Raw genomic sequence first — 51318 nt, forward strand, 5'->3', positions numbered from 1 at the left:
GCACTCTTTCTCTTCTCTTCTGCAGCCACACCCTTATATAACCTCCAATAGTTCCTAACATATACAAATGAACCAGCATGAACTCTACACACGTCATGGCAGCCAGTTGTGCTTGGGCAGACATCTATTGATTCATGTTACTGATTAACTACGTTTTCCTCAAGAGTACAATCTGGAAGTCACTGCTTAGAACTGGATCTGTCCAATTCAGACCCAGTTATCTCCAATGAGCAGCAGCCGGACGATGCTGAGGATGTTCTACGAGGCTGTGTTGGCCAGTGCTATCATGTTTGCTGTTGTGTGCTGGGGCAGCAGGCTGAGGGTAGCAGACACCAACAGAATCAACAAACTCATTCGTAAGGCCAGTGATGTTGTGGGGGTGGAACTGGACTCTCTGACGGTGGTGTCTGAAAAGAGGATGCTGTCCAAGTTGCATGCCATCTTGGACAATGACTCCCATCCACTCCATAATGTACTGGTTAGGCACAGGAGTACATTCAGCCAGAGACTCATTCCACCAAGATGTAACACTGAGCGTCATAGGAAGTCATTCCTACCTGTGGCCATCAAACTTTACAACTCCTCCCTCGGAGTGTAAGACACCCTGAGCCAATAGGCTGGTCCTGGACTTATTTCCACTTGGCAAGATTAACTTATTATTATTTAATTATTTATGGTTTTATATTGCTATATTTCTTCACTATTCTTGGTTGGTGCGGCTGTAACGAAACCCACTTTCCCTTGGGATCAATAAAGTATGTCTGTCTGTGTGTCTGTATGATATATAGGATGCTGACCACTAGCCTTCGTTCATAAATGATGAGGTGCTGTAATTCAAACAGTAACACAGACAACCCTTGGCTTGTCAACTTGCATCCAAGTTCACTGTCCCTGTGTAAGTTTTGTTACAAGTGTATTTCACGTGAAGCATTTAAAATACTTGTAGCTGTTAGAAGGCAGGTTTGGGTCAGGATCAGGAACACCAAAATAGGTTTACACTCAACTGAAACTTACATAGAAGTTGTTGCATCCATGGAGGTGTTGACCACTGTGTAATAGCTTGTGGTTTTTGTTAGCTGCATGAAGTTTCTACCCCTATCTTAGTGAATAGCAATACAGTTTAACATTGCAACATCTAAAGAAATAAAGTATTTACTGTAGAAGTTTCAGACGAGGATTGGAGTAGTCTAACCTACAGGCAAATTCTGAAACACATGTATAATTAAGATGTTTTGAATATTGTTAGGCCTATCTGAATGCTCATAACAAAGATCCCTAGCAACACACAGAAAATGCTGGAGGAACTCGTGTGTTGCATTGGTTTTCCAGATTCTGCAGACTTTTTCATGTTTTTAAACTAAGATTCCCTGCTACTTGGCTTTAGTTACTTTTAGAGCTTTTCATTTTAATTCAACAGTTTTCAACAAATTAAGGAATATCCCCAAATAATCAAATTTTGTTTTTTTTTAAGATGATCTTCAGGCAAAATATTCAAGGATAAACAGACCCTTCTGTTGCCAGAAAGAGTTTACTGAGAATACCAAAGTTCCAAATAAAGAAGCATTTTATTCAGATGTTGAAGGCATTATTGCTCTTGTTTTGTATATAGTGAGATGTCCAACTACACATTAGGCTGATATTTCAGTGTTAGCTTATGTACCGATAACCAAAAACCAGATCTTCAAGGTGTAATCATTGTTCATGTGGAACCTATTTTTGGACTCTTGGAAAAACTTAAAATCAATGTCTCAAAATCAATATAACAATTTTCATTGCTGCTTTTCAATAACTCTGTGGAAAGATGGTTACAAAATTGTGCCTTGGTTTCTTGTTTCTAGATTCAGAAATTAAGAAATATAGCAATATACTTCTATTAAATGTAACACAGCTCCATAGAGCTAAAGGGATGCAAAGTGCTGAATAAAATCAGGCTGAATCCTCAGTTATCTTAACTTGTATTTCAAGGAGAGAATTCCAAAAATTACAGCTACCGAACAAAATAGTGGATTACTGATATATATCAGTGTACAGATACTTCTAATCTCCCATTTTACAGCACAGAAATATCCCCTTCAGCTGCTGTCTCCATTGGCGGTCTTTTACACCAATTTTACTAAACTGATTTTACTCTCCCCAAGTTCTCGTCACTCCTCCCAGACACTACCATTCACCTACACCTTGAAGGCAATTTACGGTGGATAATTAACCTTCCAACATCCCCTTTGCTCACAGGGAGAATATGAAAATACAAACATCACAGGGAGAATATGCTCACTACACAACCAGGATGTCAGGAGTGAAACCAGGTTGCTTAAGCTGTGAAGCAACCCCCCCCCCCCCCTGCCCCCATGCAGACACCCGTTTTGTACTTACTGAGGAAAGATTCAATGTGCCACCAGATACTGGGTAGATTAAATAAGACTTTACTTCCGGAATTATGACACTCTATTGATGGATGTAAGTGAGTAATCTTCTTCTTCTTGCAGCATAGGCCATCTTTGACCTCCTGTCTCTATCGTCCTCTGATTGGAGCCAGTTTCTTGAGGATGGACCAGGAATGTCCCCATCGCCTAATTTTAGCCTTGATATCTCTCCTCCATGTATTCTTTGGACATCCCCTTTTCCTCTTTCCTTGTGGACTTTATTTTACTGACTGTCTGGCGAGGATGTTGGTTGACTTCCTCGACGTGTGGCCAATCCACCTCCATTTCCATTTACGTATATGCATCTCTATGGATTCCTAGTTGGCATTTTCCCACAGTGTCTGATTGGTTACTTTGTTAGTCCATCTGATGATTAGGACCCTTCTCAGGCATTGGTTGATGAAAGCCTCCAGTTCTTGTAGAGTCTAGTGAGTACTCCAGATTTTTTTAATTTTCTGGACACGAGTGCCTTCCTATAATTTCTTGGCTACTCATTTTTCAGAGCCTCCAACAACATTCTGTTCATACTGATATTTTATACCTGAAAATTTACATCATGTCTGGATAAAAATATATATCTCAGCTTTCGTCAGGACTGAAGAGGGAGAGGGCAGGGGCCCTATAAAGAAGGTGGGGGGAGGATGGGAAGGAGAAGGCTGGTAGGTGCCAGGTGAAAAACCAGTAAGGAACTGGGATGGGGGAAGGGACGGGGAGGGAATTACCAGAAGTTGATGAATTCAATGTTCATGCCAAGGGGCTGGAGACTACCCAGACGGTATATGAGGTGTTACTCCTCCAACCTGAGTTTGGCCTCATCATGGCAGAAGAGGAGGCCATGAATGGACATATCCGAATAGGAATGTGAAGCAGAGTTGAAGTGGCTGGCAACCGGGAGATCCTGTCTGTTGTGGCAAAGGATCACAAGCTCACCCACCTACAGCCCACAATGACGACCGCCTCCAACCCCTTGGACTTCACATCCGGTGCTCCCGGTGTGGCCTCCTCTACATCGGTGAGACCAGACGCAGATTGGGGGACCGCTTCGTTGAGCACCTCCGCTCCGTCTGCCACAACAGACAGGATCTCCCGGTTGTCACTCACTTCAACTCTGCTTCACATTCCTATTCGGATATGTCCATTCATGGCCTCCTCTACTGCCATGATGAGGCCAAACTCAGGTTGGAGGAGCAACACCTCATATACCGTCTGGGTAGTCTCCAGCCCCTTGGCATGAACATTGAATTCATCAACTTCTGGTAATTCCCTCCCCCTCCCTTCCCCCATCCCAGTTTCTTACTGGTTTTTCACCCGGCACCTACCAGCCTTCTCCTTCCCACCCTCCCCACACCTTCTTTATAGGGCCCCTGCCCCCTCCCTCTTCAGTCCTGATGAAGGGTCTCGGCCCAAAACATTGACTGCTCATTTCCACGGATGCTGCCCAGCCTGCTGAGTTCCTCCAGCGTGTTGTATGTGTTGCTTTGACCCTAGCATCTGCAGTGTACTTTGTGTTATAGCTCAACTTTGCTGTTTGGGAGATCTGATTGGATTATTTATTTATATAGAGGACACTGGTCCAATTCTTGTGTAATTGCAGTGTTGAAAATATTGCAATACAGTAATCCCAAGATTTCATTGCAAAGGCAAATTAAATATAACAATTCAATCATTTCATGGAGTTTAATAAATTTAGATAAATAATTCTACTCAAAAGTTGACCTCACAGCGCCACCTAGAGTCAGGTTCCTCATCACTGACTCACAGAGCAACGAAACAGGCATTTCCACCCATTGAGTTTCTGTCAAACATCAAACACCCATCTACACTAGTCCTATTGGATTCAGCCCACATCCCCATCAATACCCCAGATCACTTAACTCTTGACCTCACAATCAACCATACCATGGCTCTCGCACCTTATTGTCTACCTGCACTGCACTCTGTAATTGTAACACTACAACCTGTACCTGTTATTATGTTTCCCTTGTACTGAAGAGGTAAAATGATCTGTATGGATGGCTTGAAAGAAGGTTTTTCACTGTGTTTTGGCACATGTGACAATAATCAATCAGTGCCCATTACTGGGGGAAGGAGGCAATTTACAGATGCTGATTTGCATTCTTTTACCTTACACAGTTTACATTCCCATCAACTACAACACCACTCCCTCAACCCACTAATCTGTCACTCACCTATCTACAACCAGAGGCATTTTGCCAACCTGCACGCCTTTGGGATATGAGAGGAAACCAGAGCACCAGAGGAAGCTGCACTATATTAGAAAGTCAAGGTCATTTACTGATCCTGACCTTGGTAACTGGCTGGAAAAAAAGGGAATCCTATATTGAGACCTAACTTAGAATGACATAAAATTGTGTCACTTTTTGGCCACCTCTGCATTCAATAAGATCTTCAACTCATTGCCAATTTCCCATATGAATTGAGTACCTCTTGACTGCATTAGAAGCCAAACAAAACAAAAAATCCATTGATCCCTGACAATGTCATTTTAATGGCAAGGACTTTGAAAAGTAGTTTAAAAGGAACTAATTGAAAATTTTAGATGTATACAGATGTAATGCATTTTTAAGAACTGCCTGAAGCAAACACTGCAGATGCTGGAAGTCCAAAACTCTATCTATCCATCATCTCTTCCCCATTAGCTCTACCTATCACCTATCTAGCCCCACTCCCTGCCCTTCCCCACCTGGTTCCTTCTACTCACCCGGATCCAGTTCCAACTATCTCCTGCCAACCTGTTTCTAACCCTTCCGTTTCCTGCATTTTACCATTATTCCCCCTCACCGTCTGGTTCCGCCTATCACCAGCCAGCCTCTCTTCCACCCGTCTATGTTTTTGCCATATACCACCAATTTTTCTTGTTCCTTTCAGGCCTGTTGCAGGGTCTCAACCTGAAATGTCAACTTATACAGTTTGCCTCTACAGATGCTGTTTGACTCATTCAGTTCTTCCAGTGTTCTGTTTGTTTTTGTATCAGAGTCAGTATGCTGAAATGGGATGCTGTGAGGAAGTACAGAAATGCTCCATTCTTCTCTTCAATGCAACAGTGCTCCTTTGCTAGTGAATTCTAATGGCAAACCAGAAGGTTAGAGGTTCCTGCATCTCACCTCCTAATCATCTTGAATTTTGTTCATGGTAGAAGCTGAGGTCAAAAGTTTAAAGTTCAAAGTTCAAAGTAAATTTATTATCAGGTATGTATAGGTTACTGTATACTACCTAAAGATTAATTTTTCTTGCAGGGAGTTACAGGAGAATATAGAAATGCAATAGAACTTATGAAACATTATACATAAACAGACAAGCAACCGATGTGCAAAAGGAGACAATTGTGCACATAAAAGAAATACTGGAAACAGGAGTTGTAAAGAGTCCTTGAAAGTGAATCTGTAGGTCATAGTATCAGTTCAGAGTAGTAGTGATTGAAGTTATCTATGCTACGAGGAGCCTGATGGTTGTAGGGTAATAACTTCCTGAACCTGGAACCAGGGACTTAAGGCCTCTGTATCTCCTGCCCAATGGTAGTAAGAGAAGAGGGCATGGCCTGGATGGTGGGGGTCTTTGATGATGAATGCTGCTTCCTTGTGGCAGCACTCCAAGTAAATATATCCAATGGTGGTGAGGGCATCACCTGTGATGGACTGGGCTCAAATCCATCACTTACACGTTCTTGGCCATTTGTGTATCCATACATGCTGATCTTCTTAAGTAATCATTGGGTTTTCAGGAGGAGTCACTTCTACTCCAGTTCTGTGGAGACTGAGCTAACTGTTACGGGAAATTTAGGACCTGCAGACTCTGCCGAAGATGTCTGATAGATTGGACAGAAGTGTAGTTTGTGAAGTACTGTGACCTTTTCACCACTTATGCTGAGCTTCTGTGAGTCCTGATGAGGGACTCATGCTGCTGAGCACCATTTCAGAAGCTACTTCTCCATCTTAAGTGATCATGCATTGAGACTCCTGCGAGTTGTTGAGAGATGGGTAACATAAGTGATATCACAACCACAGATTTGGCAGCACAGCAGATTCAGCAATTGTGTTCGTGAATATGTAGCTTATATGGATTTCAGCAAGGCATTTGATAAGGTACCCCGTGCGAGGCTTATTGAGAAAATAAGGAAACATGGGATCCAAGGGGACCTTGCTTTGTGGATCCAGATCTGGCTTGCCCGCAAAAGGCAAAGAGTGGTTGTAGACGGTTCATATTCTGCATGGAGGCTTGTGATCAGCAGCATGCCACAGGGATCTTTTCTGGGACCCCTGCTCTTTGTGATTTTTATAAATGACCTGGATGAGGAAGTGGAGGGATGGGTTAGTAAATTTGCTGATGACACAAAGGTTGGGGGTGCTGTGGATAGTGTGGAGGGCTGTCAGAGGTTACAGTGGGACATTGATAGGATGCAAAACTGTGCTGAGAAGTGGCAACTAGAGTTCAACCCAGATAAGTGTGAAGTGGTTCATTTTGGTAGGTCAAATATGATGACAGAATATAGTATTAATGGTAAGACTCTTGGCAGTGTGGAGGATCAGAGGGATCTTGGGGTCCGAGTCCATAGGACACTCAAAGCTGCTACGCAGGTTGACTCTGTGGTTAAGAAGGCATACAGTGCATTTGCCTTTATCAATCGTGGGATTGAGTTTAGGAGCTGAGAGGTAATGTTGCAGCTATATAGGACCCTAGTCAGACCCCACTTGGAGTACTGTGCTCAGTTCTGGTCGCCTCACTATAGGAAGGATGTGGAAACCATCGAAAGGGCACAGAGGGGATTTACAGGGACGTCGCCTGGATTGGGGAGCATGTTTTATGAGAATAGGTTGAGTGAACTCGGCTTTTTTTCCTTGGAGCGACGGAGGAAGAGAGGTGACCTGATAGAGATGTATAAGATGATGAGAGGCATTGATTGTGTGGATAGTCAGAGGCTTTTTCCCAGGGCTAAAATGGCTAGCACAAGAGGGCATAATTTTAAGGTGCTTGGAAGTAGGTACAGAGGAGATGTCAGGGGTAAGTGTTTTACACAGAGAGCGGTGAGTGCGTGGAATGGGCTGGCGGCGACAGTGGTGGAGGCGGATATGATAGGGTCTTTTAAGAGACTCCTGAACAGGTACATGGAGCTCAGAAAAATAGAGGGCTATAGGTAACCCTAGGTAATTTCTAAGGTAAGGATATGTTCAGCACAGCTTTGTGGGCCATAGGGCCTGTATTGTGCTGTAGGTTTCCTATGTTTCTATATGCACGTGTCAGCTAATTATTATTTCATTGTGATAGTATTTAACTCCATTCATTCCCCTGTAGTGTTTGTCAAGACTTGGACATGGACATAGCTACGCTTTGTTATCTGCATTCCGTGTTGCCTGAGAAATTGGACTGTCCGGTCAACTGACTCTGAAGACTAGCGGTATTCGTTTTATTCCTAGTTGTTCTTTTCAGCCGCCATGTAGGCTTCATTTTCCATTTGAGTGTTCTAGTCAATGGCCATGTTTAGCCTAGCGTTTATTGTTTTATTTTTCCTTTTAACATTGTAAGCATTAAAGTCTGTGAAATATCAACCCACTTCAGTGTCCCTCATTCCATACTTGGGCCATGTCCACACTGGGTGACATTTTGAACTAGTAATGAGACATGTCTCTACCAGAGGAGGTGTAAGGTACTCCTTCCCTCCATAAGCCTGCAGGTCACCCTTGTACAACATGTAGCACCAGCTTAGCACCTCAATCAGGGTCACGTGAAGCCATGGGGGCAGGTGATGCATATCACAAGTCCTGGTTTTGCGGCCACTGGCACCTAGCAGACATGCTGGTAATAGCTGGGGTCACCCATCTTGTAAAGACACTGTCCAGAAGAAGGCAATGGCAAAGTACTTCTGTGGAAGAATTAGCCAAGAACAGTGATGGTTAAGGAAAGACCACAATCGCCCATAATGAACGAATGAATGAGTAATTGGTTTATTATTATCACATGTACAGAGATACTGTGGAAAACTTTGTTTTGCATGTCATCCATGCAGATCATTCCAATCATAATTTCATTGAGATAGTACAAAGGGAAGAGCAATAACAGAATGCAGAGCATAGAGCTAAGGTTACAGAAAAAGTGCGGTGCTGGGAGACACAGTACATTGAGATTTCAAGAATTCATCATCATAGAAGAGGTCTATTCAAGAGTCTAACAATTGTTTTCTCTTCTCAATTGATTTTAGTGATAGACTTTGGGGTAGAATGTTTGTTTTGGGAGTCTGGAGCAGAAAGATAGATAACTTTTGTTCTGTATTTGTTAAGGCTGAGGCCAAGTGTCCCATATGCTTCAGTGAATGACAGGGCTGAGCCTTGGTATCATCTGCAGTTTGGTGACCAAACTCACAATGATCAAATTGTTTTCCTACTTGATCTGTAAATAAGCTCCACTTCAAAGGAGGTGAGGTGCAATACTACAGCATAAAAGACTAAGTGTTGAGACAATGAGAGAGCTAGGATCTATTGTGGATTCATGTCGTAGCTTACATACCATCATATGGCAGGCCTACAGTGGAGGACAGCGAAAACTGCAAAAGGCTCTTCATAATCTTTCTCAGCATCACACACAAAATGCTGGTAGCATCAATGGAGGAGAATAACCAGTTGAAGTTTCGGGCTGAGACCCTTCATCAGTGCTGGAAAAGAATGGGCCGAAGCCAGAATAAGAAAGTGGGGGGAGGGGAAGGAGTACAAGCTGGCAGGTGACAGGTGAAACCAGGAGAGAGGGATGTTGGGTGAGAGGCAGATGAAGGAGGATACCCATTTCAATTCAACTTCTCATTCCCATTATATATGTTTGTCCATGGCCTCCTCTACTGCCATGATGAGACCAAACTCAGGTTCCATCGAGGTATCTTCCAACCATTCAAGGTATGTCCATACTATGAACATTGATTTCTCTAAATACCTGGCATTCTCCCCTTCCTCCTTCTGCCTTTTAACATTCCCCATTTTGGTTACCCTCTCACCCCTTCCCTTCTCCTCACCTCCCTTTAGTTCCCATCTTCTTTCACTTTCTTCCATGGTCCACTGGCCTCTCCTATTAGATTCCTTCTTCTTCAGCCCTTTACCTTTACTACCTATCCACTCCCAGCTTCTTAATTTGTCTCCCTTTCCCCACACCCCCACCCCCGCCTTCCACCTCACTTGGTGCCACCAGGTTCAGACATGGCCCAAGTGCGGAATGAGAGACACTGATGCAGGTCGATGGATCACTGACTTTAATGCAAACAGTGTAAAGAGAAAATGAAACAATAGATGCTAGACTAAACATGGCTGTTGACTAAAACACTCAAATGGAAAATGAAGCCTACACTGCAGCTGAAAAGAACAGCTAAGAATAAAATGACTACCGCTAGTTTTCAGAGTCAGCTGACTCAACAGTCCAGTTTTCTCAGGGAAGGTGGAATGCAAATAGTGAAGCTTAGCTATCTCTATGTCCGAGTCTCGACAAATACTGTGACGGAATGAATGAAGTTAAATACTACCACAATGAAATAATAATTAGCTGACACGTGCATATTCACGAGCGCAATTGCCAAATCTGATGTGCTGCCAAATCCGTCGTCGTGACACTTGGTCTCACTTACCGCTGGCCAGCTTGTACCCCTTCCCCTCCATTCAACTTCTTATTCTGGCTTCTACCCCCTTCCTTTCCAATCCAGACAAAAGATATCAGCTCAAAATGCCTTATTTAAGGTACACTTCATGTCAGAGAAATGGATATAATATACATCCTGAAATGCTTTTTCTTCACAGCCATCCACGAAAACAGAGGAGTGCCACAAAGAATAAATGACAGTTAAATGTTAGAACCCCAAAGCCTCCCCAGCTCCCCTCCCTCCCAAGCGTAAGCGGCAGCAAGCAACAATTCCCCCCTCCCCCACTGGCAATAAAAAAGCATCGGCACCCGCCCCTGAGCACTCGAGCGTGAGCAAGGCAACAGCAAAGTCACAGACTTGCAGTTCTCCAAAGACTAATTGTTCACCCAGAATTCGACATACCACAGGCTCTCTCTCCCTAATAAGGGAGAAAATGGTGTCCCTGTTTCACTGTGAGGGGGAGACATAACAAACAACTCACTGGATTGTGATGTTAAAAGTCCATTGTGTCACTTTTTCCAGTCTCTGTGCCCAAAGGTCTCTCAGGTTTCTGGGCACAGCCTTGGATCTTCCATCTCCTGTGACACACCAGTCTTCTTCTCGGACACCTACTTCCCATTCCCCCATCTCCAGAGCCACGAAAACTTGGTCTTCTGAAGGCAAGCGGAGCTCTTAGGCTGAGCCCTTGGTGTGCCGAACAACGGCCAGTTGTGAAACCCCGAGAGCGGGTCCCATTCCCGCAAAGAACCACAGTTAGCGTATAACTCCAGGTCAGGGTCTTCAAAAGAATCCTGAAAGGGAAAAATTGAGATATTAAAGGTGGAAATAGAGCTGCTTTCAAAGATGCAAGCAAAGGAGTCGCTGTTAGGCGCCATTAATCTTCCTAAGCTCCTCCATATATGCTGCCTGACATGTTGAGTTCCTCCCACGTTTTCTGTGTGTTGCTCAAGATTTCCAGTATCTGCTTAATCTTGTGTTCATAATCTCTCTCAGAGTCAAAGCGGTACAGTAAGGTATAAAAAAGCATATATAGCAGATGATGCTGCATTGTCTATTTCTCTTGAAGTTGGTCAATGAATATCATACCCACCAGAGCTCTAGGTGGACAGAATCCTTGTTATTTTTTCAGCCATTGCAAAGAGGCAGTAGAAAAGAGATAAGAAAGACCTTGTTATGACTTTCCCTGTGCCAGGTGCTCTGTAGTTATTATGGACGGATCTGGCACCTCAGTGGAAGCTGCCCACAATCGCTGATCTCTGAGATCTCCTGCCATTTCCTTCATTTCCCAGATATGGATGTTGAGACCGTGAACTTAAGACTGAAATTCCTGTCCCAACTTTTGGAAGTTCAGTAAGGTTAACATCTGCTCTCAAGACATCATTGTTTTTCAGTTGACACATTGCCTTTCTAAACTCCTTTTGGTCTTGGATAGTAGTGAGGCTGGACTTGAAATCCAATATAGGATGGAGTCAAGGACATTCATGTCAAGAACAGGGCCAGAGTCAAAAAGTTCTTCAGTCAGGCAACAACTAGCTGTCTAAATCTGTGATATTTCCAGGGTTTTCTCATCTGTAGCATCCAGGATTGGGATGTATATGGACTAACAGCTGGAGTGTGTTGGCTCTGTATAGTGCAAGCAGCAGGTCATCTACACAGGGAGGTTTGAGGACACAACATTCTCACTTATTCTTAATAGAAACCCCATCCCATGGCATAATGCTCCCTTCTAATTTGTTCTTCTGAAAATCATTTTGCTCTTTAGCTGGACATCTCCTTCCATGGTGTCTCACACAGGCATACAACATCCCAGGCTATGGCAGCAGAGCTCTGACCATATATAACCATATAACAATTACAGCATGGAAACAGGCCATCTTGGCCCTTCTAGTCCATGCCGAACGCTTACTCTCACCTAGTCCCACTGACCCGCACTCAGCCCATAACCCTCCATTCCTTTCCTGTCCATATACCTATCCAATTTTACTTTAAATGACAATACTGAACCTGCCTCTACTACTTCTACTGGAAGCTCGTTCCACACAGCTACCACTCTCTGAGTAAAGAAATTCCCCCTCGTGTTACCCTTAAACTTTTGCCCCCTAACTCTCAACTCATGTCCTCTTGTTTGAATCTCCCCTACTCTCAATGGAAAAAGCCTATCCACGTCAACTCTATCTATCCCCCTCATAATTTTAAATACCTCTATCAAGTCCCCCCTCAACCTCCTACCCGCCAAAGAATAAAGACCTAACTTCTTCAACGTTTCCCTGTAACTTAGGTGCTGAAACCCAGGTAACATTCTAGTAAATCTCCTCTGTACTGACGATTGGTATTGTCCTTATGTTCCAAATCCCAGACTTCATACTGTGGAGTAGGTTTATTTTAATATGAATTAGCTGTTGCACAACAGCTACCACATAGGTTTGAGAGAGTGGGCAGTTGATCAGTGACAAGGGCCATAGACAACTGGAGAATGGGCTCTGTTGCATCGACATTAACGCATAAAAACAAAACGTCCCTGTATACAAATCAGCGTCCAGCACTCGCACGCAATAATGAAGGACTTGATACAGTACTGGCTCCTATGCCTACAACCTCCTGTTCACACCAACTTCTCTCAATTTCGATCTTTCCCTTCCTTGGACTGTCTCCCCTTTCATAATCCCATTGCGACTACCTCACCCAACAATCCACTTTCTTCCAACACTTAAATTCTCAATCGTTCTTTCTCTGTCCCTTCTCCAAGCAACAAACCACCAGCGCCATTCCGATCGCCGCAATCGAACTGAAAAGGGGTTAGCATGGAACAAAAGACTGCAGTTGTGCTGCAAGTCACAGAATGTGTGCTTTGGAATATGTAAAGAATGAACACTCGAGGATCTGCTGATCTTGGAAATCCCGAGTAATGCAGGAGGAACTCGGCAGGTCAGGGCGTATAAAGAGCATAAAGAGCCCACGTCTCAGGCCGACACCCTTCACCGGGACCTTGTACAGTGCTGGTGTAGAGAGGAATGCATTTGTAATAAGGCTTAAAAACACAAAATGCTGGCCGAACTCAGCAGGCCAGACGGCATCTATGGGAGGAGGTAGTGACGGCGTTTCGGGCCGAAAACCTTCATCAGGAGGCTTCTAGTCCGTGCAGCAAATACAAGCATCTGCAGAGTCTGCATTTTTCTAGTGTGTGCCTTTGTCCTGGCGTGTATTTATTAGGCTGCAGTGTCTCTCTGCATGACTTTCATGTGTACTCTGTGTACGAAACACCAGTCAGCACCGCACGGACGTCCCAGGCGATCTGATCCGAAGGACGTGCCGCGTCCCACGCTGCGGCGGGAGGAGTGGACCGCCGGTGCTACAGGGGGCGCTGGCCTTGAGCCGGCACTGGGCGCCTGCTCCAGCCGCCGTGCTGGGGTCGGCGGTCACAGCTGCTGTTGTTGCCAGTTCTGAGAGCAGGTAAGCTTGGGGTCAGGCGAACGCGCTCGTCCGTAGCTTTACCTCGGTTGTAGGGCGAGCGTTTCGGGTTGCAGGCTGTGGGGCCTCGGGCTCGGCTGCCTATTTTCTCCCGTCCCAGTCTGGAACTTGTGACCGTCAACACGTACGCTGAGGCCTTGAATCCTATCGTTTTGCCATCGTCCCTTCATGCCAACAACTCGGTGCTGGCCGGATCACTGGGCTGTGGCCATGGCAGTACACCTGCAGCCACGTTGAGATTGCCTTCCATCTGGGAATGCTGCTGACCACCAGTGTGCTGTCCCAGGGTTGAGAAATGATGAACCAGAGGGCATAAGCGGCTTTAAGGCGAGAGGGGAAAAGAGATTTAATAGGAACCTGAGGGAGGGGCAACTCTTCCCACACACACACGCTGGTGTGTGGCAAGGGCAGGTACATGAATAGGAAGGAGGAATATGGGCGAAATATTTTGCTTTTCATTTTATTTAAAGCAACCCCAATTTAACCGTAACCTAATCACGGACAATGTACAATGACCAATTAACCTACCCGCTATGGCTTTGGACAGTGGGAGGAAAGTCAGGTATTACTCCTTACAGAGGACGTACGGGATTGAATTCCGAATTCCGTCACCCTAAACAGTAATTACGTTGTACTAACCGCTACCTTGGCAAATGGGACTGGCTTAGATGGACATCTTGTTTGGACTGAATACGGCATTAACCTGTGCCAACTTCTACTGGATTTGCAGTAAAATGCTTCTGTTATTCGTGATTGTAGTTATCTGGTATAACCACACTAATTATACAGACATTCTACATTAGTCCAGGTATAGAGTGTCTCCTGTTGTGAATTATGACATAATGAAATCTATCTCTCATTTTTTTTGAGGACAAAGAGGATGTGTAACTTCCTGCATATTAAAAAAACAATTTCTCTTCCAGAATCTGCCAATAATTGCAATGATTCTTCTTCAGTTTACCACCAGGAGGTTTGTTTCACAGTTGTCCCATTGCCTTAAGCAATCTTCCAAGCTGCAGACAATTAAACTTGAAATGATGCGCCCAAGTTCAGGTAGGTACTTTGTATAAGAAGAAAGTATAATTAAACTGTGAAGCCAATAATAATTCCTGCTTGCAAATTTTTAGTGATGGATGGGGCTCTGGTTGGATAGGGAATGGGTATCAAGTACTAAAATGTTACAATGTTATAAATTGATGCTACAATTGTAATTTTAAGTTTTAATCACAGAAGTTTAATGGACTCAACTTCAGACAAATGTACATTTGGGTATAAAGTGATTAAAATGATGAAGAAATTAAATTGCAGGTGTGTTGCTTCTAATTCAAGTGACTGGGTTAGTGGAGACCAGGATTCAGATAAGAAAGTGTGAACTTGTGTTTCTGGTGATTTGATTGAAATTCTTATCATTGGTACCATTCTTGTAGATCTGATTTAGAAAAGGCTCTGTTTGGTTGGTTGGCATCCATCTGTCTCAAACGACAGTGGGTGATGATCATCATCACAAGCCTGGGCGGAAGGGCTGGAGATCCTGAGATGCCCAGTCGCCAAGATCCCCCTCTCAGCCTCACCAGTGTAGTCCAACCATCAAAGCTAGTTGCAGTTTGTTGGTCAGGAAGTCAAGGATGGACAATAACATCTCTGCTACAATTATATCTTCAAGACTACATCGTTGGCCCTCTACTGTATTCCCTATACACTCACAACTGCATAGCCAGATTCTGCTCTAACTCTGTCTACAATTTTGTAGATGATGTCACGTTAATGGGCTGTGTTTCAGGTAATAATGAGTCAGTGCACAGGAAAAAGATAGAGCCTAGTGATGTGGTATCATGACAGCAACCTTTCCCTCAATGTTAGCAAAACAAACAAGCCAGTCATTGAGAAGGAGCAGTGTACGTGTGCTTACTTAAAGCAATGGTGCTAAAGTCAAGAGGATTAACAGCTTCAAGATGCTCGAGGTGAACATTACTAATAGCTTGTCCTTATTCAACTACATTAATGCCACAGCCAATAAAGCTCAATAGTGCCTCTACTTCCTCAGGCTAAAGAAATTTGGCATGTCCCATTTGGCCCTCATCAATGCACTGTAGAGAGCATCCTATCCCAATGCAGCATGGCTTGGTTTGGAAACTGCTTTGTCATTGACTACAGACAACTGCAGAGTTGTTGAGATAGTTCAGTACATCAAACTAATCAACCTTCCTCAAGTGTGAGGTGGTACACTTTGGGAAGGACAAACTCCAAGGCAGAGTACAAAGTAAATGGCAGGATACTTGGAAGTGTGGAGGAGCAGAGGGATCTGGGGGTACATGTCCACAGATCCCTGAAAGTTGCCTCACAGGTAGATAGGGTAGTTAAGAAAGCTTATGGAGTGTTAGCTTTCATAAGTTGAGGGATAGAATTTAAGAGTTGCGGGGTAATGATGCAGCTCTATAAAATTCTGGTTAGGCCACAATTAGAGTAATGTGTCCAGTTCTGGTCGCCTCACTATAGGAAGGATGTGGAAGCTTTGGAAAGGGTACAGAGGAGATTTTACCAGGTTGCAGCCTGGTTTGGAGAGTATGTATTATGATCAGAGATTAAGGGAGCTAGGGCTTTACTCTCTGGAGAGGAGGATGAGAGGAGACCTGATAGAGGTATACAAGATATTAAGAGGAATAGATAGAGTGGACAGCCAGCGTCTCTTCCCCAGGGCACCACTGCTCAATACATGGCTTTAAGGTAAGGGGTGGAAAGTTCAAGGGGGATATTAGAGGAAGGATTTTTACTCAGAGAGTGGTTGGTGCGTGGAATGCACTGCCTGAGTCAGTGGTGGAGGCAGATACGCTAGTGAAATTCAAGAGACTACTAGACAGGTATATGGAGGAATTTAAGGTGGGGGATTATATAGGTTTAAGGGTTGGCACAACATTGTGGGCCGAAGGGCCTGTACCGTGCTGTATTGTTCTATGTTCTGTCTATGTTCTTCCCCCACCAAGGACTCTGTCTGCACTTCTTACTGTCTTGATAAAGGAGCCAACATAATTAATAAACCTACCCACCCTAGGCATTCTCTCTCCTCTCCCCTCCCATAAGGCAAAAGATGCAAAAGCCTCTTATGTACCGTTAGGATGAAGGACAGTATCTATCCTATTGGTATAAGATCGGTTACCTGTACAATAAGATGAGCTCTTGACCTCCACCATCTACAAGGTTATGGACCTTGTAGACTTTATTCTCTACCTGCACTGCACTTTCTATATAACTATGTCTGCACTGTTATTGTTTACCTCAATGCACTGTTGTAATGAATTTCTCTGAATGATATACTGCAGTAGATGTGATAATAAAGCCAATCTACCAATTTGGATAGTCAATGTCTTGTCAAATCCCATGAATAGACAAGTCTTGATTTAATTTTATTGTGCATCAGTGTTAGAGAAAAGTTCTGAATCTTAAATGTGCCATCATTATTTCTAATTTCTGAGTAATTTATCTCATAAATATTTAAATTTCAAGCAGACCTTTAAACTTAAGAGCTTACAACCAGTAATAATCTCTGAAGTGTTCCACTCTTCCTGAAATACAATTTTCTGATCTTTCATACATACTTAACCAGCTTTCCCCAGCTTTCCTTTAAAAACATCTGTGTGATTTACAACTGCTGCATTCCGTATTCTGAGAAAATAGCTTTTTCCTAAATTCCTTATTAAAATTATTCCTTGCAGAAATTTTGGCACTAAAATAGTTGGTGTAGTGGACAATGAGGATGATGAAAAAAATTGCAGGGGGTGGGGTTCTTGATCAGCTGAACATGTGAAATGGAATTTTTTTTGGATAAGTGCAAGGTGTTTCATTTTGAAAAGGCAAATCCAGGGTGGGACTTTCACAGCGAATGCAGGGGACCAAGACTCTCTGTGTTGTAGAACAGAGAGACCTTGGAGTACAAGTGCACAGTTCATGAACGTGGAGTCAAAGTTAGACCAGGTGTTGAAGAAGGCCTTTCGCACACGCACTGGTCTTCATAAGTCAGGGTATTGAGTATAAAAGTTGGGAGGTACAGTTGCACGTGACGCTGATGAGGGCACACGGGCTACTGTATTCAGTTTTGATTACCCTGCTAGATGTTGTTAAACAGGCAAGAGAGCAGAAAAGATTTACAGGATGGTTGAATGGTTCAATTTAATGTCAGGGAATTTATTACAGTATACCTGATAACCTTTCTCTTAGCAGACATCCACAAAACAGAGAGGAAAAAGACAAAGAGTGAATGACAGGAAAAGCGTTAGAACCCCAAAGCCTCCCCACCCCCCACCCTGGCAGCAGCAAATCATCAACCCTCCCTGTCCCCCACTTGTTCCAGCAAAAAGTATCAGCTGCCCCACCACCCACCATGCAAGCAATAGCAAGCCCCCAGAGACCATGATCTAGAGTCCATCCAAAACAACTGCCCTCTCTCTCACTAATGAGGGAGAGAGAGATATTGCTCCTGCCACAGTGAGAGGGGAGGCCAACAGCTTGCTATTTCATTGTGTTGCTTGCTCAAGTTTCCCCGACTTAAGAATCAGCAAGCTGTCTCTCACCATTGAGAGAGAGATCGCTTGAGTGCAAAGACCGTCTCAGTGTTTAGATCTCTCGTGACGCTTCAGTTGTCGACATCATCGGCGAGGAATCGGGTCAGCCTCAGGGCAAATATTCCAAGTTGCTTCAATATCCCGAAGCTCCAGGCCACTCTGTGAATTCCAAGAGCGAGAACCCGCCACCCGTTAAGAACTTAGCCTGAGTGCAGTGGATTGAAAAAGATTTGAAGGTCATAGGCCAAACATGGTCAAATGGGACTACCTTGGATGGGCCACTTTGTTGCATGGACTTGTTGGGCTGAAGGTTTGTTTCCATAATGTGTAACTCTGGCTATTGGCATTTCTGATATATATGACCAGTTTAAACACTTCTCTTCCCTTTGAAATGAAATTATTGCTTTCCCAATCCATTCAGCTTTTCTTAGTAATTGTATTCCCTAAAGTTCAGTTCTTTTTTTTTCCCCTCAAGCCATTTCAGTTGAAGGATTGTAAGTCTGCTGTTTCCAAACATGAGTAATAATGTTCTGAAAAATATATAGATTTTCTTTTAATATTTTGGAGTAACAGCCACAATCGCTCCCAATCAGTCTGTATCGAGGTCGTAGCTCAGACTAAGTTATGTGGTGATTATTGCACGTCCTTAGTTTGCTTGGGTTTGTTCACACAAATGTTGCATTTCACTGTAGGTTTTGATGTACATGTGATAAATAAATGAATCTGAAATCGAATTTTTGATGTCTTCAAGAGATTGTGAGCCAATGCGTCTAATCCATTTGACTGGGTACTCCATAAACATAAAATGACAATTATACGGAAGTCTTTTGCTGTTAGATTTACATCTTTTCTAACTGCTATTGATAACCTCTGCCACTGAAAACATGTCAGCAACTTAGTCTAAAAACATTTAGAAAGCAAACCTAGATCTCAATATTTAATCTACAGCATTTGATCAATGCAGATTTGTGAAATTAACTAATATTTTTGTTGGATAGTAATCAAAGTGTCTTGAGGGTTTTTGTTTCTGGTTTGTTTTAGATTTGGCTGAATTTCGGGAAATCTTTGCAAAAGCCAAGCATATAACAATAATTACAGGTGCAGGAGCTAGTGCTGAGAGTGGAGTCCCTACCTTCCGTGGAGCAGGTGGTTTCTGGAGAAAATGGCAAGCCCAGGTATGCAAATATCATGCAAGAGACTTCTATACATTTGAGTATATTGTAGGTTAACAAACTCTAATCTTTAAAACCTGTTGATAGAAAGCCCACAGCACAATACAAGCCCTTCGGCCCACAACGCTATGCTGAACGTCCTTACCTTAGAACTACCTAGGCTTAGCCATAGTTCTCTATTTTTCTAAGCTCCATGTATCCATCCAGGAGACTCTTAAAAGACCCTATCATTTCCACCTCCACCACTGCTGCCGGCAGCCCATTCCACGCACTCACCACTCTCTACATTTTTCTCCTCTGTACCTACTTCCAAGCACCTTAAAACTATGCCCTTTCGTGTTAGCCATTTCAGCCCTGGGAAAAAGCCTCTGACTATCTACATGATCAATGCCTCTCATTATCTTGTACACCTCTATCAGGTCACCTTTCATCCTCCATCACACCAAGGAGAAAAGGCCAAATTCACTCAACCTATAAGGCATGCTCCCCAATCCAGGCAACATTCTCGTAAATCTCTTCTGCACCCTTTCAATGGTTTTTACGTCCTTGCTGTAGTGAGGCAACCAGAACTGAGCACAGTACTCCCAAGTGGGGTCTGACCAGGGTCCTATATAGCTGCAACATTACCTCTTAGCTCTTAAACTCAATCCCACAATTGATGTAGGCCAATGCTCCGTATGCTTTCTTAACCACAGAGTTAACCTGCGCAGTAGCTTTGAGTGTCCGATGGACTCGGACCCCTAGATCCCTCTGGTCTTCTACACTGCCAAGAGTCTTGCCATTAATGCTTTCTTTTCTTTTTAAATCTTTTTATTAATTTTAAACAAACATAAATGAAACATGAATACAGTGAGTTTGAAAGTACATAATTAATAGGTTAAGTATATAGATGATATATTCATATAGATGATAATCCATATATAAAAACCTCCCAAACTCATAGTAATTATGAAAAAAGGGAGTAAATAAGAAGGAAAAAAAACCCCAAAAAAGAAAAGAAAAAAAACCTAACCAACATGGGCCATTGCATTATGTCAAATATGCACAGTAGCGTCAATAACTCCGCACCTCCATCCAAATAATTAAAGATAATAGAAGCAGGGTTTAGGAAAAGTCAGTTTAACTGATATGAAAATGTTGGATAAATAGTCTCCAAGTTTCTTCAAATTTAACTGAAGAATCAAAGACAACACTTCTAATTTTTTCTAAGCTCAAACAAGAGATAGTTTGAGAAAACCACTGAAATATAGTTGGAGGATTAATTTCTTTCCAGTTCAATAGGATAGCTCTTCTAACCATTAATGTAACAAATGCAATCATCCATCGAGCTGAGGGGGATAAACAAATATTATCCACCATTGGTAAACCGAAAATTGCAGTAATAGGATGTGGTTGCAATTTGATATTCAGAACTGTTGAAATAATACCGAAAATATCTTTACAATAATTTTGCAAACAAGGGCAAGACCAAAACATGTGGGTCAATGAAGCTACTTCAGAATGACATCTGTCACAGGTTGGATTAACATGAGAGTAAAATCGAGCAAGTTTATCCTTAGGCATATGAGCCCTACGTACAACCTTAAATTGTATTAGGGCATGTTTAGCACAAATAGAAGAGGAATTGACTAATTGTAAAATTTTCTCCCACTGCTCAGTGGGTATAAGACAATGAAGTTCTTTTTCCCATTCCTTCTTAATTTTTTCTGATACTTCTGGCTGTATTTTCATGATCATATTATAAATGGTGGCTACTAAACCCTTCTGGCATGGATTCAGAGCTAAAAAAATTTCCGTAATGTCCATTGGACATAACTTCGGAAAAGACTGTAACATATTATTCAAGAAATTTCTAACTTGCAAATATCTAAAAAAATAAGTTTTAGGTAAATTATATTTATTAGATAGCTGTTCAAAGGACATAAAACTATTATCTAAAAATAGATCACGAAAACATGTTATACCTTTTGTCTTCCATAATACAAAGGCTTGATCCATAAAAGAGGGTCGGGAAAAAAAGTTAGATATAATAGGGCTTGATAAGAAACTTATCCAAGCCAAAAAATTTACGAAATTGAAACCATATTCGCGTTGTATGGGATTAGTTATTTGTTTATTCAATTTAGATAAAGAGAAAGGAAGTGAAGATCCTAAAATTGAAAACAATGAAAAGTCTTGTACAGATTTACATTCCAAATTTACCCATTGTGGGCAGGATGCTATAATCAATTCTTGTGTCCAAAATATTAAATATCAAATATTGACTGCCCAATAGTAAAATCTCAGGTTTGGCAAAGCCAAACCACCCTCCTTCTTAGGCTTCTGTAAATATTTTTTGCTTAGTCTAGGATTTTTATTCTGCCACAGATACGAAGATACTTTAGTGTCAATAATATCAAAAAAAAGATTTAGGAATAAAAATTGGTAATGCTTGGAATAAATATAAAATTTTGGGTAACACTACCATCTTAATAGCATTAATTCGACCAACCAATGACAAAGATAATGGGGACCACCTGGTAACAAGTTGCTTAATTTGGCCAATTAAAGGTAAAAAATTAACTTTAAATAAATCCTTATGTTTCTTGGTAATTTTAATACCGAAATAAGTAAAATGATCTGTGACAACTTTAAATGGTGTTTATAAATTGGAACTTGCATATTTAATGGAAATAATTCACTCTTATTAAAATTCAGTTCGTAACCAGAAAAGCTGAGCAAGCAAGGACGAGATAGCAGGAATAGATCTCTCAGGGTCAGATATGTATAGTAACAAATCATCAGCATATAATGATAACTTATAAGTCCCTTCCCCATGGGTAATACCCAAAATATTAGGTGATTCACGAATGGCGATAGCTAAAGGTTCCAAAACAATGTCAAATAGTAAAGGACTTAAAGGACAGCCTTGCCTAGTACCACGGAATAACTGAAAAAAAGGAGATCTTTGATTATTGGTGAAAACCGAAGCCAAAGGTTTATAATATATTAACTTACCGTAGATTCCGGACTACAGAGCGCACCTGATTAAAAGCCGCTGGCTCTAATTTTAGAAATAAAATCAATTTTTTAATTGTAAAGGCCGCACCGGATTTTCGGCCGCAGGTGTCCCACGTTGTAATATGAGATATTTACACAGAAAGATATTACACGTGAGGATTTTTTAACTTTTAATTAAATCCATATGGTAACAAAAACAAATACATATTGCAAATGCTTTTTTTCGAACCGTGCCCGTAACGCGGCTACTTTTAAATATACGTTGCGTATACTTCTTTACTGAACAACATTCCAATATCTCCTAACGACTGGTAAAAAATATATATACTGCAGCCTACCAGGAAAAGTTATTGATCGCCTTTAACTTAAAAGCAGCGTTTCGCTCCGCCGCTCGACCACCGCCTTTCCGTTTATCGCAAACGGCATTTTTCCCACAAGACACCGCGAAACCGGGTGTGACGTCATAGCATCCCGCGATGTAGTACAGAAAACAAATATAGTTAAAACTCTTCTAACTTTAACTAGAAAATGAATTACTAAGCAAAAATATTATAAACTAAATAACTGCCATAAGGCAGCACAATGCTTCGTGTGTTTTCCATGTTGATGAGGGTGAGTACAAATGACTGATTTACAATAATTTAATTGTGAAAGTGCGCTTGATTTATCGTACAATTTCATTGGACCTCTGTGAACTACTCATCAATTTTATTGGTCTACTGTTATGAGGCAAAATGTTTACGAGGCGGCATGAAAAAAATAATGTATTAGCCGCTCCGTATTAAAGGCCGCAAAGTTCAAAGCTGTTCAAAATGTGGGAAAAAAGTAGCGGCTTAAAATCCGGAATCTACGGTAATCCATGATATAAATTTCGAACTAAAATTAAAATGCTGCAATGTATTAAATAAATATGGCCATTCATCTCTATCAAATGCTTTTTTAGCATCTAAAGAAATGACACATTCTGGTATTTTGGATAAAGGAGTATAAATAATATTAATCAATTTTCTGATGTTAAAAGATGAATAACGATTTTTAATAAATCCAGTCTGATCTTCAGAGATAATTCAAGGTACCGTAATATATTTTCTAATCTAGTGGCCAAAATTTTACTAAAAATCTTAAAGTCCGTATTCAGCAAAGATATAGGCTGATAGGATGCACATTCGGTGGGGTCTTTATCTTTTTTAAGAATTAGAGAAATAGAGGCATCATAAAAAGATTGTGGCAATTAACCTACAGTTAACACATCTTTAAAAAGTTTACAAAGCCAAGGAGAGAGTATAGAGGAAAAGGATTTAAAAAAATTCTGCAGTATAACCATCCGGACCTGGGGCTTTACTTAAATTCATTGAAAAAATGGCCTCTTTTATTTCGGTTTCCGTAATAGGTGTGTCTAGAAGTACACTATCTTCTGTAGTTAATTTTGGGATATTCAATTTTCTTAAAAATTCATCCATTATAGAAGAATCCTCAACAAATTCTGATTGATATAAAGAATTATAAAAATCTTTAAAGGCTTTATTTATCTCTTTATGATCAATCGTCAAAGCGCCATCTCGTTTACAAATGTTAGTAATTTGTCGTTTAACCGAAGCAATTTTCAATTGATTGGCTAATAATTTGCAAGATTTATCTCCATGTACATAAAACTGGGTTCTAGATTTAATTAACTGATTTTCAATCAAAGAGGATAATAACAGACTATGCTCCATTTGAAGTTCAACTCTTTCTTTATAAAGTTCTTTGCTAGGGGTCACTGAATAAATCTTATCAATTGCTTTAATTTTATCAACCAATATTAATATTTCCGAATTAGTTTGTTTCCTAACTCCAGCAGAGTATGAAATAATCTGTCCACGAATAAATGCTTTAAAGGTGTCCCATAATGTTCCACTAGAGATCTCTTCTGTAAAATTTGTTGAGAAAAACAGATCAATTTGTTGTTTAATAAAATTAAGAAAGTCTGGGTCCTGCAATAAAATAGAGAGGAACCTCCAAGATTTAGCATTAGAAGTTGAATCCATTGTCTTAATAGATAGCTTCAAGGGTGCATGATCAGAAGTGGTAATAGAATCATATTTACAATCAATAACATCTGTAAGTAAACGATGATCAATAAAGAAGTAGTCAATTCTTGAATAATTATGATAAACATATGGGAAAAGTATGAAAAATCTTTGTCATTGGGGTGTAAAAAATGCCAAATTTCAGAGATTCCAGAATCAACCATAAAAGAATTAATAAGAGAGGCCGATTTATTCGGAAGAGCTTGGGTGGGCTTAGATCTATCCATCAAAGGGTTTAAGCAACAGTTAAAATCCCCACCCATTATCAGCATGTACTGATTCAAATTAGGAAAGGATGTAAATAAACACAAAAAATTCAGGACAATCAGTATTTGGAGCATAAACATTAACTAAAACAACTTTTTGATTTAAAAAGTGAACCAGTAATAAGCAAAAATCTACCTTGTGGGTCCGAAATTGTTTCGTAGTGTATAAAAGAGGTTGAAGAATCTATAAAATTGGAAACGCCTCTTACTTTGGCTTGGGAATTCGAGTGATACTTTCCAAAACCTAAAAAAAACGTTGACTATCCACCTTCCTCACATGAGTCTCTTGTACAAAGATAATATTAGCATTCATTCTGTGGAATACTTTGAATACTTTTTTCCGTTTAATCGGATGATTTAAACCATTAGTATTCCAAGAAACAAAATTAATTATCTTATCCATATTGCCAATATTTATTACAATTAACATATAAGGTTAAACAAAAGATGACCTCATGAATCCAGAAGAGGGAAGTAAGTTCAAGGAGGAACTGGAAGTCATGACACTGCAACCATTTTTGTAGTTCCGAGTCAGCCCATGAAGTAAAACTAAGCGTGAAGCAAGCAAAAAGAAAAGTCCCCCTCCCTCCACCCTCAAAACCCCAGGAAAAAAGCCAAAAAGAGGCAAGCAGGCAATCTAAAACTAATTTTACCCCCATGTCTCAAGACAGCAACTCAAACAAAAAAGTAAAAAAAAACAGATACAAACCACCCATATTTTAAGAAAGGGTTAATATAACAAAGATTAAACTGTAAAATTAGTGTTATATACCATAGATTTCGCACTACAGAGCGCACCTGATTAAAAGCCGCTGGCTCTAATTTTAGAAAGAAAATCAATTTTGTACTTGTACAAGCCGCACCGGATTTTAGGCCGCACCGGATTTTCGGCCGCAGGTGTCCCACGTTGTAATATGAGATATTTACACAGAAAGATATTACACGTGAGGATTTTTTAACTTTTAATTAAATCCATATGGTAACATAAATACATATTGCAAATGCTTTTTTTCGAACCGTGCCTGTAACGCGGCTACTTTTAAATATACGTTGCGTATACTTTTTTACTGAACAACATTCCAATATCTCCTAACAACTGGTAAAAAATATATATACTGCAGCCTACCAGGAAAAGTTATTGATCGCCTTTAACTTAAAAGCAGCGTTCGCTCAGATCTAATGCGCTCCTTCCCGTTTATCGCAAACCGGTATTTTTCCCACAAGACGCGGCGAAACCGGGTGTGACGTCATAGCATCCCGCGATGTAGTACAGAAAACAAATATAGTTAAAACACTTCTAACTTTAACTAGAAAATGAATTACTAAGCGAAAATATTATAAACTAAATAACTGCCATAAAGGCAGCACAATGCTTTTCTTCGAGTGTTTTCCATGTTGATGAGGGTGAGTACAAATGACTGATTTACAATAATTTAATTGTGAAAGTGCGCTTGATTTATCGTACAATTTCATTGGACCTCTGTGAACTACTCATCAATTTTATTGGTCTACTGTTACGAGGCAAAATGTTTTTGGCGGCATGAAAAAAAATCATGCATTAGCCGCACCGTAGTAAAGGCTGCAGTGTTCAAAGCTGTTCAAAATGTGGGAAAAAAGTAGCGGCTTATAATCCGACATCTACAGTATATAAAACAAAAGGATTAAAAGAAAAAAAAACAATTGTTAGCATGAAGAAAAGAAAAGAAAATTTAATACAAATAGTAAAATTACAATACATTAGTCAGCTCATAGTAAAAAAAAAGTACTATTTTTCAAGGAATCTTGGAGCATCTGCTGGAGATTTGAACAGCCGATAAGTCCCATCTTGGAGAGTAACTCTCAATTGTGCTGGAAATAACAGCGCTTGTTTGTAGCCTTTCTGGTGAATTTCTGACATAACCGATTTAAAAGCCATTCTTGCCCTTATAACTTCGGGACTATAGTCTTCCAGAATATGAAATTTAAAATTTTTAAAGCTGATCATACCCTTTTTCCGGACAGCCTGAATCAAACGTTCTTTGGTATGAGGATAATAAATCTGGAGGATCACTGTTCGTGGTTTTGTACCTGAAGCTGGTTGAAAACGAGAAATGCGATGTGCACGGTCTATTATTGGAGGGGTATCCAGTACTTCTGAGCCGAAGACGTCCATTAAAAATTTAGCGAAAAATACAGTCAAATCACCGTTCTCAAAATTTTCCGGAAGCCCAATTATCCGGAGATTTTGTCTTCGAGACCGATTTTCAAGATCAGTGACTTTAGATTTATAACGATCCAGCAGTTGAGAAGTCGAAGCTTGCTGTTGTTGCAGAGTTTCAATTTTGTGATCTCTCTGGTGAGCAGCATCTTCAAGAACTAAAATTCTTGCTGCTTGTTGTTGTAAATCCAGTGCAAGTGATTGAAGTTTTGCATTGACTGTCTTTAAAATTTCATCGAGCGCAGAAAGCTTTGGGGTTAATTTATTCTCCAGTTTTTTCAAGTCTCTCGTCCATAAGTTTCGCCATTGCTTCCAAAGTTAACGGTTCTTTCGTCTGTTTCGATTCCTTAGGTTCTCGTGGTTTAGACATTTTAACGAGTTGAAAATGATTCAAACAGTTGAAAAAGATTTCATAAGTAGGAACCCCTTTAGAATAAGTATAAACAGGTCAATTAGGGGGTGTTTGTAGGTAGAAAAAAATGAAAGGATTGGAGCGGCCTAAAACAGTCTCACTCCATAAGCGCCATCTTGAGACCCCCCCCCCCCCCCAATGCTTTCTTATTCCAATGTTTTTATTAAATTTCATATACACAAATACAGAATTCATACGGATGCTTATTATAAATCAAAATAAGATAGCACAAAATGCACTATATCAAAATATAGTAATTTATATTAAACACAAATTAAATTAAACACAAAATCACGGTATCCCATATTCATGATCAATCAAATAAAATAAATAGAATTATGAAATACAGTAATATGGTTAATTATATTATATTAAAAAATTTACACCCACTACCAAGACAAAGCTGGTTGGGAAAAAAAAGAGTACTTTATCATATAGTGTTTTATAATAATAGCCCAGATCTATATTTTCATAACAATAACAATTCAAAGATTTTTAAAATAGTTCAGAAAGGGTCCCCATTGCCATTAATGCTATATTCTGCAATCATATTTGACCTATCAAAATGATATGCACATAGAAAGTTCATTATAATGTATTTGGAAATCTATGCTCTGCATGCACATTTTAACAACACATACAAATTATTTCTTGTGTGCAGAGATTATCAACCCAGATCTGGAAGGCTGAGGTCAGCTAATGAAACCTAAATTTTATTTCTTTTTAATCAAAAGTTAGGTAATAAACTGCTTGTATGTTTTAATGCCAGCAATCCTTTCAGGGGGTGAGGGGGTATTGGAAGAAAAAGGTGCAGGTTTAAAACATAGAAATGTATATCAGTGCTGCAGGTTGTTTTCCATTTTATTTCCTAATCCATTGCAGGGCTAGATGTTGTGCTAAAATAATACATTATTTACTTTGTTGTTGAGTGATGCTATATATGTTCCATTTCATTTAAAACTGGTTGTGCATGACTATAAGATGGTGATTTGCTTTTGGATACTCGTTTTACTTATCTCATTCAATTCAATTACAGTCAGGAATGACAAAATGTGGGTTGAATTTCAATTTGATAAAGTGTTGCCAGCAAAAGATAGCATGTATAAAATGGGACCACGTTCTAACACCTTCCCAATATTAATGATCTATTGCACATTTAATGCAATATTTGTTCTTACCTCAATTTTATTTTTTCATGTCAAGTTTAGAGTTAGACATTTCTCTTTAATTATGGAGCTTTTATAATGATAGCTGATTTGGCCTATACAATTTAAAGTGTTGGGGAAGAAGTTTGTCTAAATATGCTATTATGTGGTGCACTTGCATTTTGTTTCTGAAAATCAACGCCTTTGAAGTACCTGGAAATCAATTTCTGAAGTAGATACTGGGTGGCACAGTAGCACAGTGGTTAGCATGAACTTTACAGTACAGTTGATGGGGGTTCAATTCCCACCACTGCCTTTAAGAAATTTATACATTCTCCCCATGATTTCATGGGTTTCCTCCAGGTGCTCCGGTTTCCTCCCACAGTCCAAAGATGTAGCAGTTGGTAGGTTAGTTGGCTTTTGTAAATTATGACTAGGCTAAGATTAAGTTGGGGGATCGCTGGGCAGCGTGGCCCAAAGGGCCAATTCCACGCTATATCTCAAGGAATAGCTTCAGTACTATATTGAACCTATATACATTTTCTATTGTATAGGGTATTTAGTGCAGGTGACATAGGACAAGTTGCCAATTCATTGTATTTGTAAGTCTTTGGTGTACTTTCTAAATCTGGGTCTGATTGTTTCTGTAACATGTGTATAGTGTTCTCCACCTAGTGATGTTTGACAAATTCTGAGCTATTAATGATTAGATTCAGAATGTACGTGTGCCTAAATTTTGCAATAAATTGTGAGTTATCCAAGTAGGCTTTTGGATTAATTCACATTGAGACAGAGCTCTAACAGAGGCTCTGAAAGAATTGGAAGGTATACTATTACAGAGAGAAGATTATTTTACTTTGTTCTTCGAGGGGGGAAAACTGTAACCCTCATTCACTAGTACCAACAATACCATTTTGTTTAGCATTTAAAAAGTGCTCGTGTGCCCGCACACACATACACACCCCACCCCCCAATAAAAATTTAAACTGCAGCCCTTTTACTGTGAGCACAATGTACTTCAGTTACCCAATTTACTTCAAGCTGAAACATTAACTTTCTCTGTCCACAGCTGCTACCTGACCTGCTGAGTATTTCCAACATTTTGTTTTAATTTATAATTTGACATGCTTTTTATGGCCATTGCTCAAAAAAACATGTGATTAGCTTTCAACTTGGTTGCCTTGGTTACAATGCATTAAAGCCTGTCCATTGTAAAGTCAATTCAATGCTTTGTGTCTCATTGTATCAATCAAGGCAGCAAACCACTAAATTCCTTGCACATTTGAAAACGCATAGAGGTTGAAAATTGCATTGAACTGCCTGTTACATATTGCTAGTGTGTACACTGTTTGCTTTCATGCTCCATAGCGCATACCATTGGAATGTCAGCCATGGCTCATTTGATTTTTTTTCCCCCTTGCTGCTTGAATCAGAACTTGGGTAGTTCAGAACCAACCCATAGACAAGCCAGAACCTAGACTTACACTCTAGTGTAATGCAGAGGGTGTGCTGCATCTTGAAAGGTTCTGTCTTTTGGGATTAAATGATTTCTGAGTGGACATTGAACCCTACGTCACTTCTATTTTTTGCACTACTTACTTAATTTAACTACTTCATATAAAATACACATATTTTTCTCTATTATTGCATATTGCTCTATTATTACATACTGCTGCTGCAAAGACAACAAATCTCATGACATTTCCCAGTGATAAATCAGTATCTGTATCAACTGGACTTTATTAATACAAGGATTCTCAGGGAATTATCCTGGGTTTTCATTTATCCTTTATCCTTTCATTCGGTTATCATTTCTAAAACAATACTATATTGTAAAGTAAAACAATGACTGGACATAAAGTACTTCAGTGACTGTAAAGTGCTTGAGGTGTACTGAAAGACACTTTCCATCAGTGTTGTTTAAATTTTTGGTGTAGACTCGTTAGCATATTTCTACAAACTGTTCCAATAATTCTGCATGTATGTCAAACCAATTTTGAAATTCAAATGTAGAATTTATTTACTGAGGGCGATTTCATTCACCATTAAGACAACTACTGAATGTTGTTGTTTCCAAATTTCCAGACCATAAATTCAAACAGTACAAAACTCCTTAAGTTTCAATTTTGCATGTGCACTTGTTTCCATTAACAGGATTTGGCTACCCCAGAAGCATTTTCACGAAATCCTTCTCGAGTATGGGAATTTTATCACTACCGTCGTGAACTGATGTTGAGCAAAAACCCAAATTCTGCACACATTGCTATTGCTGAATGTGAAGCTAGACTGAGCAAGCAAGGCCGAAAAGTTGTGGTTATCACACAGAACATTGATGAGCTTCACAAAAGAGCAGGATCCAAAAATATTTATGAAATTCATGGTATGTATTCTCTTTGTACTTTTGAAAGCCATGATTATAGAAATTACAATTTGTCTCAGTTCTTAATTCTGTTTTTAGAGAGTAATAGGGAGATTGAATGCTTTAATAATAATGTTAATGACCCTGATGATAGACTGATATTTCAAGGCAGTTGCATAATTGTCCAAGACAGTTTCCTCATGCAATATATGGAGGAATCTAGTCAGGAAGGTGCAATACTGGACCTTAGAGAATGAGGCGAGCCATTAACTGAAGTAGCTGTTGGGGGCACTTTGGGTCTAGTGGCTGCAATTCTGTTAATTTTAGAATAGTCCATAGATTAAAGGCCTGAACTGGAGCAGGGCCATCCTTGAGGGCATTAAAGAGGATCTAGCTGGTGTTGACTTAGTGAGTATTTAAAGGCAAAGCAACAGTTGACATGTGGGAGTCTTTTAAAAGAGGTAGCATGTACCTGTTAGGGTAAAGGGTAGATATACCAAGTTCAGGGAACCTTGGCTGATGAGTGACATTGAGACTCTAGTAAGAAAAAAATACAGGAACATAGATTGCATTTAGACAACTAGGTACAAATTAACCTCTATCAAATATATAAAGTCTATGAGTAGGTTTAAGAAAGAACTCAGAAGGGCAAAAAGTGAGTTAGAGATGGATTTGGTCGGCAGGTTGAAGATAATCCCAAGAGGTTCTTTGGTTATATTAACAGTAAAAGGGTTACTTGAGGAGAGACTAGGTTCTGTTAAAAACCATCAGAGCGCCATTGTAAAACAACAGAGCGATGTGTGGCGCCACAGGAGATGACTTGCACAAGTGCGAGGTGCATTTTGAATAGTCAGATGAGGATAGGATGTTGCAGTGAATGGGGGGATGCTGATGAGTGTTTTGGAACAGAGGTTGCTGGAAATAAACGTGCACAATTCACTGAAAATAACAAGTACCCAGGTGTTTAACATGCTGGCCTTCATTGTCAACACATCAAGTTTAGGAGTAGGGATCATTATGTTGCAGTTACACAAGACACACCTGTAGGGTCACACTTGTGTACAGTTTTTTCCCCTGTTATAGGAAAGACATTGTGAAGCTGGCAAGAGTGCAGAAGAAATTTACGAGGAAGTTGACTGGACTGGAGGGCCTGAGTCAGGGAGAGATTGGCCACTGGATCTTTTATCTCTGGAACACAAGAGAATGAAAGGTGACCTCAGAAGTTTACAAAATCAAGAGGCATCCAGATAATCATGGTCTTTTCATCAGGGTTTGGGAGTCCAAAACTTGAGGGTGCTGATACAAGAGAAGAGAGGAGAGATTTAATAGAAACCTGAGAAGTAACTCCTCTAAATAGAGGGCAGTGAGTACTTGGAATGAGCTATCAGAGGAAGTGGTCAAGCCATACAATTGCAATATTTGGATAGGTACAATAGAGAAGAGGGTCTTGGAGAGTTTTGAGCTGAACATGGGCAAGTGGAACTAGCAGGGGGGATGCTATGGTCAGCATGGAGCAGTTGGGCCGAAGGGCCTTTTTCCATGCTATATTGCTCTACGTTAGAGCTTCCTACTAATGTTATAATTACAAATTAAAAGTATGAGCTTTCATTTTTTTTCCCTGTTGCTCTTTTGCTGCTTTCCTCCCTTTATTAGTTCCCTCCTCACAGACAACAGCACAGATGAAGACCATAATGTAAATATATAACAAAAAGTGAGAAATATTTTAATTGAAAAGGTGTACAACCATGGCTCAGTTTTGTTACATTATATAATGCATCAAGAAATGATTGAAAATACAGAATTCCTGCCCTTGCTGGTGCAGATCACAATTGCCTACCAATTTGCACTCTGCAAAAATACTGTTGGATCTTTCCCATCAGCATCAAAATTGCTCAACTTTGATCATAAATACAAAAGACTCACTGCAGACATGTAAAATGGATGTTTTTTGATTGTAAGGTGAAAATAAAAAGAAAAATTACAGATGCTGGCTGCCTGAAATAGAAACACCATGTTAGAAATGCTCATCATGTCAGTCAGCAATGTTGCCTCTGTTTTTCTTTCCATGACTACCTCTGTGGCGAGTGGAGCAGAGTTAACATTTCAGGTTGAAAACCTTTCATCAGAACTGTGAAATAGTAAGGACTGGTTTTAAGTTGCAGAGAAGGCAAAGGAAGGGACAGATAGGACAAAAAGAATTTCTGTGACAGGCTGAGGCAGGGGATAGCATGAGGATCAGAGGTAGTAGTCCTCTCGTTGGCGGATTAATGGAGAGATAATACAAACAAAGCACAGAGTGTTGTGAAATAAAGGGCTGGGGACATATCCAGCAAATCAGGCTACTCTAATGGAAAGAGAAAATGTGAGTCAATATCATGGTTGACTTGCACCAGGAATGGGCTATCAGTCTGATACAGAGAAAGAAAGTACCGTAAATTTCTTGAAGTTCTAGAATTTTACATCTAGTCTGGAAGGTTGTTGTGTAATCTTGCATTGACCATAGTTGCAATTGGAGGCACAATATTTATATGCTATATTGATAGGAATTTCAGGGAGACTTCACCAACAAGTCCCTGCATCACCTGATAACTGAACATTCAATTCTATTATAAAAGGGAAATTGATGTGGAAACTTCAGGGGATGCCGCCCTAAAAACGCAACTAAAAAAAAACTTAGTATCAGGATGTGCTTCTGTGTAAGTATATGTGATTTACTCAATTGATCTGTAGATTCTTCTATCTACTTTCACCTTGCATGTGTATTCCATCTCTATAAATGTTTGATGGAACCACCTCAATTTATCAGGTCTCTGTAGACAGTCCAAAGAATATATTCATGGATTGTGATTTGCTGTGTGACAGGTCAAAGAGCATTAGCCTTCCCGGGAAATTTGACTGTATATCCCATACACAAAGGTTGGTTACAATTTGGCATCCAGTTAATATAAAACTGAGTCGACATAGTAGTAGTAATATAAAACTACGAACTCACACTGTAAATTGTTGTTGCCTCTTAGTTCAGCAGATGTGCTGGCATTTCAGTTGATGAGTATTGATACATCTGTCCTCTTGGTCTTGAGGATAGTAAGTGCCTTTTTATTAAGTAAATGCTGACTTTAAAAAAATTCTGTTCATAAATAGAAAATTTAATTCAGACCATTATTCAATGAAACCGTAATCTTCAAATATAATATGCACTAAAGATTGCCATATGTACTCTTTAGTTGTTCGTTAACTTACTGAGCATGTTAGTTGGTGTATTTGCATTTGTTTTAATCAACTTAATTTTGTGTTTTTTTAGGCAGTTTATTCAAAACACGCTGCACGAGCTGTAAAAATGTATCAGAGAATTACAGGAGTCCTATCTGTCCGGCCTTAGCTGGAAAAGGGTAATGACTTAATAAAACTAATATTTGTGATGTAACGTGTTGTATTTTGTAGCCTGCCCTGATATTTATTTTTGGCGTTCCTTCAGGATTGCATTGTCTTTTTTCATAAATCAGTGAGAACCACTCTCCGTATATTGCATATTTGGTCCAGTTAATGATTTTTATTTAGGTTGTAATATCCTAACCACAATGAGTTAGATTGATTTTGGATTAGGTGAAACGTGTTGTGAATGGACCATTTGGTATTAGACCAAACGATGTTTACCAGAAATAAACAAAATGATATCACTTTACCAGGAGTAAACTGATACACTGAATGAATGCTGTGTAATGTTTAAGAGAAGCTGATAATGGTGCTGTAAGATTTTAAAATATTCTTTTTTCTTTCAAGTGCACCAGATCCTGATACAGAAGATGCCAGAATCCCAGTTGAGAACCTTCCCAGGTAGATATAATTGTATTGAGGTATATAGTGGTCCTGAAGCACTTGTTTCACTCCATACCACAAGTAGGCATAGTCCTTCACAGATCTGCAGTAAATGTATTGACTTTTATCTGTAAAATGTTCAACTTGCCATTGAAAATAATTTCAAGTTTAAATTTGTCAAGATAGTTTTCACCCATTCTTAAAAGTTAATGTTTAGAGTTCAGAGTTAAATACAAACTATTCTATAGCACCTTATCACATCCCACAAAGCTTTCTAGGCTTTGACATTTAGTAAATGAAAATTTACTAAAACCTGAGCAGAAAATGCTGGAAAAAATTATATGTCAGGCAGTATCTGTGGAAAGAGAAAATGTGCTTATTATTAGTTTGGATCAATATTATTTTCAAATGTTCTGCTAGCAAAGTTTTCTGTTTCAGTATGTTGTTTAGTTTTGTGATATCTATCAATGTTTGTGTAGCTTCGAAAATGTTTTTGGTAGAGGGCTTGTGTATCTTTTCTTGGTCATTTAGCTGATTAGTGTTACATAGCCTAGAGGATAAAGATGAGAGCATCATCTGCAAGAAATCACTATTTGTTTAATATACACAAGCATTGTCACAGGAGAGCAGCATCCATCATCAGAGAACTCCACCATCCAGTACATGCTCTCTTCTCACTGCTGCCATCCATAAGAAAGTACACTGGCCTCATTTAAGGAAAACAGGAATCATTCTGAGCATAAGGTGAAGAATTAAAGTTGTAATGAGCAATAACCATAATGTACTAAAAAGAGCTGAGTACAAGTCTCTTTCACTCATAAGTATGATTTGGTTCCCAGACAATGGGGAAATATTAGAAGGACAGATGTTATACTTCCTGTTTCTTTGGATACTGAGGATGTAAGGGTAACTGAGAAGTAGGGAGTACTGGAGTGAATGATCTCTTTGGAACGCTGGGAAAGGAAACTTATTTTTGTAATTGTGCTAGATATGTCAATGTTTGATTGTTAGTGATGACAAGGTTTAGCCTATCAGGATTTTGGAAAAAAGTGTAAGGGGTGTGATAACTTTCAGGTAACTGTTGGAAGTTGAGAGCACAGTCAGCCAGAGTGGAAAGGAGTCCTTAGTAAAGGGGAAAAAAATAGAAAACACCAGTTGCAGAAACGGGCATAATCAAATTATAAAATTGGTGAAATAAAATCTAGGAGGTGAGGTGGAAGAATGTGTAGTCATGGTAACAGTAGAAGTTCATTGTAATGGGCTGATGGTGGATCTTGGTCAGTATTCTAATCCTGTTTCCAGAAGTGGACAGAAAGAAATTTGGCAGGGGTTGGGAGCAAAGATTTTATTTTGATTTTTGTTTTCAGGAAGAGTATGAAATTAGAACAATAAACCCGTAGAGCTATACAGCACAGAAACAGCCCCTTTGGCCCAACTGGTCCTGGAGTCTAAGGTGCCGTACCAAAGATTGTCCCATTTGATAGTGTTTGGCCCATAACCTTCTGAACCTTTCCAATACATGCACCTGTCCAACTGTCTTTTAAAATTTGTTATTGTGCCTGCCTTAACCACTTGCTCTGCCGACTCATTCCACAGCCCTTCGTGTTATTTTTTTAAAAAGTTGCCCTTCAAGATTTTGTAGTCTTTCTCCTATTGCCTTAAACCTCCCCTCAAGTTCTTGACTTTAGGAAAAGACCGAGTGCATTCATTCTATCTATGCCTCTCATGATTTTATACTCCTCTGTACCTATAAGTTTCGTACATTGTACGGAATGAAGACATTACCAGCCCAATCTCGCCCTATAAATGTCTCTCAGTACAGGTTTCCCCTGCCATCCAAAGGTAGAGTGTTCCTATGGAACGGTTCGTTAAGCGGAATGTCGTAAAGTGAAGAAGCAATTACCATTTATTTATATGGGAAAAATTTGTGAGCGTTCGCAGACCCAAAAAGTAATCTACCAAATCAAGCCAAATAAGACATAAAACCTAAAATAACAGTAACTTATAGTAAAAGCAGGAATGATATGATAAATATACAGCCTATATAAAGTAGAAATACTTCTCTGCAGCAATGTCTACCATAGCGAAAATCTCACAAGCGAAGTGCTCTCAGCAGAAACATTTGGCGCAAGCGCTCTCGCAGAAGCACTCTCTCCAGTAACCTTTAAGCTATGCCTTGCCAAATCATACCAAATAACAAAGCAGGCCATCTCGGCCCTTCTAGTCCGTGCCGAATGCTTACTCTCACCTAGTCTCACTGACCTGCACTCAGCCCATAACCCTCCATTCCTCTCCTGTCCATATACCTATCTAATTTCTTTTTTAAATGACAATATCGAACCTGCCTCTACCACTTCTACTGGAAGCTCGTTCCACACAGCTACCGCTCTCTGAGTAAAGAAGTTCCCCCTCGTGTTACCCCTAAACTTTTGCCTCCTAACTCTCAACTCATGTCCTCTTGTTTGAATCTCCCCTACTCTCAATGGAAAAAGCCTATCCACTTCAACTCTATCTATCCCCCTCATAATTTTAAATACCTCTATCAAGTCCCCCCTCAACCTTCTACACTCCAAAGAATAAAGACCTAACTTGTTCAACCTTTCTCTATAACTTGGGTGCTGAAACCCAGGTAACATTCTAGTAAATCTCCTCTGTACTCTATTTTGTTAACATCTTATAATTCGGTGACCAGAACTGTACACAATACTCCAAATTTGGCCTCACCAATGCCTTGTACAATTTTGACATTACATCCGAACGCCTATACTCAATGCTCTTGATTTATAAAGGCCAACATACCAAAAGCTTTCTTCACCACCCTATCCATATGAGATTCCACCTTCAGGGAAGTATGCATCATTATTCCTAGATCACCCTGTTCTACTGCATTCCTCAATGCCCTACCATTTACCATGTATGTCCTATTTTGATTATTCCTACCAAAATGTAGCACCTCACACTTATCAGCATTAAACTCCATCTGCCATCTTTCAGCCCACTCTTCTAACTGGCCTAAATCTCTCTGCAAGCTTTGAAAACCTACTTCATTATCCACAACGCCACCTACCTTAGTATCATCTGCATACTTACTAATCCAATTTACCAACCCATCATCCAGATCATTAATGTATATGACAAACAACATTGGACCCAGTACAGATCCCTGAGGCACACCACTAGTCACCGGCCTCCAATCTGACAAACAGTTATCCATCACTACTCTCTGGCATCTCCCATCCAGTCACTGTTGAATCCATTTTACTACTTCAATATTAATACCTAACGATTGAACCTTCCTAACTAACCTTCCGTGTGGAACCTTGTCAAAGGCTTTACTGAAGTCCATATAGACAACATCCACTGCTTTACCCTCGTCAACTTTCCTAGTAACCTCTACAAAAAATTCAGTAAGATTTGTCAAACATGGCCTTCCACGCACAAATCCATGTTGACTGTTCCTAATCAGACCTTGTCTATCCAGGTAATTATATATACCATCTCTAAGAATACTTTCCATTAATTTACCCACTGCTGATGTCAAACTTACAGGCCATTAATTGCTAGGTTTACTCTTAGAACCCTTTTTAAACAATGGAACCACATGACCAATATGCCAATCCTCCAGCACCATCCCTGTTTCTAATGACATTTGAAATATTTATGTCAGAGCCCCTGCTATTTCTACTCTAACTTCCCTCAAGGTCCTAGGGAATATCCTGTCAGGACCTGGAGACTTATCCACTTTCATATTCTTTAAAAGCACCGGTACTTCCTCTTCTTTAATCATCATAGTTTCCATAACTACCCTACTTGTTTCCCTTACCTTACACAATTCAATATCCTTCTCCTTAGTGAATACTGAAGAAAAGAAATTGTTCAAAATCTCTCCCATCTCTTTTGGCTCCACACATAGCTGTCCACTCTGATTCTCTAAGGGACCAATTTTATCCCTCACTATCCTTTTGCTATTAATATAACTGTAAAAACCCTTTGGATTTATTTTCACCTACTTGCCAAAGCAACCTCGTATCTTTTAGCTTTTCTAATTTCTTTCTTAAGATTCTTTTTGCATTCTTTATATTCCTCGAGCACCTCGTTTACTCCATGCTGCCAATACTTATTGTAGATCTCTGCCTCTTTCTGAACCAAGTTTCCAATACCCCTTGAAAACCATGGCTCTCTCAAATTTTAACCTTTCCTTTCAACCTAACAGGAACATAAAGATTCTGTACCCTCAAAATTTCTCCTTTAAATGACCTCCATTTCTCTATTACATCCTTCCCATAAAACAAATTGTCCCAATCCACTCCTCCTAAATCTTTTTGCATCTCCTCAAAGTTAGCCTTTCTCCAATCAAAAATCTCAACCCTGGGTCCAGACCTATCCTTCTCCATAATTATATTGAAACTAATATAATTCTTCTTCTATGCCTGCCTGGATGTCGAAGGTCAAGGTTCAAGGTTCGTCGTCTGATGTGGAAGGCTTGAAAAACGACAGTATGCTTGATTGCTTAGCCTTGCGCATTTTTCTATCATAGTTCTTTGTAAGCACTCAAACCATCTTGCAAATATGCCCTAAACCTACGTACCCTTTCAGAATTAAAGTCGTACTTTTCTGCAATCGTTGTAGCATTATCAATCGCAGCGAAAACCTCATGCAGTTGCTTCACGTTCAGTTCATGGACGACTTCACTTTCGGTCGGTTCACTACTGCATTCGGTTTTGATTGTTATCCTTTCCTCTTTCAATTGCATCAGCTCTTCATCTATCACTTCTTGTTCATGGGATGCCAAAACCTCTTCAACATCTCTTCGTCAACTTCCACAAACCAAACTCACTTTGTCCTTACTTCGTTCACCATGATCGAAACGCTTAATTATGTCTAGTTTTACACTAAGGGTAACACCCTTATGAGCTCTTTTAGGCTTTTCTGATACCTTAGAACTCACCTTTCTTACGGATGCACAAAATAAATCGAGATAAAGCACAGGTGCTCACAGGCACGTGTTTAAGCAATGGTGCCTAGAATGCAGTTCTGGGGGAGGAGCTTTGCTGCCTTTTTCTGTAACAGTGAAAACACCTTCTGTTAGCAAAAATAGGTAACTAATGTAGGCCTTTCGTAACAGCGAGGTGTCATAAAGCGAACGTTTGAAAAACGGGACACCTGTAATTGGGAGATTCTCTCAGAGCATTGTGCAGCATTCCCTAAAGGTTAACTTGCATGTTGAGTCAGTGGCAAGGAAAGCAGATGGAATGTTGGCACTCATTTTGAGTGCACTAGAATATAAGAGCAAGGATGTCATGCTGAAGCTTTATAAGGCTTTTGTCAGGCTGCACTTGGATTATTGTGAGCATTTGGGCCCCTTATTTAAGAAAATATGTGCTGATACTGGAGAGGGTCCAGAGGAGGTTCACAAGAATGATTCTGGAAATTAAAGGACTAATATGAGGAGCACTTGATGGCTCTGGGCTTATTATACTTGCTGGAGTTTAGACTGTGGGGAAATCTCAGTGAAATCTATTGAATCGTGAAAGGCCTAGATAGAGTGGACGTTTTGTTTAGCAGGTGAGTCTAGGACCAGAAGATAAAGCCTCAAAATAGAGAGATGTCCAGTTAGAATAGATGAAAATGAACTTCTTTAGCCAGAGGATGCTGAATCTGTGGAATTCATTGACTTGGATGGCTGTGTATATTGAGTATATTTAAAGTGGAAGTTAATAAAATTTTGATTATCAGAACATGAAAGGTTACAGGGAGAAGGCAGGAGAATAGGATTGGGAGGGATAATCAATCAGCAATAATGGAATGGCAGAGCAGACTCAACAGGGTGACTGGCCTAATCCTGCTCCTGTATCTTATGGCCTTGAGGAAGGGTAGCACACTTCAAAGATGATTTCTGGCCAAGAGTTTATAGATTTAATGGCTTGTTTTTGAACAGTAAAATTTTTTGAGCTAAATTGCACAGAAATGAGAATAATTATGACACATTTAAGATCTGGAACTTCAGCACTGAAGAATAAAATGAAGTCGAGCCTCAGTCATAGGATTAGTCCAGACATTGACTCCACCTAAACTGGTAAATTGGTTTATTATTGTCACATCTACCAAAGTGCATTGAAAAACTTGTATACCATTCATACAGATATATTTATTACAACAATGCATTGAGGTGGTACAAGGTAAATCAATAACAGTGCAGAGTAAAGTGTTACAGTTACATAGAAAAAGCAGTACAGGGAGACAATAAAATGCAAGCTCATAACAACATGGATTGTGAGGTCAGGAGCTCATCTTTTCATACCAGTGAACTGATGAATAGTCTTGTACCAGTGGAATAGGAGTTCTCCTTGAGCCTGGTGTCTTTTGTATCTTCTACCTGATTGGGGGGGTGAGGAGCAGAAGAGAAAATGCCGTGGCAGGTGGGGGCATTGATTATATTAGCTGCTTTACCAAAGCAATTAGAAATGCAGACAATCATTTATGTGGAGAGTGGGTTCCATCATATGCTACGCTGCATCCACAATTCTGCACAGTTTCTTACTGTCAAGGGCAGAGTAGTTGCTATGCCAAGTGTGATGCAGCTGGGTGGGATGCTTTCCAGTGCATTGATTTAAAAATTGGTCCGGGCCAAAGGAGACATGCCAAATTTCTTTAGCTTCCTGATGAATTTGAGGTATTTTGAGCTTTTTTTGGCATGACATTAATGTGTTTGGACCAGAACAACCTATTGGTGATGGTCACTCCTAGAAACTTGAACCTTTCAACCCTCCAACCTCAGCACTGTTGATGCAAATAGCACATGCACACCCCCTCCACTTCCTGAAGTCAATAACCAGCTCTTTTGTTATGAAAGGTGGTTGTCATGACACCATGTCATTAGGCTCGACATCTCCTTCCTGTACTCCAGCTCATCATTATTTGAAAAGATTATCATCATCAAACTTTTTTTTTTAATTAGTTTTTCAAAACATTTTACAAATTAAAAACCCCAAATCCCAATGAGGAGCATTAATACAGTGCAAAATTAAGCATACAATAACAATATGCTACAAAGGAAGAGAATTTAACAAAAAAGCACCTAAATTAAAGACAAGTAAGCTTAGTGTCCTCCCCAAGCCCCATAACACAAGAAAAAAAACAACAACAGCTCCAGACCGACCACAACACAATATAAAGAGTATAGGTCAGGACAGTCAAACTCCCAGACTGATCATCATCAAACTTGTAGATGGAGTTAGAGCAGAATCTGGGCACACAGTCATAAGTGTGTTGGGAATAGTAGATTAGGCACACAGTAACTTCAGCCTCTCAGACAACCTCAGCCACTGGCAACTGCCATCTCCCTGGCCTTGCACTCAGCTGGACAGTAAAGACACGCATGTTGGACTATTGCTTATTGACTGCATCTCTGCCTTCAGTACTACAATTCAAAGCAAAATCGTATCAAAACTTATAGACTCAATTTTGCAAATTAGTTGTTGACTTTCTGACCAACAGATTCAGTCAGCAAGGATACAGCAACACCTCCAGGATTTTTCTCAGAGAAGGGTCCTAACTTGGACTAGACAACATATTGTTTCACAGTACCTGTGAAAAACAGGCTTAGTTGTGACTTGCAGTGATCATCATAATGCCTTCTCATCGCAAGGTGTTGATTGGAGTCTAATGAGAAGCTCAATGTGAGAGGATAAAGTCTGGTGGAGGAGAGTAGTGGTAGATGGAGCAGGAGAGGGTGCTTATGGTCATTATAGTTGATTATTTTGATTAATCAATGTTGGAATGTTCTGTAAATCCACAGCAAAGAAATAATTAAAAATGTAAAGATTTGGAGTGCCCAGCTGTTGCATCATGGACATGTGTCCTGTCCTTATCCTGCTCTTCCCTGTTGTTTTTTATGTGCTAGTTTCTGATCAGGTGCATTAACACAAGAGGAAATTAAATTTTCCAATTTTGTTCTTTCAATGTAGAATTCTTAACACTTTTTTTTTAGATGTGAAGAGATGGGTTGCAATGGTCTGCTTCGTCCGCAAGTCGTGTGGTTTGGAGAGACTCTAGATTCAGATGTCCTGATGGAAGTGAACAAGGAACTGGAGATTTGTGACCTTTGTCTTTTGGCAAGTAGACATTTGCTTACATTACATCACAGGAAGGGTTATTTCAGAATGTGATATGCTTAATGGAGATGATAGCAAGCCTTTGCCCAATGTACTTGAACTATGAATAGTACAAAATAGATGGCTCAGATTTGACGGGCTAACCTGGCACTATTGTATCTTGTCATGCCTGGTAATGCAGAAGTAAGATAGTGGCTTAAGACTTTGAAAGAAAATCAGAAAATAATATTGAAGGTTCAATCATTCATTTAATTGTCACAGTATGCAACTCTCGATATTTGTCTTCTCCAGATGGCCATGAAATACAAAAAACCATGGGAGTTATTGAAAGAAAAGACATCAGCTCCCCCGGACACAAAAAAACTCGCAAACCCCAAAATCCCCACCCCTCCTTCACATAAAAACTGACAGATCACCCACACGGAAAACAGCAGCTAGAACATTAAAAGCCTCAAATCCCCAACCCCCTCCCTTGCAAAAAGAAAATAAGAATGATGACATCAAACCCCCAACCCCCTCCCTGTAAAAAAAACACAAATGATAACATCAATCCCCAACCTCCATCTCTCACAAAAAACAATAGATTACCCATGTAAAACTTGTGCCAAAATTGTATGCTTATATCCAATATACTTATCTTAAAACACAAATAACAGAAAAGTCACTGCTTGCCCTGAATGTGAAATAATTATATCCAAGAACATTAATCCTTTGCCTGGCCAGCTATGTATTTAAAAAAACATTTTGAGTAACTTTGATTCAGAAGCAAAACCCCTTAAGCTACAGTAAGGATAAATCAGGCATAGATTTGTTTTCCAGAGTCAAACTATTATTCAACAATGTTTTTCTGATGTCAGGATATTCCCTGAGTATGACAGAAAACTATGTTTATTTACTCATTCTATATCCAAGCTGCCTTCCTCTTTTTGAGATGTTCTGTGAAATAATGAAACACAAACATCACCCTCTAATCATGTCTGTCCTGACTTATCTCTGAGTTGGCCATTGGTGTAACAGTATTGAGAACCCATCTTTCAAGTCATTCCAGGCAAAGTAGAATGTTCAATTAAGTGTTTTTACTTGTTTCAGTCAGAGGTGCCAGTAAATTGGCATCACCATTGATGTCTCCTAATTTAATCTACAAGGTGTAGGTTTTGTGCCCTTTCTCAACTTGGGTCATTAGCTTTAAGAATAGTGATCATTGATATATTTTTTCTCCTCTTAATCAACTAAAATATTGGGAATTAAATTAATTATATGGAAGTTATTTAATTTTCATTTACTTTAAGAATTAGGGTTGTCATTTGTCAGATGATACCTAAATAAATTGCAAAATATAAATGTCTCATGGCTCTGGTTAAGGGTGAAGATGTGCAGAGGAGATTCATGAGGATGTTGTGTAGGTGGAAGATTATGAGGAGAGATTGGAGAAGCTAGGTATGTTTTCTTTTGGAGAGCGGGAAGATAACAGTGGACATGATTGAGGTTTATAACATTTCAAGAGTTACAGACAGGGAGGACATCAGTAAAATTATACCCATAGTGAACAAAACTAGATTTGGGTAAGGTGTGCATCTGAAGAACAGCTTTATCATCGGAGTGCTGGGTTCTTGGAGCACCCTGCCAGAGGAGGGAGTGGTGAAGGCAAATTCACTGAGAGTATATAAGAAGTGTGTAGCCCATCACTTAAATTGCTTAGATATCGAAGGCTGCGGCAGGAAAATGGAATCTGTACAGATTGGTGGCCACTGGCTAGTGTGAACGTAGTGAGCCGAGTGCCCTGTTTTCTTTCTTTACAACCCTTGTGTAGCAAAACTAATCCAAAGACAAAATATTTGCTGCTAGCCTGCAACAACTACAGGGTTGTTAAACTTGCACACACACCCCCATCTCCAATGAAATGGTTGTTTGCAAACAGTCAAATTCCTTATTTTGTTGCCATATTACTAATTAGCAAACATATGATCTTGAAGCGGTATTAAGTAGTCAGCCAAGATATGACCTCCCTCGGTCCAAAGCTGCAAGCTACCATGAAATAGGCAAGAATATGACACTTTTTTTTTGCTTTTACCATGCCCCCACTAATGAGACTAGTTACCATAACCAACATAATAAATGCACAACACAGAATACAATGGTTCTAACACCTTAATTCCTTTTTGGATGTTAGTATAAAACCAAAATAGGCCATTCTGCCTCTTTTCATGTCTGTTTTGATATTCAATTAGATCATACTTTTTGTGTCTCATAATTCCATTTATTGCCTTGGTTCCATAACCTTCAATGACAAAACACCCATTAATCCTCAACTCTGAACTTCTTAATTGACTGTTGACAGCTTTTAGTAGGTGGGATTGCAGAAGAATTGCTTATTTTCCCTAACTACAGTGTAAAGTAATCCTTCCTGATATGACTGATATCCTAGCTCTAAATTCAATGATTGGTATCATCTAGGCCAGCCCAGGATGATTTCACCCTTTGGGTATCACCTCTCCACATTTAAAACATTAACACTCCAGTTCATACGATCAATCTTCATAACCTAGCTGTGGTACTGTTCTTGGGAACCAGACTTCCATATTGTCCAAGGTCTAGTATACAAATTAATTGTTAAATGGGAACTAGCTAGATATTTGTACAATTGTTACCTAATTTGCACTTCTTTGTATTCTAGCTTCCATGAGATTAAAAAAATCAGCTTTTATTAACCTTCTATATTTGTTGATTGCTACAGGAAAAACAGTGATTTCTGTTTATGGATCTCAATCTCACTGCAATTTCAGGTTACTTAACTGGATTTAGATACAATGTAGAATTGATTTAAGGCTAAGACATCTAAATTCTTGCCAAGCTGGTCTGGGATTAATTCATTAAAGAGTCTGCTCTGGGTTGTGAAAGAGGGTCTGTGGATGGATCATTCCCAGTTTTATGGTAGCATGGCTTCCTGTTTTCAGTCCAGTTAAACATATTAGAACCAAAATGTCTACCTGGGTTAAGGCACAAAGCTGTAAGGCAGAGCATAGACACAATGTAGCAGCAACTGAAAAGGTAAAAATGTGATGGGCAGTAAGATATTTTACTTTTGCTGGAGTATTTGAAAGGTTTGTTTTAAACTTTCAATCCAATATTTTGGATTTGGTGTCAGATGTATTGCTGTTATAAAAAAAATTGATTTAACAATGTCCTCCTTAAATTAGGTGTATTAACCTTTACGGCAAGTTAAATCTCAATATTGAAAGTTTAAAAGCTTGTTATATTAAATAATTCTGTGCATTAATTAAACTTGGGATTCCATACAATCCAAGTTAGATTGCTTTTGGAATTGTTTACTTAGGTTGGAACTTCATCAATCGTCTATCCAGCAGCGTTGTTTGCTCCCCAGGTAGCTGCAAGGGGTGTGCCAGTTGCAGAGTTCAACACTCAAACCTCAAATGCCACCACAAAATTCAGGTGGGTGAACATGATGCCCTGGTTAGGCACTTAGCCAGCTGTATGTGCCTGCATTTATGATACAGTGGAGTAAAGAAGTTTGACACTTTTCCTAATATTAAGCTGACTTTGTTTGAAATTCTGGAGTTCTAAGATCTTATGGAGATGGGTTTGCAGTGTATGATTATCATTAGTTAATTTTAGTTTTTGAATCTTTTGTCATAATACAGGTAAAAATACACTTAATTGTTTTTCTAGTGTAAAGGATTGATAAATTCTATGCAAATTATTTTAATATTGTTGAATAACATAATTTGCAGGTTTCTTTTTAAATAAACTTGTTTCTTCTTTTCTGTCAACCTTTTTTGTACTTAATGGGGTTCTGCACAAAGTTTTTAAGAAATTTATCATTCACCTGAATGAGAAAATTAGGTGAATGATGCTTCCATTTCACCTGGTTTCATGTCCAAATACTTAGACAAAAATCTCACAAACATTGGGGTAATGTTTGACAACCCAAATCAGCAGAAAGAATGGATTTGGTGACGAAGGAAATCAAACTAACTTAATGTAAAATAACACACACAAAATGCTGGTGGAACACAGCAGGCCAGGCAGCATCTATAAGGAGAAGCACTGTTGACGTTTCAGCACGTCGACAGTGGAGTCCTGACGAAGGGTCTCGGCCCGAAACATCAACAGTGCTTCTCCTTATGGATGCTGCCTGACCTGCTGTGTTCCACCAGCATCTTGTGTGTGTTGTTTGAATTTCCAGCATCTGCAGATTTCCTCGTGTTTGTAATGTAAAATAAGATGATCCATTAATTGAAACATCACTTTTATCTTCCCAGATGAATGTGACTCACTTTTGACCACTAAAACAGGTTGAAAATTAAGAATCAACTGGAAAAAAATGTTCAATTTTCTTATAGAAACTGCTGCTTTCTGTATTACTACAGGAGGAACAGGTGTTTTAAAAGAAAGACATGTTGGTATTTGAACATCTGGGCACTCTGAGTTTACATGATAGGCAGGCCTAGGCTGCGTTACCTTATTTCATTCACCTCTTTGTAAGATATTCTCTCTGGGCCAATCCTACATCTTGCTTTTGTCAGGAATGCTCTTGTTCCTGCAGGGGTATGTACGCAATCTTCAGGCCTCATTTGCTCCATCAATCTGCTTCCCAAGCTCTGCTCTCCAGCCCTTTTATTTATGCTCACCTTTGTGTACTCACTTCACTTTACCATTATCAATCAATTCTATCTGAGTGTAAATCAGTTGCCAAATGCTACTTGGTTGACTTTATGAAGGTGGATGGAAATTGAATGACAGTTACCTGGGGGAGTGGGGATACAGAATCAGTGCATGCCAATACCACTTGATTTGAAGTAGCCAATGAATTTGTTTACATGGGTCACCTACCTCCTAGCCCAAAATATCTCTTTGTTATGACAGTTCTTCCTTTAATCTTTCTTTTAAATAGGAATAAATTCATTCCATCTAACATAATTTAACTGAAAGGTAGTTTAACTACAAATAGGTGTATAGTTTTTAACATCTTGAAATGTAATGAAATATCTTTATTGTCATTAATATCAATTTGTCATGCACCAATACAGTGAAAATTAGTTTGCAACCCTCGTACTCAATGCTATAAAACAACAAATAAAATAAATAAACAATAAATAAAATCAAGTAACCAGCCAGTAGAAGCAATGTCCAGCAGTACAAAAGCGCAACTCAGATGCATGACAGCCATAAAATGAGTATTAAAAGTAGCAATCTAACAATATTGGAAATTAATTTACCTTATCCTTTGATATAAGACATCTCAATTCATATATGCAGCTAACACATGACAGCTAGTAGAGCTGCTGACTTAAAGCTCCAGTCATCTGAGTTCAATCCCAACTTGGATCTTATCTGTGTAGAGTTTGCTCAGTCACTTATAACTGAATGATTTTCCTGCTGGTGCTCCAGCTTCCTCCTGCATCCCGAAGACATTGACAAAGCCACTGTACATTGTCTTTGAACTAAAGGTAAAGTAAACTATCTGCTGGAAGAACTTGGCGGGTCAAGCAGTTCCACTACTTGTCAAGACGTTATGTGGAATATGGAAGCTAGCTGCTGCTCAGTTCTTCCAGTTGACTTTTGTTCCAGATGCCATCATCTGTAGCCTGTGTCTCAAGTGTAAGGAAAATCTGGGGAATAAAACAGGATTAGTGTAAATAGGCACTAGATGGTTAGCAGAACTCGGTGGAATTGAAAGCTGGTTTCTATACTGTATGACACTTTTCACGCAGATAAAAGACCGAAGTTACTTCTATTTGAGAAATGATGACTCAGTTTAAGGGAAATAAAATAGTTTGACTGCAACATCCCTACAGGAAAATAAAGCAACACAGAAAGTCCCATGTTTTTGTTCCTATCTAATGCACTAAACAAAAAATCCAAATATTTAGTTTAGATTTTTAATCGAATTCTCTTCATAATGTGTCTTAGAACTATTAAGTTACATATCTTCCATTCATACCTTTGCACATTTTAAAGATGAATTCCAGTTGTATTCAATGGAAGTAAGTAGTTTGTTGGTCTAATGCTTTATATTTTTCTTTGCAGATTTTATTTTAAAGGCCCGTGTGGAACAACACTACCACCAGCACTGGCTCGTCATGAAAGTGAAGTTATTTTTTAAGGAAATTACACAAATATTCACAATTAGGCAATGAACAATTCATGAGTCATATTTTAAGATTAAGCACTTTAACAAATTGTGATGTTTTCAATAATAAGAAATGACTACCACTGATTCATTTACAATGTTCAGTGAAACTAAAGAGTAAATAATTAACAACACAATTCTTAACTGTTTTAATCTAGGATTTATAAAGTTGTTTCTGATTACTCCTGTCAGATGATTAGTACTACCAGAATCATTGTACGCATTAGCAAATTTCTCCATAATAAAACAAATGAAATTGTTGGTGGTCCTATTTTTGTCTTTACAAATGCAACACTGCTACATTTGAAAACATCATCTAAGCTTGTCTGCAATTCATGTTTCAAAGCAGCAAGTCCTCAGCTGCCCCAGTTGGGTACTCTTGAGCAAAAACATTTCTTTGTGTTTATAAATTTCAGGTAAAGCCCTTCCCACCATTGAGCACATCTACATGAAATGTCGCAGGAAAGTAGCATCCATCACAGAGACCCCTGCCAGTCAGGACATGCTTTCTTGTTGTGCCATCAGGAAGAAGGTTACAGGAGTCTCAGGACTCTCACCACCAACTTTAGGAACAGTTATTACCCCTCAACCATCAGGCTCTTGAACCAGAAGGAATAATTTCACTCACCTTCACTTGCCCCATCATTGGAATGTCCCCACAACTTACTAATAATAAGTGAATAAGCAAGAAATACATTTTATTTTTCTCTTCGTGTTTGCAGAGTTTGTTTTCTTTTGCACGTGGTTGTTTGTCCGTTCTGTTGGGTGTGGTCTTTCATTGTTTCTATTGCGTTTTTTGGATTTACTGTGTATGAAAGAAAATTAATCTCAGGGTTATATGTAAATGGTGACATGTATGTATTTTAATAATAAACTTGCTTTGAACATTGAATTTACTTGAACTTTAAAACATGCAGCAGTGCAGAATTCTTTTCCAGTAGTTTAAGTAAAATTGAATCTAGTTAAAATGATGGCATGGTAAAACACTTCACGTAACACTCTTCCAGCACCACCGACCTGGGTTCATTTCTGCTGGGTGCTCCTGTTTCCGCATTCCAAAGATATACAGATTAGTCACTGAATCGGTTACATGTGAGTAATTGGGTAGTATGGGTGTAGTTGGATCAGAAGGGTCTGTAACTGCTGTATCTCAATAAATAAATGTAGTTTTAGTTTTATACAATCTAGTTCCATGGAAGTATTATGGTCAGAATTGCCACAACCAGCTTCTGGCAGACTCTATTTTCCTATTTCCTATACACCTATTGGTTCTAGAAGCAATGCTGCAAATACTCAGCAGGTCAGGTATCATTGGTGGAAGGAGAAACTGAATAGGTGTTTCTGGTCAGTAATCTTGGGAAGAGTTTTAAAAAACCCAACATTTTTAGCCACAGAGAAAGGGAATGAATGAAATTGAGACAGGATGAGTAAAGTCTAGGAATGCGCTTTCACTTATTTTAAGCTTGAAGTTGATCTATGTATAGTAGATGTAAACAGAAGAACATGAATGAGAGGGGAGAAAAACTGCTGGAATTGTAGAGCACTGCCCATTAGAAAGATCATTGTCACTCTTTACCAACAGAAGGGGGAGAAGAGATCAGAAATTAGCAACCTATCTCATAGCTAAATGTGGATTATGGGATTCAGTTCAAGGTCTTTAGCAGTCTAGTCAAATCTGCTTCAAGGCTGGTGAATCACACACGTAAAGAAAGTCAATCCATGGCCTCCTCTACTATCAAGATGAAGATGGACTCGGGTCCATCTGGGTAGCCTCCAACCTGATAGCATGAACGTTGATTTCTCTTAATTTCTGTTAATGTCCCTCCTCCCCTTCTTACCCCATCCCTTATTTATTTAATTTTCTCTCCTCTCTCTTCGCCCCCTCCTTTTTTCTCTCTTTTGTCTCTCTCTCTGCCCCTCTCACAATCACTCCTTGCCTGCTCTCCATTTCCCTCTGGTGCTCCCCTCCCCCTTTCTTTCTCCCTAGGCCTCCCGTCCCATGATACTCCAGCCTTGTATCCCTTTTGTCAATCAACTTCCCAGCTTTTAGCTTCATCCCTCCCCCTCCTGTCTTCTTTCATTTCGGATTTCCCTTTCCCCCTCCTACTTTCAAATCTGCTATCTTTTCTTTCAGTCTTGACGAAGGGTCTCGGCCCGAAAAATCTTCCTATAGATGCTGCCTGGCCTGCTGCGTTCCACCAGCATTTTGTGTGTGTTGCTTGAATTTCTAGCATCTGCAGATTTCCTCGTGTTTGCGTAAAGAAAGTTATGTTTTTGAAATATAAAAAAAAGCTTTTACCAACAAGGAGCTGTAGCTGTTCCCATCACTATTGCTACGCTGTAATCAGTCTCCTCCCGCCGATAGAGGGAGCTTGTAATTAACCTCACACTGGCTGGGTTAACCTCTCCAAACTCGCAGGTTGAGACTAATTGATCTCTCCCATAGACAAGGGACAGGGGGAGTGTGTACTGATCATTCCAACTTTGGAGAAAACTTATGATGGTGCTCCCAGCTTCAGGAGGAACGCTTATCTGATCTC

At 39.6% G+C, this 51318-nt stretch overlaps 1 protein-coding gene across 2 annotated transcripts; it reads left to right on the forward strand.

Moving 5' to 3' along the window:
- Positions 1-13350: 13350 nt before the first annotated feature.
- sirt5 (sirtuin 5) lies at positions 13351-49037 on the forward strand. Of its 2 annotated transcripts, XM_073023918.1 has the most exons (9): positions 13351-13503; positions 14445-14574; positions 19119-19252; positions 30493-30718; positions 33999-34086; positions 34478-34531; positions 42504-42627; positions 45962-46077; positions 48676-49037. In XM_073023918.1, exons 2-9 carry the CDS (start codon positions 14463-14465, stop codon positions 48749-48751), a joined length of 930 nt encoding a protein of 309 aa, XP_072880019.1. In that variant the 5' UTR covers positions 13351-13503; positions 14445-14462; the 3' UTR covers positions 48752-49037. The 2 variants fall into 2 exon arrangements, with proteins under 2 accessions (XP_072880019.1, XP_072880020.1); XM_073023919.1 differs by lacking the exons at positions 13351-13503; positions 19119-19252 and having other exon boundaries at positions 14442-14574.
- The last annotated feature ends 2281 nt before the right edge of the window (positions 49038-51318 follow it).

Source organism: Hemitrygon akajei, chromosome 20 (assembly GCF_048418815.1).
Source record: "Hemitrygon akajei chromosome 20, sHemAka1.3, whole genome shotgun sequence".
Taxonomy (NCBI): domain Eukaryota; kingdom Metazoa; phylum Chordata; class Chondrichthyes; order Myliobatiformes; family Dasyatidae; genus Hemitrygon; species Hemitrygon akajei.

Bases quoted from the DNA above. Each gene is read 5' to 3' on its own strand.
- sirt5 (XM_073023918.1), top strand. From the start codon at position 14,463: ATGATTCTTCTTCAGTTTACCACCAGGAGGTTTGTTTCACAGTTGTCC. The intron at 14,575-19,118 runs GTAGGTACTTTG...GGTTTGTTTTAG, and splicing joins AATGATGCGCCCAAGTTCAG to ATTTGGCTGAATTTCGGGAA. The intron at 46,078-48,675 runs GTGGGTGAACAT...TTTTCTTTGCAG, and splicing joins AATGCCACCACAAAATTCAG to ATTTTATTTTAAAGGCCCGT.